This window comes from Mercenaria mercenaria, chromosome 6 (assembly GCF_021730395.1).
Source record: "Mercenaria mercenaria strain notata chromosome 6, MADL_Memer_1, whole genome shotgun sequence".
In the NCBI taxonomy this organism is placed as follows: domain Eukaryota; kingdom Metazoa; phylum Mollusca; class Bivalvia; order Venerida; family Veneridae; genus Mercenaria; species Mercenaria mercenaria.
In genome coordinates, this window is record NC_069366.1 from 69906966 (window position 1) to 69979054 (window position 72089).

The 72089-nt window shown below is 35.2% G+C and overlaps 2 protein-coding genes across 2 annotated transcripts; both read right to left on the reverse strand.

Moving 5' to 3' along the window:
• Positions 1-12753: 12753 nt before the first annotated feature.
• LOC123550433 (beta-lactamase domain-containing protein 2-like) lies at positions 12754-14052 on the reverse strand. The gene has a single exon (XM_045338863.2). It carries the CDS (start codon positions 14050-14052, stop codon positions 12754-12756), a length of 1299 nt encoding a protein of 432 aa, XP_045194798.2.
• A 15453-nt stretch (positions 14053-29505) lies between these two features.
• On the reverse strand, positions 29506-55698 carry LOC123548684 (GTP-binding protein REM 1-like). The gene is made up of 5 exons (XM_045336157.2): positions 55544-55698; positions 54431-55096; positions 33364-33452; positions 31761-31944; positions 29506-30689 (listed from the first exon to the last, which is right to left on the reverse strand). The coding sequence occupies exons 2-5, from the start codon at positions 55092-55094 to the stop codon at positions 30412-30414; spliced, it is 1215 nt and encodes a 404-aa protein (XP_045192092.2). The 5' UTR covers positions 55095-55096; positions 55544-55698; the 3' UTR covers positions 29506-30411.
• Between the last annotated feature and the right edge of the window lie 16391 nt (positions 55699-72089).

The window sequence follows — 72089 nt, forward strand, 5'->3', positions numbered from 1 at the left end:
AAGGTAATAGAGTTGATACAGTTTCCTTTTAACAATAAGTTGCTATTAAATTCGTCTATTTCTCATGTTGCTTGTAGAGAGAATTCGGAAAACATGGCAATTAGTTGATTATTATAGATTATCAGCTTTGTATGAGTATAGCGCGACATTAGAAATGCACTATTATTTCTCTAAAGAAAAGCTAACATACGTATTTAAACATATCAATATTATACAAATATTGTGATTTGTTCGATAACCTGAATAAAATTGCAAAAGTTGATATAAATAAAAACAATTAACTATTAATATTACGTCACGCACCCACGTCAATATGGAATATACTGACGTTTCCGGTCCTGTTGTAACTAAACGGAGAAATTTGTTTACTACCGCGTTAACCTTTCCCATTAATAACACGCTTTGATATTTTGCAAAATCGAGTTACCATTTCAGAAAAAAAAACGTTATGTAGAAGCCAACACAAGTAACATCATCTAATGTCTTCAAATGTCATGCAGTCATCTGGCAGATACAATTGAGTTTTGAGTGAAGAATGAGTCGGGCGTTTCCGTCAAAAACTTGATCGTATTTTCAGATTTAAGCAATTCTAATTTTCTCGTCTATAGCAGTGATGAAAACATAAAAGGTCATAAACAATCAACTTCAATGAAATGTCAAGAAGTGAAATGGCTGCTTTTTGCTGCATTTTCCTGTCTGCTTGCGTATTGAGTTTCATATGAACTTTCCTGATACACTGATTTATGAATTAAGTATTGTTATGTACATGTATTTAGATATTAAAGGACTTTGACAAGTAGTGTTATGAATTTACATTTAACTGTCTTTGTAACCACTAACATATTGAGAACATCTTGGTAAAATCTTGAAAGTTCACAAAATCGGTTGCAGGACACCAAGATTGCAATACAGGACCCAAATCGCCCACCTACTAAATCATGTCCCATATTACCTGTAAATGACTATCCTTCAGTGTATGTATTTTTGTATAGGATGAGACAGGTCGCAATAAATGGTAGTAAGAAAACGACATCATAACAGTTTACGTATTTGAGCCGAACATACCTTGATGTATTACCGATCCAGTCTTGATCGTCTTCAGCATCTTCAGTAAGTATTTTAGCCTTGACCGTCTCCATGGAGTACGGAGATACGAATCACACATTCAGTAATTATACTTTTGTCCGTCCTTATAGAAAATAATTATTATAAATTATCAGTTAGATATAAATGACTATAAAATCCATCTACTTATTTTATTTAGAACACCGATTGGGTAAGCAATACGAAACGGTCCCTCTTCAATTTGATTACAGTAGCAATTACAATATTTGTGTATGAAAAAATAAGGTATCGCATTTGTGTTCAGATGCATTATATTGCTATTTCCTGTTTATATACTTCAATGACCTTTTATGTCCTGGCAAAGCACATGTATCAAAACCAAATCGTTCCATACGTAGTTAGCCGTATCTGACAGTATACAGACAAGTAACATATACAAGTGGTGATTTAGGGAGGCTATTGTTTCTGTGTTCTTGCTCTCGTTAGTTTGCTTCTGAAATGTCAATTCATTCCTTTAACAGAATCATTGTAACGTTCGTTCTAGGCAGATATGTTTTAATGCAGACTCATGTACTATGTATATAAGAAACAGCTGATGGAAAATAGAAAAATATATCAGTGGAACTTTATAGCATAAACAGACAGAATTAATTATATGTGATATGTGATATACTGAAATCCGTAAAAAAAATACGTATTGTAATTTTCATGTTAAAGGTCATATATGTCAGTGCTTGTCTTTTCGTAAGTGATTAATGTAGCAAAAACACTTTGTTCTAAAGTTTAATCATTGTAGACTTTTCGTTTTTGTTTGAAAAAAAAATTGGAAAATAGCCTTCTAATTTTACAGCCGTCTTTAACCTTTCTTCCACTGCCTAAAATGAATAAAGAAGATTTACATGTTGTGGCCCTTAAAGTCTCCCCGTCATTGAGTGAGAGCTGCTATATTTCGATCGTTTCAGCTCAGCACGGAATTTATGTTGTGTTAGTGATTTCTGTTTAGCTTTTCAGCTTGAACATTTTGGCTTGGGTTTATCCAATAATCCCGCTTTCATAGCTTTGGATATTCTTTAGTCGACCCTTGAATATAGTGCCTGCTTTGTAATGTTGTATTTTGTCCATTTGTGTGATATAAAGGTTCTGTAACCTAAGATTTTCCTGCAAATTTGTTCAGTTCTGCCTATTGTTTTCTCGTTTAAGACAACCCTATCTCCTCAATTGGGAACCATATGCCGCATTTCATGGTATTGCACTCTAGTGTATCACTGAAGGCTCGATGCACACCGTCGAATGAACACATCTGCTGGTGTCTCTAGTTGTAACACGTGCATATCTTGAGTTCTGCTCAACCCGCAGCTAGAAGGCATAAAGGGAAGTATGCATTTCCACTTCGTCCATGAATAATTTAAAAAGCGTTGCATTACCCTGTAATATAAACCTTACTACTTAATATGCAAGAAAGTGTATAATTACTCTAAAAACCGCGCGACAATTATACGATGGTAAACATGCAGTGTATAACATATTTTAATACAATGCTGTACCACAGTGTTTAAATGAAATATAAGTAAACGAGTACTGCACTCTAAAAAAAAGTCTTGAATAAAACTTAATATTAATTCCTCATTGTTTTTAGTTTATATTGTGGACAGTTTAATCATATGTCTAACAAACCTTTTACTTTGACAAAATGTGATTTCATGACACAGTTGTCAAAACGGGTTTTAAAATTTTGTGTATATATGCGATCACTTAAGAATTTAAGTATATTATGAAATGTTGATTAATTATAAACGATTCTTCTTCAAGAAATATGTTATATGTCATGTAAGAAATTTAAAAGCTAGGCTTCAGGAAATCGAAGATAACGTTAAGACAATAAAGCAAACTCAAACTGATCACAAAGACCCCGCAGATCATCTAGAGTACAAACAACTAAGATGATAAGAATGCAATGAGTAGTTAAATTATACTACTGTCTCAGTGCTTAATTGATGCATTAAACCAGCAATATCATTTAGGGCATCTATATGCTCTGTTTGTACATTTTCAAGCACAAAAATGGTACTATCTTATGCTGTGATGGAATTCTGATATCGTATTTAAACAAACACATGTTCTTGTGAAAATATTTAAAACAAAAACAAACTTGATTATATCTATTTACTAGAAACGCAAAGGTTGCTGTAACAAAATATATACAGATTAAGACGATAATGGCGCGTAACAGCTGCTATTCAATTGCCATTTGTTAGAAAGTAATCAGAAATTGTTTTGTGTAGCACACTAACAGTATGTGAACTGGGTGATACTGGTAAAACATTAAAAAAAAACATTGCTTTATCCCTGCGAAGTCGTGTCCAAAAATAGTTGACTCTTATCTTAATGGAAAAGCTATACACAAATTGTTTTAAAAATATTGTATTCATGATTATTGCATCGAATTAAAGAGGCAACAGCAATTCTGTCGTCATTAACTAACAAATGAGCTTATCTTATGTCCAAGTAAACAGCAATACTTTCGATTATGTTTAGTTTGAGTCGGACTTGCGAAAGAAGAGGGTATCTTTTAAGTTTTGTTTGTGACAAAATATCTTCAGCAAACATTAATTTTGCTCCGCTCTCGTGAAAATATTCAATTGTCTCCCTTATCGGTGAAGATATATTTCGAAATCACACTGCAAACAGACAAATATCCTTTATTGAAATGATATTGCTTTTTTCTTCTTTTTTATGAGTGTTAGGAGCAATGCTATGGTTTACTCATACCTTTCTTTTGCTTTCCATAGCATGTATATGGCAAGCCAATTGTCCAATAATTACGTGAACCCTAGTTCACGGTCGAAAAACTAGGATTAACGATCGATAAACTAGGTTTTTCGAACGTAAAACTAGGTTTTTCAAATACTAACCTATATTTTCGAGCGAAAACATAGGATAACGCCGTGAACCATAGTTCACACTCGTAAATATAGGTTCACGATTGTAAACCCCAGTTCACGGTCGTAAACATAGGTTCACGTTCGTAAACTATGGTTTACGAGCGTGAACCGGGGTTTACGAGCGTAAACATAGGATAACGATCGTAAACATAGGATAACGACCGAAACTCATAGTTCAATCGAGAAACCTAGTTTATCAAACGTAAACCATGGTTTACGGTCGATATATTAGGATTATCGAATCAACAATGAATTTCGGGCGTGAACGTGGGTTTACGGCCATGAACCTATGCTTACGACCGTGGACCATAGTTTACGGACCTGAACCTATATTTTCGAGCGTGAACCTATGTTTACGAACGTGAACTTGGGTTTACGAGCGTGAACTTAGGTTTTTCAAACGTAAAACCAGGTTTTTCAAACGTAAAACCAGGTTTTTCAAATACTAACCTATTTTTTCGAGAGAAAACATAGGATAACGTCGAAAACAATAGTTCACGCTCGTAAACATAGGTTCACGTTCGTAAACCCAAGTTTACGGTCGTAAACATAGGATAACGACCGAAATTTATAGTTCAATCGAGAAACCTAGTTTATCGAACGTAAACCATGGTTTACTAGGATTATGAAATCAACTATCAATTTCGGCCGTAAACCTATGTTTACGGTCGTTAACCTATAGTTTACGAGCGTGAACCTAGGTTTACGGCCGTGAACTACAGTTCACCTTCGTAAAACCGTGTTTATCGATTTGTAACAATATGGCAAGCCAATTGTCCAATAATTACGTGAACCCTAGTTCACGGTCGAAAAACTAGGATTAACGATCGATAAACTAGGTTTTTCGAATACTAACCTATATTTTCGAGCGAAAACAAAGGATAACGCCGTGAACCATAGTTCACGCTCGTTAATGTAGGTTCACGATTGTAAACCCCAGTTCACGGTCGTAAACATAGGTTCACGTTCGTAAACTATGGTTTACGAGCGTAAACATAGGATAACGATCGTAAACATAGGATAATGGCCGAAACTCATAGTTCAATCGAGAAACCTAGTTTATCAAACGTAAACCATGGTTTACGGTCGATATATTAGGATTATAGAATCAACAATGAATTTCGGGCGTGAACATGGGTTTACGGCCATGAACCTATGTTTACGGACGTGAACCTATGTTTACGACCGTGAACCATAGTTTACAGACCTGAACCTATATTTTCGAGCGTGAACCTATGTTTACGAGTGTGAACATAGGTTTACGTTCGATAAAACCAGGTTTTTTAAACGTAAAACCAGGTTTTTCAAATACTCACCTATTTTTTCGAGCGAAAACATAAGATAACGTAGTAAACCATAGTTCACGCTCGTAAACGTAGGTTCACGTTCGTAAACCTAAGTTTACGGTCGTAAACATAGGATAACGACCGAAATTCATAGTTCAATCAAGAAACCTAGTTTATCGAACGTAAACCTGGGTTCACGAGCGTAAACTATAGTTTACGCCCGGTATCTGATGTTTTCACTCGAAAATATAGGTTAGTATTTGAAAAACCTAGTTTTACGTTCGAAAAACCTAGTTTATCGATCATTAATCCTAGTTTTTCGACCGTGAACCGGGGTTCACGTAATTTTTGGACAATTGGCTTGCCATACATGTATCTGTTTCTACTCCTTTCCACTGATAAACGATGTTAACAACAAACCGAGAGCTATGAAAGAGAAGTTTGTGTCAAAGTAACATTGTATTGTTACTTAGTGATTTCACATAGACTTTAGATTCTATACTTATTAGCAGACTGACCTTGACTAAGTGATGAAACAGTGTATGTCACAACAAAAGTTTTGAACAGTAATATTGTTATTAATACGACTAATTTTCGTTCAGTTAAAATGAGTTTTATTTAGAATAATAGATTTGTATTGTAACTACCATTTTCTAACAAAAATGTGGATTTATTTATATCTACGATGTTGCCAGAGTCTAAGAAAACAACCCAAGACTTAACAAAAACGAATACAAGTTGTTATATATTATACTTATTAATACTAAATAGTCTAAACAGTGCGAAAATAAATCGTATATGCCGGTTAAGGTTTGGGATGTATTTAAAATCTCGATACAAACTCGAAACTGAACAACAATTTAACCTGGTTTGGAATTACTTATCCACATATCAAGGGCGTTGCAGATTGATCTCAAATCTTTTTTTAACATTAAACCAAACGACAAGCAATATACAATAATGCAATCACTTATTGCAATATATATCTATATATTAAGTCATTACCAGTGACGAGAAGTTCTGCAGTCCACAAATCTTAAAAACATAGTGATATTCAGCTATGAGAACACTTTCCTTGTTACTCATCAGCCTATTGATAATTGATAAAGTATATTCTTTTAAGTAGAACTGTTACCTGCCTGTCTGTGCGATTCATCTGAAAAGAATAACAGATATGTGGACTGCATTTCGAAAGCTCATTAAATGATCTCCCCCTTCTCTGATGATGTCCTATCTCAAATGAAACCTTGTTCACGTTGGTGATATTTTTTAACTTGCATATATTATAATTTACTTGTTACACTCGAGTCATTTATCTTTATTGAATAATGATGCTCCTTTTCCGTATGTAAAAGTTGCCGATTGTAGGTATCGCGAATTGTATCATGGTTCGACGGCCTATTTTGATGTCAATGTTGAGTTCGAAAACTATCATTTGCTGTCGTTAGTAATGTTGTGCGATTATAAAAAATGGGTACAATTTCACTGTGTTTACATATGTTTTGATGAAATGAATGTTTATAAAGTTTTAAACAACTTGAACAAACAAGTCAGTTAGTCAAAAGTTAGTCTTTTTGATGTTTGTTATTTAGTTTATACTAATTTATTCTAGGTCGAGTGTGAAACAAGTTCTACAACTTATACTGATCATTCTCGACACCTCATTCCTGATGGAATCCACCGCCACGAGAGTACGAGTGAAGAGGCCAGTTTCCCCTTTTTATTGCTGAGCGCCAGGCAAGGAAGCTACTGGTACCATGTCCCACGTCTTTGGTATGACGCGGCCGGGGATCAAACCCACGACCTCCCGCACTCGAAGCGGACGCTTTTGTTTGTTTTGTTTGACCTCTTGAAGTCACTTGTCAGTAATACCTTTCTCGTGACGTGTTATACATTAAAATCGTTTTGTATTACATGCATCGTAGAAAATTGTTGTTTTAATTACCGAGCGAAATGTGAGTGAAATGTTACATGTAGTGTTATTATAAAAACTAGCTTGGTATTATTTCCTTTAAACTAAATCAGTAGAAAACATACCAGTTTTGATTTATTTTATTAGGCACTTGGTGGATTATTTAGTACTTTCGAGTCAAATATAACAAATTTATTAGGTTTTGGTGGTCATATATCACATGAAAATACGCGTTAATGATATATTCTGTAAATAACATAATTCTTTTTTTTACTGAAATATAAAACATTTAAAAATGTTAGATATATATATATATATATATATTGTTTCCTCAAATATTTTTTAACAAACTGCCATGATTTAAAATGATTAAAAAAGATTATAATATTAGATCACAAATGTTGTAATTGTACCGCAAAATGTTTTGTTATGATGTTGACCTATGGATGGAAATAGTAATTATAAGTATGAACACATTAAATGTATTGTCGATTGAATTCATAACCTAGACTCAACTTTAACAAGGATCATTTGAAAAATGTATGTTATTGTTGTACACAAATAACATTTAGAAACGTTTTGTATGTATTTCTTAGAAAATTTCAAATTTAACAAATAATTATGAAAATGAAAATGAAACCAATTTCAATAAAATGATACTCATTTTCATGACGATTCAATTGTTCTTTTAATATAACTAAACATTATAAGCATTTGTAGTGTACATTTATATTTGTATGTGCGCATTAATAGATATTCCTGTCTTTCCCTGGGGAAAACCTTGTCTAAAATAGCGTGCACTTAGGTGACGTCATATAGTACTGGCACTATATTATGACGTCATAAACATATAAATAATTTCAGGAAATACCAAAATTTATTTGCTTCATGATCTGTTTTGAACGCGATAGGCAAAAAAATTAACTAACATGTCTGCCTATATAAGACCATCCGCGGATCCAGCCAATTTTCTCAGAGGGGGTTCGACCGACCCCTCACTACAACAAACGTGTCTCTATACACATTTTTGATATGCTAGCTGTTTACAAGTACAGGGTTGCCCAAATGTTTTGTTGAACAGGCTGAAGTAGAAAACTAGCCAACTAGCTAGGGGGGTCCGCGGGCATGCCCCCCCCCCCCCCCCCATCCCTGGAAAATTTTGAAATTAGCGCTACATTTCCTGCATTCTGCTGCATTTTAGGAGCATTTAATAACACCTTTTCCAATGCAATTTTATATACAATTTACCCCTTATTTTCACGTTTTTATGAGCTCACCTGTTAAATTTGGGAAAAATAATAAAATTAAGTTCTTATAATTAACATAAACATGAATTATGTCGAGGTCGTATGTAGCAGCAGCCACATACACTTTGAATGCGGTCCTAATGTTGCCGTTTCGAGTAACCATTTTCTTTCCTTCTTCTCTTCTTTTCTTTCCCCCTTTTTGTATTTTCCAGGGGAGTGGGGGGATCCGGACCCCCGGACACCCCGTCTGGACCCGCGCATGAAGACTGCTATTCTCCCAACCTTCGGGACAGCTTGGATAAAAACCTCGCTAACGTTTTCCATTCCACACTGTCCCTCGGGTAGGGAAAACCCCGTTTTACACAGACGGGCATGTAAGATCATTATAGTCTTACACAGGCAGACATGGTAGATCATTTTTCTTGCCTGTCACGATCAAAATAGATCGTGGAAACAAAAGAATATTACATATTATTACATAGTTTATAACGTCATATGTGCCAGTACTATGTGACGTCACCTAAGTGCACGCTATGTTAGACAAGGGTTTTCCCTAGGGAAAGACAGGAATATCTATCCCCGGCGCGTGCTCGGACAAATGTATACTTACCCCGCTTGGTAGGTAAGAATATTAGGATCTGACATGCCTGCCTGTGTAAGACGGGGTTTTCCCTACCCGAGGGACAGTGTGGAATGAAAAACCAAGCGTTAGCGAGGTAAGCTGTCCCGAGGGTGGGAAAACAGATGTCTTACAGAGGCAGACAGGTTAGATCATTTTTCTTGCCTACCACGTTCAAAATAGATCGCGGTGTTAAATAGATATGGGTATTTCCTGACATTATTTAAATATCTTATGGCGTTATAATAGTGCTAGTAGACCTACTATGCGACGTCGCCTTAGTGCACGCTATTTTAAACAAGGTTATTCCCTAGGGAAAGACAGGATTATCTATCTATGGCGCGTGCTCGGAAAAAATGTGTATTTTCCCCGCTGCGTAGGCAAGAAAGATACACCCTTTGCGGTACAGTGATTTAATCTATTTTGAGTACATGTAGATCAATTTTAATTCATCGCTTCATTTTGCAGTTTGTTCGAATCGATTTTTATATTATACGGAAAACAGAAGGTGATGAATTATATAAATATTGCGATATTAATGAGTGAATATATGAATAACATGTGATATATAAACAATAGACCACTACATTGTCCTATTTCGGATTTAAGTTTCAATTTTTATATGAATTTTGACCAATGAATTAGACATACAAAGTAAGCACATTTCATTCAATACTCAGAACCGTTATAACGTGAGCTTTCTTGTTCAATCTAACAATCAAGGCATTTATATAGTTATTAGGATCACCTCCAACTCTACACTTTATTTACAATATGGTTTGTTAGATACGCAAATATTCAGATGGTTTTTAAGTTATGGCAACTTGTCCGCTACCAAGGGTGGGTCCAGGATTTTGTGTTTGGGGGGGGGGGGGGGCGGCAACTAGGGGGGCCCGGGGGCATGCTCCTCACAAAATTTTTGAAAATAATGGATCCTTCTGGTGCATTCTGAGGAACTTTATTAAGTATTTTAAAAAGAACAGGTTTTGTGACAAAATCAGCCTAAATAACATGCTAATTATATTCCAAGTTTTATGATTTATCAGACTTATTCTTGCGTAAGTATCTCAGAATGGAATTTCTTAGCCTGAATGGACTTCTAAGGATTTTTTTATGGAGAGTGGTTACCAAGGGCTATTAGCATATTGTACAAATGGTAAAGAGCATTATCTTGCAAACTTTGTTGGATGTTTATTGTGCGAGCGTAGCGAGCAAGGAAAAATGCATATTTTATGTCTTTTTTTTTTTTTACAAAGAACAAAAGACAAATTACCTATGCGAGCGTAGCGAGCGAGAAAAAATACATATTTTATATTTTTCACCCAGAACAAAAGACAAATACCTATGCAAGCGTAACGAGCGGGAAAAAATGCATATTTTGCAGTTTTTTTTTCACCCAGAACAAAAGATAAATACCTATGCGAGCGTAGCGAGCGAGAAAAAATGCATATTTTTCACTATTTTTTACCCTGAAGAAAAGATTTATACCTATGCGAGCGTAGCGAGCGGGAAACATGCATATTTTGCACTTTTTCACCCAGAACAAAAGACAAATTACCTATGCTCAGGCGATTTTAGGGGGGCGCGCGCCGGGTGCCCCCCCCCCCCCCCCGGATCCACCCTTGGCTACGGTCATTTTGTCCAACCCCCCATCTTGTTCTGAGTCTCAACAATTTCGGTATCTGAACAGCACACCAGTTGTTCAGCCATCTTCAGATAGCAAATGATGCTCCTCTCCTATGCCATCGACACGAACTATTTCGCAGAACATTCTTAAACACTGTGCATATTAGTATCATATAACAAGAAATGTCTTTAAAAAGACAAACGGCGTAGAGGTAATAATGTTTGGCGCATGAACAATTCAGAATTAAACAGGATGTACAGACAGAAAAGATTTGGATATGCATTATTCATTTGCAAATATTTCAACTAAGCTGCAAATTTAAATGATCAAGAGGTATCCTTTCAGTGATAGAAGGTCAAAATAATTTGATGTATTGGGCTCTGAAATAAGTTCTTGTTGGCTCAGAATCCTCCATAAGTAACCCTATAGCACAACATGTCGACCAGCGTACAATTAGTTGGACTGAAAAGGCTAAAGCAGTTGACATGAAAATAAAACCCTAGCTTTTAAATCACTAGTAGTGACCCCTATAACTCTAATTACTTGATTAATACCTTCAATAAATGTTGAAATCTTTTTTATTTGGGTAAAGTAATAGGTAAATACTTACATAATATATGATGGAATAGTGATTTTTAAATTTAATTTGCACATTGTTGTTGTTTGCATTGTCATTATTTTCATGAAATTTAAAAATTTTCAGCTGACCTACTGGCCTCCATTGGTGTTGTTTTTGTCTGCACTTGCCAGAGCGAGGCTCCAGTAGGGGAAATACCCCTGGTGTCAAATTATGTAGGGAATAACTCAGTTTCGTGAAATAATAACAAAGAACTGTTAAATTTTCTGCTTTATTTTCACGAAGAACATGAATTTGCCGTGCGTGCGAAACCGCGTACAGTGCGAAACCGGGTACATTGACTCTACAGTTACAACCAGCCACAACTCATTCATCCATAAGCGAGGTACGCAACGGGGGAAAAAGTTTACTTTCGATTGCTCTAGCGGTGATAAATTACTAAAAACTTTAAATTAGAATATATCATTTTAGTTTAGGGAAACAAAACTACTAAATATGTTCCATTTAATATGTGCCTTCTGATAATAAATGTCATTTAAGACTTAATAAATGGTTTATCTTCTCAGCGCGCATCTGTTCCTTGTCCCGATTACTACAGAATCTAGGTCAAAACCCATGTTATTCAGCTAACGCCGAAAAATACGACAGAGCAATTTATAATTAAAAAAACGCGCTACTAGATTTACCCATATGATATTACGGTGGGTTTGATGATGCCTCAAACAGCTTTTCGATGACAGGCTATCAATATGTATAGCCAAATCTGTATTAAAACTGAGGTATTGAGATAATCAGTAAAACATTTGCACTATCAAAGCAATCTAACATCTCAGTGTGTTTAAATAGAAATAAGACTTGACTGTTACATATACTTGTATGGCCATCTCGATTGAACGAAACAGTGCTGTTAGTTTAAGTGTCGGCGATAGCTGGATAAGTCCAAATGGTTACCAAACTGAGTTTACTTCAGCATAAACCAAATGACACAAATAACACGTATTAACAAATATAAATACATGTTGAATGAAAATATATGACGGGTTTGTGTAGAAATATATGATTGTTCACGTCACCTAGCTTGCAGTGTCATAATAGTTGTGAAGCTGTCAGAATTGAAGTAGATTTTTATTCTTATGCGGAATGGTGATAATAAGTGCTGTGATTTTAAGGGAATCATTTGATTTATCTTGAATATTAGATTACGAATTACAAGTAGCTTGCATATCGGAAATTAGAAAACACAACCCCTGATTTTTCAAGTGGAAGAATTATAACCTTCATGAATTAATGTTAACTTTCATTTGTATTTGTAATGGTTGAGCTTTATTTTTCAAAATTGTACGATATATAATTTTGTTTCTAATTATGAAATAGCTGCTGATGATTGAAAATATTTCAAAAAGAGGGGCTAAATTCATACAAAGCTATCAAACGTTCACTAAATAATCAATCCCACAAAACTTGAATTAGAACTCCTCTTAAGTTAATCCTTCTTGTTCAATATAATTATCTAAGCACTTATATAGTTCGTTTTCTAGGTCCACGTATCTGGGATCATCTCCCATTCCATACATTGAAATATAGTTAGTGAGGTATGCGATACCGAGACGGTTTGAAAGGTCAGCCATGGCAACTTGGCCGCCGTAGCCAGTGTGTCCAAACATTAGCTCCCCTTTTGGGTTGTTTTTGAAGCCTGTTCCAGGTCCAAACCTTGTCTCTATACCTAAGGAAGCGTCTAATCCTGACACCAGGGGTGTTGTCATTACCTTAATAGCGTCTTCAGATAACAAACGATGCTTTCCTTCCATGCCACCATTACTTAAAATACCGTATACTTTGGCGAATCCACGCGCCGTACCAGTGCCATGGCAACAAGATAATGTTATTTCCCGATAATAAGGATTATTTTCAACAAAAAATCCTTTGGAAAACTCTGTCACTGAACTCACAGCTCGTGCCATTATAGAATTTGGAAATAAAATCCACCTCATCATAACAGACGCAATTTTAAAGTCAGTTAAGGATTTTAAGAGAGCTTTCCAGCTAGGATCTTCGTATAATCGAGCAACGCGATAGTATTTGTCTCTTGGCGTGTTCATGAACAAGTCTATTTCAAAAGGTCCAGCAATGTCGTCTTGGAATATCTTTTGAGTGTTTCTTTCTTTCGGGTCTGCCTTTCTGATGAGAGTATCAACATAAGGTCCATACGTTATTGAATGATATCCATGTAATGAACCGACTGGCCATATAGGTCTCTGAGAGCACAAACTTTCCTCAACTTTTTCAGGATTATCTCTGATATCAAGAAGATTTATCGGCTTATCAAGAACTGCTAAACCTGCTTGATGACTAAGTAGCATTTCAACAGTAATATTTTCTTTGTCATTTTGAGCGAACTCTGGCCAGTAGTCAGAAACAAGGCTCTTGTAATTGATAAAACCCTTTTCAGCCATTCTTGCAATAACTACAGCGGCGATACCTTTCGTGTTTAAATATCCAATTGTCATGGTATCATTTTGCCATGGACGCTGGGCTTCCTCGTCAGCATAACCTCCCCATATGTCCAGTACCAAGCGTCCTTTGTGATATACCGCCAGTGCCCCACCGCGTTCTTTTCCACTTTTCAAATTGGCCTTGAATTTGTCAGCTACACTCTGAAAAGCTGGATGATAATATCCATCAAAAACAACTGGAAGCGTAGGTTCCAAGAATGATTTTAAACATGGTAAAGGTAAAAGAAAACCGCAAAGTATAGCACTCCGTTTTATAAACGCCATGGTTATAATATTAAAAACAAATGAATGCACTTCGTTCGTTATCTCTTATTGCACGGCCCATCAGGGCCGGGCATATAGAGGTGGTTTTAGAATGTGCAATGGGTTCGGATTTGACAATTTTTTCCCTTCGAGTCATATTTCTGTTAAATTTTCGTTTGACACCCAGAAAGTAAATATTCTAACGTGTAATCGCAACAATAATGGAATTAATATTATTTAATTTTGTTTCTTCTGGTTTATATTTTGCAATATTTGCAGAATTTGCATTATATTGAATCGGATTTGATCAATTTCAGCCTTTCAAGTTATTCGCGCTGGGCCATTCGCGCATGCGCAGTAAAATTATGTCATTCTTGCATAAAGTGTAGTCGTCAGTGTAACGTCCTTTTCTATTAAAATATTTTGAAGTGGATTTTGTCAAGAACAAGGTAAGTTGTTACCAACAATATTGTTTTTGATAACAATGCATTTTGAGTGCCAACTCACATGCGTTGATCTAAATTTTAGAATAAACCGAACTCAGCGAGTTACCCTAAGTGATGACCTACTTACACTATCAATAGGAAACATAAATAAATAGCATGCTTTAGAAAACTTTTTGCTTAGATACGCATTTTATTAGGTTTATACAGGTGAGTTGCAGTCAAAGTATCATTTTTTAATGTGTATAAATGTGAAGTTTTTAAAGACGGAATAATGTAAACAATAGACTACGTGATTTTTGGCGCGATTTTACTACACATACATGTACATATCATATGCTACTTTTGGCAGGTGGCGCTGTGTAAGGTTTTTCCAATTATGAAATGAAGCTATTTATAAACATATCCCAATGTCTGAAGGTTACGAAGTAGGCCTTGAAAAACAAAAATCAAACAACACCAAATCATAGAAAGAAAGATTTGTTTGACATGAAAATTGAGGAGTATGTAAAACATGCATATTAATTTACAAAACAAGTGTCAGTATACTGATATAAACATTGAATTCCAGAAAATGACTGCCTATAGGGGCCCCACTTCCGGACAGTCAAACGCCTTTAAAAACTCACCATTTTCAAAAAAACTGTTACAAATGTTCGTTTTGATGCATTTGCAATAGTGTGCGAGTGGTGAAATTTCACGTAACAAGGTGGAACACTGTTTTCAGCAATTGTTTATCTTTATTTCTTTACAAATGGCATTCATTTTCAAAGGGAAACAACTTTTTCTCGATGATTACTTAAAATAATCGGAAAAGGTTGTCTCCCTTTGGAAATGAATGTCATTTGCACTTAAAATAATTGGAAAAAGTTGTCTCCCTTTAAAAATGAATACCATTTGTAAAGAAATAAAGATAAACAATTGCTGAAAACTGTGTTCCATCTTATTATGCGAAATTTCACCACTCGCACGCTATTGCAAATGCATCAAAACGAACATGTGTAATTGTTCTTCGAAAATGGTGAGTTTTTATCAAGGTGGAACACATTTTTTCAGCAATTTTGTTGTATGAGTTTTGTTTTTCAAGGCCTAATTCTCAACCTGAAACAGTTACTGAAACATAAGGCATTTTAATTTATCAATTTGAGACCGCGTCAGTACTTTTGACTCTGTGTCTTGGAGAGAATTTTCACTTGTACATTCTTCCTGATAACAAGAGGCGCGAGGCAGTATGAAGAGATAGATAGTCGAAATAATCCGATGTATAAGCTTGTCTAAAGAGATCACAGGTCTAGGATTTTGTAGGTTCTGTAAAATTATAGATAGAAAAATCTTTGAAATCATAGATGGTCCATATATGTACTGTACAGTATATATTTTAAAACGAAGAAATCCTAGAATAGACCATGTGGCTTATGGCGCAAATTTACTACACATGTACATATGTTACACTCGGCAGGTGGCGCTGTTCAAGGTTTTTCCAATTATTAAAGCGAACTATTTTAAACATAATCCAATGTCCTGCACAAGGGGGCATTTCGTCTTATTATAAGGTCCAATGATAGTCCAGATAACGGGCGATTTGAGACCTCGTGAAAAATTTTGACTCGCTGTCTTCTGGTACATACATGTACTTCCTGATGATAAATAACAACCACAGCTTTTCTGCTAGTTTTGATTACAAGACGAAAATTGTGTTTTGGACTATTGTAAGTGTATGAATGTATTGAATGAAAATCAATGCTTTTGACATAAAATTAAAGTGATAAAGATTTATATAGGCCCTAGATTATGACACTAACACATTTTTTCAGGTTTTTCTGCATGAGTGACAGCAGCTATAATTGCATATTTTGTGCTACATTGATTTGATTTATTTGAAGATGTCCCCAGTTTTTAACAACTGCCCTGTTAAAAACTGGGGATATCTTCAAATAAATCAAATAAATGTAGCACAAAATATGCAATTATAGTTTTTAACAACTGCCCTGATCCGCCCGCTTAGCTCAGTAGGTAAGAACGTTGATCTACGGATCTCGGGGTCGCGAGTTCGATCCTCGGGCGGGGTGTATGTTCTCCGTGACTATTTGATAAACGACATTGTGTCTGAAATCATTAGTCCCCCACCTCTGATTCATGTGGGGAAGTTGGCAGTTACTTGCGGAGAACAGGTTTGTACTGGTACAGAATCCAGGAACACTGGTTAGGTTAACTGTCCGCAGTTACATGACTGAAATACTGTTGAAAAACGGCGTTAAACCCAAAACAAACAAACAAACAAAACAACTTCCCTGACCTCCCAGTTATGATCAGAAGTTAATTGTTGAATGTTGGGAGTATTTCCGTAAATGTATATATGGATTTATAGGGAGATTACGCAACCACTCGATGAAAATGTAATTTTAGTCCCATTCAAATACACTTAGGTGCTTTCACTTTGAAAAACAGTGTATAATTTACAATCTGCACACTTTCCCGTCTTAAAAATCATATAGTATTTAAGATACCCTGTATGACTACAATTTAGGTATACATGTACTGTAAGGCCAAAAAAATGTTTCCAGTAACATGCTAAAGAAAAATAGGTAGGTAGCTGGTCAGTAATTTTTAAAAAAAATCTGGATTTTATTATCAAGTGGGACCTTTCGGAAACTATTTTTGTGTACAAAAATATGAATAAGGGAGTTATTCCTTTAGAGCATCAGTAACAGGGATTATAAACTAGCTATTTTTATTTAGGGGCCCAGACTGTCAAAAACAAATGTTTAACATTAGGTATATGGGCATTTTCTCCAACAATTTAGGGTCCCAGCCCAAAATCTAGGAACCATGGGCTACTGGGCCCCTGCTAGGGGTGTAACAATATGCTAGTCTCACGATACAATATGTATCGTGATACAGATGCAACGATACGGTACATATCGCGATACGAATTGAGTATCGTAAGTAAGCATTTATGTGACAAAATAAAAATTAAACAATATCTATACTCTTGGAATGATACATTTCTTTAGTTACTATCTTTAACACTGATTGTATGAAAGATATCATGCAATATTTCTAGTTTTCACTTATCGTTTCTGTATTGTGAAACAGACCTATGATTCGATACCCGTATCACCAAACTGATGTATCATGATAAAATGAATTCCGATGTATCGTTACAGTTACCTTGAGTAAGTTGATTTTTAACATCACTGACTATGTTTAAAACATAAAAAGTGCAGTTTTTCAACTTTTTATTAAAACATATTAAATAAAAAAAACAAACTTTATTAATATTTTTGAGAGAATTTCAGCAGCTCAATAGAAAAAAAGGTGGTAAATCAGCTTATATACAGAGTTGACATGGTAGAAAACTTGAATGATTACTTATATCCCCATTGCCATTTTTTTCACATTTTCATGCTCCCTTTCAGCTTTAAAAACCGCAAATCGAACATTTATCTTAAGTGATATTGCTAGGATATTGCAGTACCACTGGCCAGATAGCTCAATTGGCAGAGCAACCCAAAATTAAGGAAATTACGTTTGGTAATTTGTTTTTTGGGGAGGTTCCAGGTTCGAATCCTGGTCTGGCTGTGCAAACTGTCACGTTGTGAAGTTAACTTTTTTCCAGTTTTTTATAGAAGATCTAAAGGTAAAATATAAAAATGCATTTTATTTACTTATACTGCTGTAATACTGTATTTACCTTGAAATAAATTTATTCCCCACTATTTTGTTTATTCTTGGGGGGCATATTTGTACTCATTGTTTTTTTTTTTAGCTCTTGTGATCACTCGATGTCACATTTAGCTTGTGTATGCGATAGAGGCTTTATTTTTCAACTGATCTTCATGAAATTTTGTCAGAATGATTATTTGGATGAAATCTAGGCCAAGTTCGAAAATGGTTTTTCTGGGGTCAAAAAACTAGGACACTATGTCAAATCAAAGAAAAGCCTTGTGTATGCGATAGAGGCTGTATTTTTCAATTGATCTTCATAAAATTATGTCAGAATGATTGCCTTGAAGAAATCTAGGTCGAGTTTGAATATGGGTCATCTGGGGCCAAAATGTAGGTCATAGGTCAAATCAAAGAAAAACCTTGTGTATGCGATAGAGACATTATTTTTCAATTGATCTTCATCAAATTTTATCAGAATTATTGCCTTGATAAAATCTAGGTCAAGTTTGAATATGGGTCAAACACTTTGTTTTTTTGGGCCGTGCGACCATCTATTTGCTGCATCTTGCAGCAATTTTTTACTTGTGGTATATATACACAGAGATAAGGGCACACAGATAGTTGTTGTAATAGGCCAAGTACATTTAAAGTACTTTTCATTTTAATACGCACATTAAGTAAAAAAAATTATTGCGGATTAGATCTACTGAGATTTACGTTTAGATAATTAAATTTCGAGATAATTTCTTTGCAAAAAATATTTTCTATCTTGCGTGTATTAAAATAATAACCAATTAGTAGTTTTCGTGAGCACAATTGTAAAACTAGACAAGAAGACCCCCTCTATAAATAAAGCCTTTCAAACAACTTGAAATCTTACATTTTGTTTTGTAATATCAGCTTTTTACGTTGAATTAGTTCGACATATTTAATCTAGGTCAAACCTAGGTCAACGATAACATAACATTAAGGTTGAAAATTAATGATAAGTTATACAGGTGTATGATATCAGCTTGGGCTTACGATTTGTTACGGTTGAGACCGAACGGAATATTGCCGTTAAAAAATAAATTTAAAGACTGATTGCTTAATATTCAAATATTAGCTCAGAGTAAAGCAGCAACTGAATGCGCCGCTGCGAAATCTTTGTGAAAAACAGCGAACAACGTACTGTATTCCTGATTTCAGTATATTTTTCGCCATTATGCGATAACTGTAAAACGAGGTCTACATAAAACACCTGTCAAACGAAAACGCACGGAACATGCATAGAACGAATCAAAATACAGCTTTAATACGTGCAAATGAATTTGATTATAAAATGTTACCAGCCGGATAACCACGATCTATTATGTTTAAACAGTTGTTTACCACTCATTAAGTTTGGTCGTATTGTTGTTGTTTTTTTTTTGTAGTCTATAACGAATTAATTAATATCACATAAAAGGAATGATATTGATTAAAATGCCGTTTGCTAAAAACATTTTCTTACACGATTTTTGATAAAATGTTTAATTAGCCGAAGTTCAAAGAGATGTAAAAAGAACTATATTTGCTTACCTTACCGTAAAACGCGATGGAAGACTGAATAATATGACAATACTGACCCAAAAAACTTTACTTAAAACAAAAGAAAAACATCCATAAAACGTAATGGAATGAGGTAGAACAACGGTGACAATAACTAGATCGTGGTGTGAGATTTTTTTAAAAAATCAAACTTTTACTATATTCACATGTTGCATATTAGATGTGGCAACAATGTATTTTTCCATCAAATGTGGTTGAAAATTGTTGGTTTACGAATAAATTTAAAATAAAAGCATTCGTCTATGATTTTTGATAAAGGTTCCCTGGTGAATAAAAGAACAGGATTCCGTTCAGCAAGCACCATACAAACATCACGTGACAGTGAGAGAAACTAACACCAAACATGGCGGAATCGTCATGATAATCAAGAGAGCGCACACGTATAGCTGGCAAACAGGAACAAAATGGCTGCCCTAGCGCACAGTAAGGAATCTAGGTAAAGAAATTGGGTATTAAATGTATGGTATAAACGGAGAAATGCCGTTAGCGACCAGATAAACAACATATAAAACTTACGCCATGGTGTCAGGGAATATGAAACCCTTACTGTAAATCATGTTTAAGGTATTTATATTGTTTTTCAGACGCATTTAAGCCCACATTTTTATCATGGGGATGAATAGGGTATGTTTTTAATCTTCTACTGTAAGTCAGTGCCGTTCGAAGTACATTTGAACAGCCCACAAACCATTTTTAGAGAATGTGACACCGCTTGTTATACATCATTTGAAAGGAATTTATACTGTATTTAAAATACATTAATGCTTAGGTTTCTATCGTGGAGATGAATTACGTGGATCATTCAATCTTCTACCGTACGTTGTGGGGTAGGAATGCCGTTCGGAGTGTTTTGAACAGTCCATAGACTCTTTCACAGGGAATGTGACACCACTTGCCATACATCTATATCTCCTTTCAAATACGTTTTGGCTCGAAGTGCTTTCTTTAGGATGAATCGGGTAGAGCATTCAATCTTCTTGAATCTTATTGGAGCACGCGTTCGGAACACTTTTAAACAGCCCATAGACCATCTTTCAAGGAATGTAACACCACTTGTTATGCAGACCTAGTTTCTTATCTCGGGGATTAATTAGGTAGATCATGTAGTTTTCTACCGTTTGTATTATGGAGGAAAAACCATTAAGCGCGCTTTGAACATCCCACAGACTCTCTTTCGGGGAAAGTAACATCAACATGAATGTATTTAGATTTTCTTTCAAATGCACTTCCGCGGAAATTTCTATCTTGGGGATGAATAAGGTATATTATTGAATCTTGAACCTTAATTATTCTTTGAAAAACATCGTTTGGAGCATTTTGAACAGCCGACAGACCCTCTTTCAATGAATGTAACACCGCTTGCCATACATCATTTTACAGGTATTAATGTTGTTTTTCAGACGCATTGAGGCATGTGAGTCTATCTTTAGGACGAATTAGGTATATCATTCAACCTTTATCCTAAAGTCGTCTTGGAGAAAGCCGCCTGGAACACTTTTGAACATCCCAAAGACCCTCTATTAGGGAAGGTGATACCAATTGCATGACGTAATTTCAGAAGCTTTTATATTGTCTTTCAGACGCATTCAGACTCACGTTTCTATATTGGGAATGCATAATTTGGATGATTCAATTTTGTACCTTAAATATTGAGGAAGGAACGCCGTTCTGAGTTCATTGAACAGTTCATAGTTACTTCCACTTGCGATCATTTTAAATGCATTGAGGGCCAATGTGTTATCATGGGTAATTCAGTCTTCTACGTTACGTCTTCTTGAAGAACGCCGGTTGGAGCACTTTTGTAGGTCCCACAGGCCCTCTTTCAGGGTAACACCACTTACCATACATCATTTCAGAGGTATTTACATTGTCTTTCAACAGAATTTAGAAATAAATAAAATATCAATTGCTTCCCATCTTCGAGATGAAAACGTAAGATATAAAAACCTTTTACATGCTGTACACTGAGTGGTGTTGTATTCCCTGGCATAAGATTTGTTGTTGTTTATCATGGTTGTTGGCGGCATTTCTTACTTGATATCGTACGTAAATAATTGTTTATTACACACTATCCATCCTCCAAGTATGCACTTTGAATTACATGCATTTAAAAGACATTACAATTACCTTTAAATCTATGTATAATAAGTGGTGTTACATTCCCTGAAAGTTTGTCTATAAGCTGTTGAAAACATCCTAACGATGATTTATATCGCATGCAAGACCGCTTATTAGAAAATGCGCCATGAAATACTCTATTTCTTTACCTAGAATCCTTATGGCAGCCATTTTGTTACTGTTTCCCGTGTGCGCTCTCTTGATTACCATAATGGAAGAAAAATATACTCATGTGCAGATTTGTTTTCCTGCCCATGTGATGATAGTTTATAAACATATTGTCCCTTCTCGTTTAATATTCATCAATTCTTACAAAAGTAAATCGTTTCAACGGGTTACAAAAGTGCAGGAGAAAAACTGCAAAGACTCGAATGTTCCCTTAATTCTGGAAAGTGAAACTGATCAACCATTAAGTTTCATGTAAATATATGAAACTTGCGGCATTTTGCCGTTCGGTGATAGATTATCTTTTAAAAAATCACAAAACACAATGTGTGGGTTAATCGCTTTACGTATTACGGCATTCTCGTTTTAGCTGATGCTAGGAAGTCGTGGAAATTTTGCACTTCCTTGTCTTTCTAACTTACTGATTCAAATCGTGTCTGATAATTTTTTCTTGATAAAGGTCTGCTAATTAATATGGTTCCAAAGAATGTTCATAAAGATTTTAACTAACATTGCCTATATCACCTGCACCATATGAGGATCTGTCTTAAACATAATACGAGCCGTAACTGTTAACATATGTTTTATGGTCCCTATATTCGGAATGGATTGAAAGTTAATAGTAAAATGTAAATAACTTGCTTCTCCTGCATCATGTCTGATCTAATTTAAAAGCCACTTAAAGCATAACTAGCAGAGTACAAATGTAACAGAAACAAAACTTATTTCTAAGTTATCGCATGTACAGATGCTAACGCCATTAAGTGTACTTACACAGAAACAAAGTCGGCCGTTAACCTTCATAATTCATTTAGAAAAAACACGCCTAGTTCTATTTTACACGTTATTAATGTTTTGTATTAGATTAACTTTTCAGAACAGATAAAGCCTCAAGGTATGTATGACAGTAAAACAAATTTGACTAACTTTGATGAATTGTTCCTTGGAAAAGTATAAGAGTCGCGCCACGAGAAACCCAACATAGTGCGTTTGCGACCAGCATGAATCCAGACCAGCCGGTCAGGATCCATACTGTCCGCTAATAGGTTCTTTAATTGCAGTAGGCTTTCAAAGCGAACAGCATTGGCCCTGACCAAACTGCGCGGATGCGCAGGCTGGTCTGGATTCTTGCTGGTCGCAAACGCATTATGTTGGTTTTCTCGTGGCGCGGCTCATTTAGAGATGGGAGACTCTGAGATAGATCAATCGTAAATGTTTCGACCAACCTTTGCGATACTATATAGACTATAACAATGGTTACGACGAATATTTTTGTCATTGATTTACAGATTTTGCAATTGTCACAGCATAGTAATTACGAATATACACATTCCTGTGTCATGTAATATTTAATCAATTTATTTATTTATTTGAGTTTTACGGCGCACCAACACAGTATAGGTTATATGGCGCCAAACAGGACTACAAAGTTTGGTTCTACATCTCATTTACATCGAAATAAAAACATGAGGTATGGAATCAAAATTTGCATACCTGCTGGAATCACAGAGTTATTGCAAAACCAAGTGTTAAGACCCTATTAGTCGCCTCTTACGATCATGCAAGGGTAAGACAGTGGTTCCAATTCTTTTCATACACTGATCGTCCCAGAACCACATGGGGCCATGTAATATTTAAGGTATAGTTCGACTGTAATTGTTACTTTTTGATACCCTTTACCCGTATGAGATACAGAATTGTTATAGTGCTCAAAAAAGTTCGAGCCGTTTACGATACAGCATTTTCGCCGTTAGATACCTTCTTACCGTGTAAGAGACAGAATTTTCACCGTTTGATAACCTCGAGCCTTATATGCGAATCAGAATTTTCACCAGGTGGTACCCTCGGACCATACGCATTTACGTTTACAGAATATTCACCGTTTGATACCCTCGAACCGTACGCCATACAGTTTTCACTATTTGATACCCTCGTGCCGTATGCAATACAAAATTTTCACTGTTTGAAACCCTCCAGCGGTATGCGATTACAGAATTTACACCGTTTGATACTCTCAAGGCCGTATGTGTTACAAATTTTACAGCAAAGCAGTGTGACATACAGACTTATCTCAGATGTAAGCCAATGTATGAAATTCATAAATATTCAACTATGTATGCTTTGCTGATTTCTTAATGAATTACGTTAGTAAAATTATTCGAAACTATGGCAAATAATGCAAGTATAAATAACATCTGAAATAATATAGTTTGACCTATTCCTATCAGGTCTTCGGCCTTCCCTTTCAATCCCTGAAAGGCGTTGATGCAGTTAAGCATAGTTCTTTATGACTAGATAATGAGATAGGTTAAACATGAGATTAAATGAGGTAAAAAGATCTGATGAAACAGAAAACTAGATCTCCTTATTTATAAAGAAGCTTATTTTCACGATCTAATTTAGAAAATATCACGTAAGGCGATTACTTTTGCTGTCTGGAATAACATTACTAGAAATGTTATAAATCCAATTATGTCCAAGCTTAACCGCTGATATTACATTTACCTATATCTGTCACGTAATCAGTGACGAAAAAAAAATATTTCTTATAATTCAGATTATTGTGCAAGATGTACTTACAAAGAAAACATAAAATGTTAATCTAATTATTTATCAACATTTTGATACTCATTACTGTAATATCGGTTGCACGTTTTGCTGTTAGTGCCAATGTTTTATGTGAAACAGCTTTAATTCGTTTTGTTTCGTACGTAGGTATATTCATAATGATACACATGCCTCTTAATGATATGAGCCGTGCCATGGGAAAACCAACATAGTGGGTATGCGACCAGCATGGATCCAGACCAGCCTGCGCATCCGCGCAGTCTGGTCAGGCTCCATGCTGTTCGCTTTTAAAGCCTATTGGAATTGGAGAAACTGTTAGCGAACAGCATGGATCCTGACCAGACTGGTCGCACACCCACTATGTTGGTTTTCTCATGGCACGGCTCATATGTGTTATCCAATGCATAGTCTGTGTCAGGTAATAACATCTTCGTTTTTTTTTTTTGCGATCCGTAACACATGTGAAGCCAATCTGTTGTTTCACCCAGAAAGTTCATACATATGTTTCAGCTGGAATTCAAAAGTGATTGACAAAATATATTTGACTGGTTGGCAATATCTTCACGTAGTTAACAGTGTCTTCTAAGCCTATGTAAATTAACATCTATGTGATGAACGCAGTATGCCAGACACCTCAGAAAAAACATAGGAGGATGCTGTTTGTAATACATTCTTCCATCACTGGTGCTCGTGTTAGCTCTAGAAACTTGTTCTTTCTTGCTTTGTGTAGAGTCAAACCGACATGAATCAGGTCTATGACGACTTTTCCAGGTTTTGATGTAAAATGTATTGCAGAATAGAAACTACTTACAGGAAAGCTGAAAGTTATGTTTTAGATATATTGGATCAGGATTTTACATATATTAACAAACCAAGATCACGAAAACACCACATATAATATAAAAAAAATGCTGAAATGGTAATACGGTCGGTACAATAGAGAAACAAAGTCGTGTTCGTTCTGTCTATTTAGTATGTTTATCAACCGTTAATTATTTTTTTATTTAGTTTTGTTTTCGTTCTTTTTTTAACTTACTAAAAGTTATTTATAAATTATTTATAGATTATTCATGGTTGTGGTTTGCAACTGGAAGCATTCGTTTTTAACTGACATGAAATAATAATGATGTAATAAAGATGGAAGATACACGTGGTCAAATTGGATATATTGGGCAATCAAAAAAAAGTAATTAAAATAATCATCAGCTGTCGAGTTTCCTCAAAATGTACTCGATAATACGTATTAACTAAATACTAAATTTATACCTTTGCATTTATAGTATTAAAACTTCAATTAATATACTACATGACCGCATCAGCTTTTCTCTAGATACCTCAGTATTACATAAACTGGCATGACAAAGAATCGAACTCTTAGGTCTTCTTACAGAACTATCACAATCGCAGTCTTTAAGTTTAGTTTGCGCCTGTTAGAAGTCTCCCCGCACTTGGATTCATTATTGTTACTTTTTCCGGTCCATTTGGGATCATGAAGTACATTCAGTTTACGATACGATAGTCAAATGCCGCGTTAGCCAGTACTAGGTAGCGTAATGGGCAATGTACATATCGTCACCACTCATGAACAGGCACAGACAAACCGAGTTTTCTATTACTTTGCTTGTTAGTGGTCTATGCTTTCAAAGGATCTTATTATAGATTGTATTCAGAAGAATGCAGTATGACATTATTTGATCTCTGACAAAAGAAAGAAGATTTTAAATACTTTCCTAAATCTTAAAGACTACTTGTTGATATAATTAACTTCAAACATACGCTCCTTTTGTGACTGAAGTTTGATATGTTTGTTATTTACATTAGTAGTATGAATTGAAATAGTAACACGATCAACATGGTTTTAATGTTTTAACATTATCAATGATAAATAACCAATTGCAAATATCACGTTCTAAAATGCATAGTATCATGTTTCTTATAGACGTATTATGTTTAATACGTAATAAGAAGAGAATTATCAATATTTTATATTTTTGATATTTTCATTTAAATTGCTTTGCATTTTTTCTTCTCGAATTTGCGTTGTAATCGAGTGCTATTCATAAATATGTGGACCAGACGTATCCATCCTACAGATGATAGGGGTCTGTGGCCGAGTGGTTAAGAATAAAGTCAAACGTAATTTGGGAACTTTTAAGATCGATGATAAATGAAATATTTATAAACTGTTCCCTTCCATTATGGTCTTGTATAATATAAAACATATTGCAATAGGACAAGCTTGCACACATCAAGTAAATGCAATGCCTCGTCAATACAAGTCAATTCAACACTTGATTCAGAAGACAAATACTCGTTGACCAGGCTGATATGAATTCAGCTACAGTTCTTTTTAAATATATATCTTCCAAAAACAAAACAAATATTGCTTGAAGCTAATATTTCAAACACGGAACTGAAATTTTCAAAGTTTAAAGAGGTCTTGACCAAACTTGAAAACAGAAATTTTGAAGAGGGCGTCTGTTTTTCTGAAAAAGAAGGATTCTGACATAGGGAAAAGTTAGCTGAATCAATAAATTGTTTCTCGAGGAGTTTATTAATCAGTTATAAAACCCTGACCTTTACAGAGGTGATCCTGTATTGGCCAAGTTAAAAAAGTATATTGCCGACTTGTCATCGCATGAAGTTGGTACTTAGCAATACTATTACTAAAATATTACACAGTTATTTCATGAAAATGAGTATATCCCTGGGATCTAACCTATATTGTGTTTGAAGCTTGTTTATATGTAGAATTTCGTGTGGGGGAAACGCTACTTGTCTATCTCAAACCCTCAATATCACAGTTGATACTGACTTAGATATTATGTAAACATGTTTCTTCAGCTCGTGGGATGGGATGAAATTGTTTTTCTATGTCAGTAATCGTTATAACATTTCTGACTGGAATCTTTTCCCATAGGTATGCGTAGCATATATCTACATATTTTTCTTAGAACTTACATTCATAAATAGCTCAGGCACGCACAAAATGTATCTAATAGGATACCGAATCAGAAACATGCTGCCATTCAAATTCATTTAATCCGTGCTAAACTCTCGTAACTTCCAAAGCAGTAGTCACTTATTGCAGTTTTTATGTGTGTTCTTATATTAGACTATTAATCATATATTTTTGAACAAACAACGATCTTACTATGTTGAATATATGATATATATCGTGATAGGTGGTTTTACTGGTGCACTGCCAAAATCGCAGACATATTTAATATATGAATATGAAAACCGATGACTTAAGCGTCAGTTATAAAAATTGTTCCTATATAAAAGATGACAGTTATCTCAAATTTGAACCAAAATCTGCAAATTTGGAAATTGCTTAATCATGCAAGTTTTCCAATTGTATTTTTTAAACGGTTATGTAAAGAATCTCTGGTGCGACTATTTAGAGACACGTTATATGTTTGGTGTTCCGCTCTTTACAGTGGGACACTACGCTATCTTATATGGTTGTGTCTAACGGGAAATGTGCTGAATAAATGATAAGCAGTTATTCTTTCTTGCTACGCCGGACTCTAAAAGGTGTTATTTTATTGTTCTGTCTTATGCAAGACATTGAGTTCATTCGAATATGGTTCTTCAGGTTAGCTTTGTACATGAAAATGTTTGTGGTTTACATACCGTGCCTTTCCTTAAAACTAGATGAAAAAGATTCACCTAGTGGTTATTAGTTATATTTACAATGTCCTGTAGATTTTGAACATGCATATGGTCTAAACGTGAGGTTTCGTGCGCACGTAACCAAATTGAATTTACCAAATATGATAGTTAACTGCAGCTTTAAAAGCTCTCTGTGTTCCGTCGTTTTATTTGTTTGAATTGTCCTCTAATTGTTTCACTTTATGTACATATGTTGGTTAAAATGTCAGTCATTTACACATTCATACATCATACAATCATGTAGAATTTGATTTTTACAAGGCTGTAGACATGGAACTTGTCTGAAACTATTCTGATTAAACTTCTGTCTTTGATTTATTGTAACCAAATATCAGAATTTCTTTAAGATAAATATTAATGAATAGTATTCATAATAATGACAGAGTAGACAGCATGTAATATTTTGTAAAATGATCTATTTGCAAGTTTATGACTATCTGTAACTTTTATAAAACTCCGTCAAATAACTGGCTTGTAACAATATTGACTTATATGCCGGCAACACAACCCAATTCTAGTCCATCTACACAAGTTATGACAGCAGTTAAACTATTTCCACGTTGAACCTTTGGTTTTAGGTATGCAATTTCATGCAGTATTGCACTTAGGCTCATCCAAAATACATTAGCGTATGATCAAATAAATAATTTAGTAGGCGGTAGATGGTTTGTTCCGTAATTTCAATAATACCACCGGAAACTTAATGCGATTTCAAGATTTCCTTGTCTGATATAGATGTAATTACCTTATTACGGGCGATTACGTCCGTTGTCTAGACAGTCGTTCTTAGAATTGTACAAAATACAATTATATATCAAGGAGATCAATGCCGTAATCAGTTAAAAGAGCATGGGATTTCATAAGTTTGAAGTAAAATTTTCTTTGATTATGCATTGTACGGTTATCTATGTAAAAGTTTATATATTTATTGCAGCACCCTAAAGTTCGAAACGCCTATCGAATCTACTTTTTATGCTCAAGAACGTTCATTAACTAGTGATCGATATATTATACATTAAATCCTGTATTATGGTCATTTCCTGATCTCCATTTTACAAATGTTATCTTGAGTTTTTAGAACAATACACTTATGCGAGCGTTGTACTAGAGGAATATGCACGCGTGTGCCTGAAATACTGTTTATATGGATTTATATTATGTAATGTTTTCTTAATACAATTCCGGTTTGTTCCGCTAGCCTTTTTAACTTTTTTCCAAAAAGAAAACAGTCACAGTTACAAAAGAAGGTTTATTAAAGTTTATTAGGAAAAACATAATAAGAAATGACATATTGATATGCAAAATGGTGTTTATGTTGATTGAAGAGAGGTAATATACAACCTGTTAAAGAATACTCCATGCAATTATCGATAGTTTAAGCAGTCAAGCACCAATACATTACTTGTAAAAGACGTCTGCTGAATTTAGTCGATGATTTGCGAATACTCGATGATACGCTATTGTTTACTAGTATCTAATTCCTCCAAACTGCTTCATATATACGAATTATGTAACTTTTCTGAATGTCCTTAAAGCTTCAACATTTCTCATATAATTTGAGTCTCATATAAGTAACATGACGCCACCATAAACAATTTTATTGTTATAACACCTTATATAAAGTAATGTGAAAAAATACTCTCAAATTCTCAATTGCCCCAATATTACAAATATTAGATAAAACAATAATTATGTAAAATGAAATGTGTTTCATAGTAATTCTGATGACAACAGTTGGGGGAACTTCTCTTCAAACCTTAAAATATTAGATATCTATGAAATATAAAACACTGAAATGTATTTATATAAGCAGTAATATTCAGTTACTTTTAAACAGAACATTTCAGATAACATCAAGAAAACCCTCACAGTACACTGCTTGGCAAATTACTAGCACAATACTATTCTGTTATAACAGAAACGCGAAACAAAGTCGTCTTTTATTAGCATGGAATCGTCTTTTATTAGCATGGAATCTAATATTAAACTAGAATTTAAACTAACTGTTATCGTTGTATAAATTTTATTATAATAGGATAGTACCGTTACTCGTTGTTTTCATGGAATCAAACCTTTAAATTATATCTCCCGGAAATAAACTCCTTTAGTTATTGTGCAGTTAAACTTCCAATACTTGTTAAGTTATAAGTTAACGTGTAAACAAGTTTTCGCACTCGTGTGTCGATGCTTTGGAGTGATGTTTCTTGAATATAAAGTTCAACAACCTTTTAGGTCCTGGTAAAGCACATTTACCAAGTTTATCTCTAGATCTCGCCTCAAAATCTGGACGTTCCATATGCATTTCAGGTGTATGAGTAAGTCGTATCTGACTCAGTATACCGACTAGTAACTCATCCACATGATGATTTAGAGCAGCCGATGTTTCTGCGTACTTGCTGTCGTATTGTTTTGCAACAGATCTGGCTTCTGAAATGTTCACAAAGCTTTAAACATCAGTAAATTTTAACAGATACAGCAGGACAGTAATGGGTTTTGCCGCGATCTCGATTCGTTAAAGACAGTATTTGTGTACAAAAATGCTCTAGAACAATCTAACAAACAGATGTTAAACTAATTCCTAAATTTTACATCATGCTCTGGGCATATCAACCTATATTTGATATACTTTAGACATTTGCTGTCTATTCAAAAATGGTAATAATATTTATGCATTTCTTAATGAATAAAATGCAAGATACTATTGATACCTTTTGTCATATTTAATTACCGGATTATTTTTATAGTTCAGATTCAGGTAGTTTAATCATATTCTAAAACCCTTCACAGTAGATGTTTTGATCAAATAAAAGTTTAATTCCATGGCACATTCGTCAAAAGGGATTTTCTTGTAATATATATTTTGTGCTCTGAACTCACTGCGGTCGTGGAACAATTCAAGCACAGTTATGTCGATTATCTATTAACGTTTCTCCTTTGAGACATATATTCTGTGTCACGTAAGCAATTTCAAAGCTAGTCCTCGGGCAAATGAAGCTAACGTCAGGAGAGACAATTAAGACCATCTCAAATTGATCAGAATTTATAAGGTTTCACTTAACCAGAAAGAAACATGTCATGATTTAAGTGTGCGGTGAACAGTAAAGTATCATTCAGTTTGCTGTTGTACTGCAAAATTGGTGTCATCAATTTAGAGCTTAAATATGTTTTGTCGTTTCCATTTCAGGTAAAACAGTATTCACACACTATACCTGGAATATTGTATTTACTCATCAATATTTACATGAAAATTTTACAAGAACTTCCGTTTGGGTAATGAACGAATGTATAACACGCATACCATTTGGCCATACACTACAGCACACAACTAACTCTACGTTAGCTTTCCGGTTAGACATGCAATTTAATCTTAAAACAGGTCTAATTAATCTTTAGAATAACTATTAGAATAGAGAAAACTGGTTGTTAGAGAAGTAGCTACTAGACATGGAAGTAGGCCATAGTGTTAGACTGAAGACATTTTAAAACTAATGTACGTACCTTCTTTCGTTACTTTACGCTTCCGAACAAGGTCTATCTTATTTGCTATTAATATTGTAGGCTTCTCCTTTATAGAAAGTTCATGTCTTATATTGTACAATTGGTCTACGGCTATCTGGTAGCTGGCTCGGTCCGTCATTGAATATACAACCGCAAATGCGTCGAAACATTGGTCACTTAGCTCCTGAAATATACGAAAAACAATTTAGAACATATAAATGTTTCAATAAATTATGGCAAATTGTATTTTTAAATGAAAAGCCGGATTTCCAATTCAGACATTTTAAATGCTGGTAACTAGGAAATACACCACAGTGACTATTGTATAAAATGTTTGGATAGTTTCGTGAAAACAAATGTTTTTAACATTCTCCGTAATACTAAGGAGGTAAAACTCATTTGCAGTCTTAAAGGCAGTTAATCATATATACGTATTTGCAGCATTCAAGAGATGAAATGGATTTTTATTTAAATAATAATTTATAGCAAAAGAGTGTTTTATCACTATTTATGCACGATGGGTGGTTATACGTCTGGCGTAATAATATCACGAGGTCGCAGTCCGAGTGAAATTATTTGTATGACGTATTACCGCCCGAGTGTATAAATAGTGTTAAAACACGGTTTTGCTATAAATTATTTCGATTCTAATATGCCCTTAATCTAAAACAGTAGATAAAATATAGAAACGCTCCTTCTTTGTCGCAACAAAAACTTTGACGTCACCGCATGTTAACGTGCCGTCATTCTAGCGTAAGAGAGTTTTAACAGAGGAAGGCATATCAGAATGTTTCTTTAAATTCTGTTTAGTGCTGGTCTTTTTATTACAAAAGATATATCGTTTTTAATCAGATGTCGATGAAATTCCCACAGCAAGACTATATCTGTATTGCATTATATGCAACTCATTAGCATGATGTGAAGCATTTACACTTCAATCAAATATTTTCACTGACTTGATTTACTTCTTTTATTTCATTCTGCATTACAAAAGGTGGATTTATAAAAAGTGTATACCAAGACTCACACCCAGCAATTGTCTTAAACAAAAAGACATACTTCTTTTCTAACTAGTATCGACTTTACACGTGACATAGAAATAACATTCATTCTTTTTCCCATATAAACATACACGACCACTACGAAATGCAGACTGAATGCATAATAGTGTCATCGTTATATACCATTTAACAAATAATCAAGGTCTTAAGACTTTTGTCGTATAATTTACACGGTTCAGATGAGTAGGAATTAAACAATAAGGGCGTTAACCCGAGTGGTTAAATACCGAAGCACTTGAACGAAGAACCGTGGTAAAATTGACGATAAATCACATGAAGGCCTTGATAGTTTTCATTCTAACATGCTCATTTAAATATTTTAAAAGATATTATGCTGGACTTCATTTACCCGAGTAGTAATGAATCGGTCGTGCTGTGGCAATTTGACGTCATAATTGACGCCATAATGCTCTCTTACTGGTCCGCGCGCGAACCGTTGTTTATCACAAAATATACAGAGCTTGAATTCCTTCTTTGTTTAACTGGAAATCAAATCAAGTCATGTTAGAACTGTTTATATATAAAGTATAAATACTAATTACCTGGTTATCCATAGGTCTGTCAATAATTTCTAAAGTAGATTCTTCTGCATTGAGTAGAACTGTAACATGTCTGTCTGACTCTGGTTCATCTGAAAACAGGTAAAACAAACTTTAACTGGTTGCATTCGGAAAGCTCAAATGGTCTCCCCTTATCTCATCTATTGTGTTTTGATGCTGGATTTCAGATAAAACTAGAGCTAACAAAACGTTAACTGGTATATTCACGCCGGTTTACACGTGCAGAAACATGTAGCTGACTATACAAGTAATCAACAATCAATCGGGGTTTCGAACACAGTTGAATGAGGGCAAGAGATTTTGTGTCGATAAACTGAACGACCCGGGAAAAGGGGCCGCTTCGAAACCAAAGGCTCATTTTGCTCGTATATCAAACTCTCTCATTTAAATTCTTACATATGTTAACTGTATCATATCTTGTAACTGTCTGAATTATTTACCATTTAATATTATGTTGCTTCCGCCGCAGACGAAAATTAACGTATAATTACTTTGCCATTTCACAACATGTTACATTACTGATATATATTTCTGATAATGTTGCGCCTCGGGTACAAAACTGGAGACAATGTACAATGTGTATGATTACTTTATCCGTTGCTTGCGAATGTATGTTGTTACATATATCATATTTTGCATTCTCATTTTACTCTGTATAAATATCACACAACCTGACACAACATGACAATTTGCCGATAATCAGCATCTTATTCAGTTATTGCTATGTTCTTTTGAATTCATGCTAGTCTTGTGACATTTTACATTAATTTGACGCTTTAACATTTCGCAAAATTGTGTTAGATTACGCATAGAAAACCATCTATGTAATCAAATCGTTCAAACGTAGTTTCAATCTAATGTCAAACAGTCATGGACAAAGAGTTGTCACATTTTTTGCTTCTTCCGGATCGTAGACTGCATTTAATAGAGTTCTGCTTACGTGAGGGACGTGAGGAGGTGTTGCGAATTTCAGTACGTTTCATTAACGGACACAATTAGACCGCGTCAAGTATTACTTTTATTGACAACTTTCAAACAAAATCAAGGATTTTATCTACTCCTAATAGGGACGAACGTGCAGTCTAACATATAAGCGCATTTGAGTTAGACTCGGCTGACACATATTTACAAAGGCCCTCCTCTGAATTTCAACAGCATTTGTAATAGAACCAGCGTTGTTTGTCATGGTATTCCGCACTATAACTCCTACTGAAAGCGCTTGAAGTGACAGTTATGCTTGAGTTTAATTGCGGAAATGGTTGGAAACTTCCATAAGTCCATTTTAGCTTGTGTGGATTTGTCTGATAAACGGCGCATGAGGTTGTCTGAGGTAAAGAGTTAAATGCACCATGTTATGAAACAAGTATCAATCATATCAATTTCTTTTTTTGTCTGCTTGGATATCTTCGCGAAAGTTACTTTGAGAATAATGTAACATGCGTTTCATTCTTTTCTTTATAATAAAAAGGGTACTTTCATCAAACAGCCGTTGTCCATGTTTCAGAGAATACTTTTGAATATCGGAGAAATGATGATTACAGTTAAATTAAATTGCAAACGTTACGCCTATATATTGTTATCTAAGTTTCTGTACTTCAATGATAAGAAATCAAATGGACAGATAAACAGTATTTGTTCACATCTAATAGATTTTCAAAGCAGCTTCTGTGACTTTAACAGTAAGTAACAAGCAATATAAAACTTCTACCAAAACATTCGATAGATATAGAGCATGCCGTTACAGTATTCCTTCCGTATACTATCATTTCAGGATACGCTATTTATCATTATATTACGAAGCGTCTATGTGACTCAGGCTACAAGTATTAACAAAGATAAGCAACATCTATACTCACATACTATATATATTTTTCCAGACAAAAATACCGCTATACATTTTTACATGAGGCATTGGCTTTATCTATGATTTTCTTAATATAGATGTTGTTGGTAAAATTCCATGCACTAAAGCTGAATTTTAATCTTGGACGCTTTAACTGGTTGCTACATTCCAACAATATGACTTTACATATCGTCCTTAGACACAGTTTTTTTTTCACTATCTGTTTTTCTCTCTCTTTTTTTTTTTTTGGAATGTAAAGTAGTTTTCAGTTATCACTTCTTCTTGAAATTATCATACCAAGGTAAATCAAGACGAATGTAGTATAAATTGTTTTATCACTTGAAAGATATTTCCGTGAAATTGTTACACTTTCAAACTGCACAACGACGGCCAAATTTAAAATTGATTCTGTCTGAATAATATAATTGTTCCAATTGTAAAGAGTGGCAGTTGCCTGGGCTCGTACATTGTATTTTTTCAGTATTTTCTTGATAACTTTTAAAAGTAATGCAAATAACTCATTGTTTAATAGAGTATGCTGGACGAGTAACATTTCTGTTTCAATATTGTTTACGTCAGACCTTTTCCGTGCTGAATTGAATTATATTGAACCAGACAAACGGACAAAAAGTAGAAATGATGATTAACCAGAGACGGGGTAAGATGTTCAATGAGAAAGAAAGTTTAACAATGCTCTCAGTTTTAATAAAAAATGATACCTTGTAGGTCTCAAGAAACTTTGGAAAATTTTTCAAAACACAATCTAAAACTATAATTAAAAAAAACAAAGTATCACATTTCAACGCCAGGAAAGTAATAGTAATTTTATAAGTTTTTGAAATGTTATACTTGTTTCATCTGTCTATCAGTAGTTAAGAGTCCCTATGGGAGATAATATGAGACTAGTTTGTGAGGAAGATTTCATACAAAACTGTTAGATGTTAAAGAACAGTTCGAAAATTATACTGCCAATGCACCACCACGTCCTGCGGATACAGCAGTGTGAAGCTGGCTAAACATACGGCAGTATTTCGTTCAGCACGACATATACAACATACGACAGTACGTGACTTACGACATTCAACATAGATTTGAATGACACGTAAAAACTACACTAAACATACGATATTCAAATTTTATCTTTTCAAAGAAATAAATCTACATTCTTTTTACAGACTAATTCTAATTTTGTATAAACCGAAGTGAACAACATTCAGTTGTTTCTATATTGTGCGTCGCATGTCTCCTGCTAAATTACTTTCATTTTTTTCTGTTGAAGGACAGCTTTTGTAAGTCCAATGTCGGTTTTGCTACAACGTTCTAATCATGTTAGAGCTTCGTATGTCCTATGTCGCGTACGGAACAACATTTCTTTTCAAATGTCATAAGTCGTATGTTGTGAAATAAACGGCATTTTCTGTATAAAAGGTTGAGTTTGTATGTCTATGTCGATTTTTGAACGACATATCATTTTTCTTTGAAAGTCATTTTTCCCATAATAAACGACATTATTTTATCTCAAGGTCGTATGTCGTTAGTCGATGAACGACATTGGAATTTATCTGTAAAAAGACAAAGCTCGAATGTCGTATGTCCAACTTTTTTCGACGATGTTCATTTTTTTTTTCGAATGTCGTATGTCGCGTATTGAACGGCATTCAACTTTTGTTTTGATGTCGTATGTCGCGTGCAGAACGAGATTCAAATATTTTTCAGATGTCTTATATCGTTTTACGCGCACTGACAGACATTTAATGTTTTTTGAATGTCGTATTTACATCCAAATCCCGGGACATTCAGTTGTTTTCACGAATGTAGTATGCCGCATACTAAACGATATTCATTTTTTTTTTATATCGTATGTGCTGAACGACTTTCGAATTCTTCTTTAAAAAGACAAAGTAGGAAAGTCATATGTGAAATATTGTATGTTGTGGTCCGAACGACATTCGTGTTTTTTACGGATACCGTTTGTTGTGTGTCGAGTGCTTAACGACATTCAATTTATTTTTCGAATGTCGTGCGTCGTATGTCGCGTACTGAGCAACATTAAAATATTTGTAAAATGCCGTATGTCGAATATCTAATCAACTTCTCCAAGCTAGATAACAAACACCACTAGAAGCTTAGATTCTAATGATGAGTTTATATGTTACAAACAAGCACGGACATGTCGTAAAATATTACACTCTGCATTGCAAAACATATTTTAATTTAATTTGTCTTAAATTATATATTTGCATCAGCCTTGGTGATTTAGAAGGCTTATTATTTGGTAAGTTCCATGACATTTAATTGTTTTATATATGGACGCATTAATATGAAAACTAAAACTAATTCATAAAAAATAACGAGGCTTACTATGATTTGCTATTTTAAACCAAATTTCGTGCTGGTTTGTTCTATAAATTTTGATATGGGTTAGTTGTTTTTCAAACATCTTTAATACAGAACTTTGCCTGACAAATAATTTAGTCAAATCAAAATGTGATGAACAAAAAGTTTCCATAATTATATTTAATCTATATTAATATAACTATATAGATTCTTATTATATTATATTTCATTGTATGATAATATATCAACGTGTCAGACATTGTAAGTTTCGTGAAAATACATTCTTATCATATTCATTATTTGCTACACATTCTCTTTTTATTGTTTCTCAGCTTACTGTACTTAGTGACATTGCATTCGATTTATTCTTCTTATTTATTTAGTTGTGTATAATTCACATGACGATTCTTGACAACATACGTTTGCTTTCTTTCTTCTTTGTTTTTCTTTTTTCTCTGATTTATTTTTCCTCCCCTTATGTCTTTCCACAAAGTGTAAAAATCTTGTAGTGTTCACATTTCATATGATGTAATTTTATGTTTTCATTTCATATGATGTAATTTTATGTTTTCTTTAGTTTGTTTCTGTTATTACTATATCATGTAGAGATAATACAATATTACACATTTTAAATGAAATACAACGCTTTCCGTACTTTTCTCATATAAGAGTTTGTAGGGTTTGGTGCGCGGATTACTTAACATTTAACCAGTTTTAATTGTACTACATACTGTTTATGCCACTAAGGATACATTATTTCAATTTACTATTATGCAAGAGGACCATAATATTATAATAGACCGGCTACAAGACAAGCATGTTATCTTCTTTAAATAAAATTGTTATTATTATTATTATTATCATCTTCATCCTTATACTAGATAAAGATTATCTGTATATAAGGGCTACATATGGTCTGTTCCAAGTACAGAACCCTGTTATGTACATATATTGAATGGTCTCTATGATTCCAGTGAGGCAGCACTATAAAGTCACTGTTACAAGTAGACACCGTCGTTTATATGACTGAAAAATTGTTGAAAAAAACGTTAAACCCGAACACACACACACATGATTCCAAAACCAAAACTGAGTGAACTGAAAGTCGAATTACATTAACTCGTACATGTATAATTAATTCATTTACACACGTGTTTTTGACAATGGTTTAACCTGACACAACAAAGTAGTATTATGTTTATTATTTATTCACCACAGTTCAAACAAAGAATTTATATGCCAAATATCAATAAACAAGTCAAAAAAGGTTTTTGTCTGATAAAAATAAAAACATTTGCCATTATCAGTTTGAAAGAAACGATTGATTTTACCCCATATGATTGTCCATTTCGCTGATTGATATTTCTACAAATAAATAATTCATTGCTTTGAACATTATATCAGGTTTTCTATGAAAATTCACCTAGATTATATTCTCAAGTTCTAATGCGTACTGACACCGTGTTATTAAGGCGATTTTCCAGATGCCGATGCAGTGCACAGGTATTAAGGATAAACGCCGTTTAGTATAATACAATTATCCTCGAGGCAGTCTAAAACTGCATAATTATATTTGAACATCACGATTTTGGAGTTAAAAGTCAATTAGTAGCAGGGATCTTCTCTAGTTTAAAGAGAATGCCGGTGTAATGAAGTATTTCGACCCCCATAGAATAATGACCCCCCGGTCATTATTCTATAGAAAAAGTGACCCCCCGGTCATAGTATTATGACCTCCAGATCATAGTACTATGACTCCCCCACGTGAAGTAAACTGAACCTCACGAAGAATATTGACTCCCATAAAAAAAACGACCCCCGGTCATTTGGTCAAATTTAGTGATAACTCATGTATCTAAGGCCTAATTGCTGCATTTTATGCCTCCACTCGGGGGAGGGGGGCATATAGATTTGCCCTTGTCCGTCCGTCCTTCCGTTTGACCATTAGCCCCAGATACCATCACTTGACACAGAAATCAGAGCATTCCGCAACGGGAAAAGGGATTCTATTTCTAGACGCTGTATCTTGGTGTATACATTTTTTTCAGGAAAATAACAATTCACAATACGTTCACAAAACACACCAGTGTCAATAATCCCTGCAAACTTCGGTATGAAGTAATTGTTCAGAAGAAAACTGCACAAGAAACTGCTAGCATAGAACTTAGTATTAATAAAAGTTGCAATACTTAGCAGTGGCAGTAAAGTACGGTAGCGGCAACAATAGAAAGTAGTAGTAGTAGTAGTAGTAGTAGTAGTAGTAGTAGCAGTGGTAGTGGCAGTTGCAGTAGCAGCAGCAGCAGCAGCAGTCTCAGCAGCAGCAGCAGCAGCAGCAGCAGAGGAATAAGTGACAGCAACAACAGCAGCAGGAGAAGAAGAGGTAGATGTACAAGACGTATTAGTGGAAGCAGGTATAGTAGTATCAGTAGTAGCAGTTGTAGTAGTAGTAGAAGTAGAAGTAGTAGTAGTAGTAGTAGTAGAAGAAGAAGTACATGTAGTAATAGCAATAGAAGCAGCGGCACCAGTAGTAGTAGTACAATCAAAATGTTAACTATTTGCAATGGAGGGTATTAGAGTTGTAGATCTAGTAAAATTGTCCGTTAGGTTTGGTGGGGATCACTTTTTAATAGATATTATCGTCGAAAGTCTTTTTAGGAGCCGGTGTTTTACACGGAAAGAGTAACTTTTTTAAATAGAATAATGTCCGGGAATCGATATTGTATGAGAGTTCGAATGTAGTAATTTCGGCAGTGAGTATTTTACACGGAAGGAGTCACTTTTTCTATAGAATAATAACAGGGGTCGTTATTCTATGAGATTCGAAGGGAGTCATCTTTAAGGAGTCAGTATTTTACTTGGAGGGGTCAGTTTTTCTATAGAATAATGACCGGGGGGTCGTTATTCTATAGAGTTTTCAAAGGGAGTCAGTTTGTTATAAGGGGAGTCAATATTTTACAGGAAAGGAGTCACATTTTCTATAGAATAATGACCGGGGGGTCGTTATTCTATGGGGGTCGAAATACTTCATTACACCGGCGATATTTCGAAAAATTAATACTGCAGTATTCATTCATCAAATGTATGTAAAATCTTTATCATACATGTATGCTGATAAGAAGAAATCAGTGTTTAAACATCGAATATTTTCGTCGTAGTCAGCTTAAAGGGGCATACGTCAATGAATAGAACGTGATATTAATCATAAAGCGAGTGCGTGCGTGAATGCGTGCGTACGTGCATGCGCGTACGTGTTTGGGGGAATAGCGTATTTTTTTTCAAAACAAACTTTCAGTAATAAAAACGAAGGTGTTTACTTGAAGCAGAGAGAACAATGCCTAACTTTTCAGTGCCGCCTAACTGGAATATCGCCGTAACAATATACCATAATAATCACCCACTCCCATTATATTGACCACGGGCTGACCAGGTCTGGAACTATGTATGAAGCGTGAAAGCTACTAGTACCATTCTAGGTCATGGCTAACACTGGTATTATGCAGAGTGTGTACATAAACACCCTGACATCTCTGTTTACACGTATTCATAAGTTTTAAAATAATTATGACTAACATGTAGGATTGAAACCAATACACATGATAAAGTAAAGACATACTGATGCCGTGAAAACTGCTATGTTATAACTTAAAGGCATTGACCTCCCGATTTGGCTAAAAAATAATGTTTCTTTCAAATTGAAGTTGAAGTTCAAATTGGTCATATTATGAACATCAGAATATGAATTTTTGTTTCTAAACTATTTTAAAAAATCCAAATCAAGAAAAAATGATGGCCGTGTCTGGAATCGAACCCCGGACCGCCGCGGCAATAAAGACATTTTTCCATCGCCGTAACCAATAGCGCTATAGCTGAAGTAAAGAATAACGATCTTGATATATAAATATTTACAATCGAGACAATTTACCTGGAGTAAAAGCGTGACAAAAGCTTTTCGATTTTCATCGTAAAAAGTAGTAAAAATAGCAAATTCTCATGCGTTTCCGTAACATAAAGTTTGTCAGTAATTAAGTTTTAAAGCCTTTTAAGAAATACAGCATTTATTTCAAGATATCTTAAAAAAATTATATCGCACGATCTGGAGGCATGCCGCTTTAACTGTTATGGAGTTCATTTTGTAGGTCCACTTAATTCAGATATTCATGAAAAATTCAATTCGAAATCAAAAGTTCAATGTTGAGATGTCCTTATTTTAAGCCTTCCTGTTCTACATATTTATCTAAGCTACTATAAAGTTCATTTTCTAGATCAACATATCTTGGATCATCTCCAAGTCCGTACATTGAGATAAAGTTTGTGAGATATCCGATACCGAGATGATGTTTAGGGTCTACCATGCCAACCTGTCCACCATGGCCGGTATGTCCAAACATACGTTCCCCTCTAGGGTTCTGTTTAAAGCCTGTTCCGGGACCGAAAATTGTTTCCATACCTAAAGTAGCGTCTTGTCCAGATACCAGGGGTGTAGCCAATATTTTTATAGCGTCTTCAGATAAAAGGCGTTGTTCTCCTGTAGCGCCACCGTTACCAATGATACCATAGAGTTTGGCAAATCCACGAGCTGTACCAGTACCATAGCAACACGATTGAGGAATTTCCCTATAATATGGATTATTGTGAATACATGAACCTTTAGAAAATTCTCTCACAGCCCTCCCTGACTGGGCGACTAAAGAATCTGGATTCACCAGGTACTTGAAGAAAAGAGGAGCGTACCTAGAACTTGTTATCGATTTAAAGAGCGTTTTCCACACTGGGTCTTCATATACACGTGCAACGCGGTAGTACTCTTCTCGTGGTGCGTTCATAAACATATCTATTTCGAAAGGTTTGGCAATTTCTTCTCTGAATATCTTTTCCGTGCTTCTTCCTTTCGGATCAACTTTACGAATGAGAGTGTCAACATAAGGACCATATGTTATAGTATGATATCCATGCGATGAACCGGCCGGCCACACAGTTCTCTGCGAAGACAAACTCTTTTCAACTTTTTCAGGATTATCTCTGATATCAAGAAGACCAATTGGCTCATCAAGAACTACTAACCCTGCCTGATGGCTAAGCAGCATTTCAACAGTAATATTTCCTTTGTCATTTTGAGCGAACTCTGGCCAATAGTCAGATACAAGGCTCTTGTAATTGATGAGACCCTTTTCAGCCATTCTTGCAACCATTACAGCTGCAATGCCTTTCGTGTTTGAGAAACCGATGGACATAGTGTCCTTTTGCCACGGTCGCTGTGCTTCCTCATCAGCATAGCCTCCCCATATATCTATAACCATGCGTCCTTTGTGATATACCGCCAATGCCCCACCACGTTCTTTTCCACTTTCCAAATTGGCCTTAAATTTATCAGCCACGTTCTTAAAAGCCGTGTGATAATATCCATCGAACACCACTGGAAGTTTAGGTTCCAAAAATGATTTTATATATGAAAAAAGCACAAGCAAGCAGCAAAATATAGCACTTTGTTTAATAAACCCCATTGTCCCAACATACGAAACGTGCTGTATCTTCTGTAGTGACCAAAGATATAACACGTTAGCGTTTATTTACATAACAATATTTGGACGGTATGAAACATCAAACATTGTGACATAGAGATCAGGAAACAAAAATAGTGATTATTTTCTCGGGCCCAATGCATCTAGGAAGTAAATGTTTATATGCACCATTTTAGCAAAACGGAACTTTTGCTGCCATACACACGTTTTGTTTAACAAAACTTTCTTCTAGAATGTTAATCAACGACTTCTCTTTTAAATATTATTGAACCGCTCACATGTTTTAAAATCTAATCATAGTGTTGGGCAGTTGATAGAAATCTACAACAGCAAGTCCAGACAAGAGGTCAGGATGGGCCTAAGTCGCTAACCTGAAGAGGACTTTGACCATCGGACCTTACTTCTAACCAGGTTTGATGAAAATCATTTAATTAGTTCATTAAAACCGGTTATTTCAATGTTTTTTTCTATATTTTGCTACATTGCCTAGCGGTCCCTAATGAAGCCAACCGCAGCCATTTGAACACATTTGAAAGAGGACCAAATTTGATGAAGATCCATCCAGCGGTCCATGAGAAGTCGTTTAAATATATTTTTAATTTTAGCTCTAGCGGTCCCAAAACGGGGTCAATTGCCCCTATTGGCCACGCGCCCTTATCTGAACAAAACTGGGACAGGACCTTATAATGATAAAGACCAAGGTTCCATCTTGCGGTTCATGAGAAGAGGTCGTTTAAAATCATTTCTGATTTTAGCTCTAGCACTAATCGGGGTCAAGTGCCCATTTGAGGACCTTATAATGATGCTACAACCGGCTTGAACAAGCTTGATAGAGTTTCATTCCAGCATGTTACGGGCCAAGTTCGGTCTAATTCTGACCATTAGGTTTTGAGGAGATGACAAAATAAAATTGCTAACGCAGGATTAAGAATGTAGGACGATGGAAGCCGGACCATCCACCAATATTAAAAGCAAATACCATATAATACCAAATCTGTATTTCCTTTTAAAAGGTCAGTTCAGGTTTGTTTGCGTTTTTCATTTCGCTCGATTAAACGTAGGTCAAAGATAACGTTATCAGTGATTTTAAATCAATCCTAAAGTTATGAAGGTGTTAATCATTTAAACATTATCTCATAACAACATTGTTCGTTCGCCAGTTTACCATTTTAAGATATTTTTTTTTGAATATTGTTTTACACTTTAACGTCTTTAAGTATAATTTTATATGTCTTTTTATCAAATATGTTGACGATTAAAACTTGAACAGTGATCATGTATTGCAATACTACGAAAGATCGGTGGTGACTTCAAACTTCATACTTCAAACTTTACATTCGGACTTCACACTTCAGATTTTAGACATCATACTTCTCACTTCACACTTCATTCTTCAGACTCAGACTGCACACTTCGCACTTCACAGATTTAACATCACGTGACTTGACGTCGTCTGCTTATTGTGTATTGGCATAGATCTGTACGCCATTTCTTATTTAAGAAATAATGTACAGACAAACCGTGTTTAACATTATTTATACAAAGGTTATACGTCCGTGCACTAATTCCACGAGGGCGTAGCGACGTATAACCGATTTTGAGTTTATTAATTGTGAGGTAAAACACGATTTTTTATGTATATATACATTATTTCGATTCTAGTATGCCCTTAATCTAAAAAGAGTAGATAAAATATTGTAGCGCGCGTTATCGTGAGTCATTTTAGCCCAAGCTTGTTTTAACAGAAACAAGCATATTAGAATTGAGTATTTAGTATTATTAATTGTGTACATTTTAAATGTTCTAGAGAAATAAACGACTTCTCGATTTTAGATTAAATCACTTGATGATATTCGAAAAATAAGGGGAAATTCACTGTCTGTCGTCCGTCCGTTCAAAATCTTCTTGAGAAAAACTATTGGGATACTTTTTAAACAATCTCACGGGGGCGATACACGAGTGACGCACATAAAAATTGCATTCAATGCAGAAATGTGGTTACCCTGGTAAACGAAAGCAAACACTATGTTAAAAAAGCTTCATGCCTTGTGTAAAACAGAAAGGCCTAGAAATTAGGTACATGGTGTGTGGCATTACCTAGCGGTTCTCTAGTACTAGAGGTATTCAGCCACTGGATTCAAAATTGGTCCAATTCGGTGGACAGTACTTTTAAACGGACTTATAAAGGAAATATTTTTAATATCGTCTTCTCTTATATATAGTATATTATACTCTACTACATCCATTCAAATTATGCCTCTGGAGTCAAAAGTAACTCAACCATAATCATTATACTCTCGGTAATTCCAGGTTGTTCTTTAAATAGAAGAAGAAAAAACGGCCGAAAAAGACTTAACACTTCAGACTTCAAATTTCACACTTAAGAATTCACACACTTCAGACTTCACACTTCAAATTTCGCATTTCTAACTTCACACTTCAGACCTCACACTTCAAACTTCAGACTTCAAAGTTCAGACTTTCCTGTTCCTATTATTTGTATGTGTATTAAGCATTATATATTAAGTGTGAAGTATGACGTTTGAAGTGAGATGTTCGAAGTCACCACCGGTCTTTCGTACAATGCGCCGCCGGTATATTGATTTTATCGTCAACTGAAAGTTGAAATACCAAAGTCTCCGTGGACAAGGTATACCTAAACACCTACACATCATCTGCAAAACGACCATTATTTTGACTCATGCAAGCGTGACTAGACTAGTTCCTAGACTAAGATATATCTTTTTTTTACATTTTTATGATTCAATGTAGTGAACTGATCCAGACTATAGCTTATGTCCACTCAGGAAAGTTCTAGAATAGACCAGCTATTGCATTAAGCAACAAGAAAAAACGTAGAAATAACTTTATTGTCAGTCTAGTGGTTAGTTTAAAGTGTGTCTTAATGTACATATTTAATGCATGTTTAATCATAACCGTTTAAATATTAACCCTCTGGCATAATTGGAACTAGGTCAGTATACTGTATTGTTGCTTTCCTCGCATTTCTTAATATTTCTGGCTCGTTTTGAATAAAGTAGATATATTTAACTTATACTTGCATTTCAAATGACTTAAGTCAAATTTCAGATACGCCTGTATGTCTAATCGAACAATTACAACTAAGGTAAATGCAAAGCAAATCCATTACATATTTACATATACACATATTTTAAACCAACGATCGAAAAGCTCAATATCTCAATATCGTTGTTTAAAATACATAAAATATGGACAATAAGCGGCTTTGTCATCATCAGATATATCCGCCCCCTACAGAAAAAAACGACATACCTACCCTATTTTTTACCGGAAGCAAACAATTTATTTTTCCCGCTTTAAAAGAAACAATCCAGTGTTCTCGCCAGTGTTTACACATTACGTACAAAAGGGGTATAGTTCTGTTAAAATACGTAAGTGCAAGATACAGACCCTTAAAATAGCTTTGTAGTCTCAATCCAATAGTCCTAGTACTTAGAAAGATTTAAATCGCATGCAAAACCTCAATATGAACTAAGTAGACAAAGGGGTATTATTTATTTATTTTCTTGGGTTTATCGTAGCTCCGACACAATTTAAGGTCATATGACTTTCCAGCTTTTCACGAGCGGGTACCTGGGTAGAACCACCGACTTTCCGTAAGCCAGCTGGATAGCTTCCTCACATAAAGAATTCAACGCCTCGAGTGAGGCGCGAACCCATATCGATGAGGAGCAAGTGATTTGAAGTCAGCGACCTTAACCACTCGGCCACGGAGGTCACTAGACAACGGGGTATAATTCTGTAATAATTTTTTTTAAAGAACCTAACATGCCCCGTGCACAACTACTGTTGTTACTGATCACTTGTGTGAAGTTTCATTAAATTGTGTCAAGGGGATGAGGAGAGATGGTGCGCACAAGATTGTGTCTACGGACAGACAGACAGACGGACGGACAGACAGACAGACAGACAGACAACCTGAAACCAGTATACCCATCCCCCCCCCCCCTTACAACTTTGTTGTTCGGGGGGTACAATAATGTAGACATTTGACAAATATATTATTAATATCATATAATGAGAACTTCAAACAAATGTAGGCTCATTGTACAATTTGCAATAGAATTTAGGGCCTAGCGCTGTCAGTTCAATAAATTTTGGAGGGGGCCTTACAAAGATGCTTTCCATCGAGCGGTTCATGAACAAAAGCCATTTAAAAGTTTCAAGTTTTTAAATTCTAGATGACCCTAAAAGAAACAAAGTACCCAACCCCCTTTAAAACAAAACTTGGAGAGGACCTTACAATTATGCTACAGTCCAAGTCTGAGAGGCTTATGAGAGTCATTGCTGATTTTTCAATTTGTGCTAGCGCGGCAACTAAAAGCGGTCAAGCGCCCCCTTTGAATAATTCTGGAGGAAAATCTTAAAACGATACTACAGACAAAAATTGAGGAAGATCAGCTCTAGCGGCCCCTATAAGGGACTGGGTGCTCCGTTTCGAACTAATTGACATTCTGCTATAAAACGTTCACTGTAAAGTTTCCAAATCTGAAAATATTTTACCATAAAGTCCCATTTTGAGAACTTGCTAGAGGCTTATATTTTTGAAATCAGTCACATCGTGTTATCGTTCTATCACATCGTCTAATCGTGCTGTTGCGTCGTGTTATCGGAGTGTCGTAAATAACCTCTGCAGTAGCCGACAGTACTATAGTACGATCAACAGTATGATGGCCCTATCGGGACACCATAAATTCTTAACAGAGTACACATTTTATAATCATATTACAATGTAGATGAAATCACTTCAAACAGTTTGGTGATAAAAAGAAAACAATAACGAGTTTTTCTCTGTAGTCTTAAAACAATTAATCTCTATTATAATAAGACTGTTTTCATAAATGGTTCATTGTAAGAAAAGTTTACAAACTTTTTATTCGCCAAATAGACAACTTTCAAGCAATCTACACGATACGTTTACATTTCGTAGTCGATACGTTATGCATAGTATAAATTCACACGGTGATACTGTTTAAGTACTTTGAAACGCACAATATTATTTTATACATATATCTACCTAGTAGATAAAATCAATAAAGTTAAAAAATATTAATGCCGTGAAGGTCCTAGGTGCAATTTTGTTGTTTTTCAATGTCGAAACACAAATGTAATATTCTTTTTATCACACGGATCCACGGAATTAAAATATCCTTCAACTTGAATGTACAATGTGGTTATGAACCTTCCTGTGCTATATATCTATCTAAACTACTATAAAGTTCGTTTTCTAGGTCAACATATCTCGGGTCGTCTCCAAAACCATACAATGACATGAAATTTGTAAGATAGGCAATACCGAGATGATTTTTAAGATCTGCCATTGCAAGCTGTCCGCCATTACCAGCATGCCCAAACATATTTTCCCCTCTGGGGTTCTCTTTGAAGGTGGTTCCGGGGCCGAAACTTGTTTCCGTACCTAAAGTAGCGTCTTTTCCAGATACAAGGGGTGTAGCCAATATTTTTATAGAGTCTTCAGATAAAAGACGCTGATTATCTAAAATGCCACCGTTACCAATGATACCATAGAGTTTGGCATATCCACGTGCTGTACCGGTGCTAGAGTAACACGACAGTTGAATTTCCCTAAAATATGGATTATTAAGAATAAGTGAACCTTTAGTAAATTCTCTCACAGCCCTCCCAGCCCGGGCGACTAGCGAATCTGGATTTGTCACGTAATTCATGAAAATAGGTCTGTACCTTTCACTTGTTACCGATTTAAAGAGCGATTTCAACACTGGGTCTTCATATAAACGTGCAACGCGAAAGTACTCTTCTCGTGGTGCGTTCATGTACATATCTATTTCAAAGGGTTTGGCAATTTCATCTCTGAAAATCTTGTCTGTACTTCTTCCTTTCGGGTCGGCTTTTCTAATAAGAGTGTCAACATAAGGACCATACGTTAAACTGTGGTATCCATGCGATGAACCGGCTGGCCATACTGTTCTCTGAGAAGACAAACGTTTTTCAACTTTGTCAGGATTGTTATTGAAATCAAGAAAACCAACTGGCTCATCAAGAGCTACTAACCCTGCTTGATGACTAAGTAGCATTTCAACAGTAATATTTCCTTTGTCACTTTGAGCGAACTCTGGCCAATAGTCAGATACCAGGCTCTTGTAATTAATAAGACCCTTTTCAACCATTCTTGCAACCATTGCAGCTGCGATACCTTTGGTGTTTGAAAATCCAAGAGTCATAGTGTCCTTTTGCCACGGACGCTGTGCTTCCTCGTCAGCATAGCCTCCCCATATATCTATAACCACGCGTCCTTTGTGATATACCGCCAATGCCCCACCACGTTCTTTTCCACTTTCCAAATTAGCCTTAAATTTGTCAGCCACGTTCTTAAAAGCCGGGTGATAATATCCATCGAACACCACTGGAAGCTTAGGTTCCAGAAAAGATTTTAAGTATGTAAAAAGCACAAGCAAGCAGCAAAATATAACACTCTGCTTTATAAACCCCATTCTTCTATATTAAAATCAATTTAACCAACGATACGAGTATAACGTTTGCGTGTAGTGTGAATATCTGCATGTTGTGAACTGAACCGTGACTGTTAATTACACTCGTTTGATTGTGGGGTAGTAAGATAATACAAATACAACCGTTTAAAGTACACAATATGAGACGGTTAAACATACACAAAATTGATCGGTCCGCATGTTAGCATAAGAATTAGGATGATAAAAAATAGCGATTATTTTCTCAGGTCGGAGTATACATTATTAAGAAAACTGAAAGAAAAGAAAGAAAAAAATAAGAAATATTATACATACATTGGATTAAGAAGGATGATTAGTTTTTGTTATCGATATATGATAATTTCTCACTTGTTTTAGGAAATACATTTGTTGCTGAGCAGTTAGTTTTTAAAACATTATATACAGAATTCTAAGTCAATAAAATGAAACAATTCAACAGATTAATATTCCTACGGTATCGTGTTATGTTTAAACATACACTTATTTTTAAATTAATTAATCTCGAGCGCTCGAGATAAAGTGTCGTGCGAACGAAGTAAGAAGTCGCGCGCTCGGCAGATAAGATGCCGAGTGCTTGAGGTGATAAGTCGTGCTATTGAAATAATAGATTTGATGCCGTGTGACCGAAAACAACATGTCGTGCGCAAGAGAAATGATGTCAAGCATCTGAGATATGGAGTCGTGTCATCGAATTTTTAAATTAATTGATCTCGACCGCTTGGGATAAAGTGCCGTGCGAACGAAGTAAGAAGTCGCGCTTGACAGATAGGATGCAAGTGCTTGAGATGATTAACCAGTGACCAGTTTCAAGAGAAATAATCTCGAGTGCTAGACTTATAATCTTAAGTGCACGTCTGCACGACGTTTGATCTCAAGTGCTCGATCGCACGTCTTGGTTCGATCGCATGACATCTTATCTTGAGCGCATGATATAAATATGTCGGGCGATCGGAATAATTCAATCTGAAATAATAACCGTGTGTCCTAAACATACCACAACACAACCTAGATCTCTGTTTGAAATTTAAGTCCATGTTTGTTTGTCGAAGATAACGTAATCAATAGATGATCAAAATGAAAATTATAAAATGTTTAACATCTAAATATTACCGTGTAACTTCATTGTTAATTTGTGCTTTTTCTCATTTTAAGTATTGGAAAATAAAAAAAAAGTGACCATTTTGTCACTAACTAAATCTATAGATTTCTTCTAATATTCTTAGTCAGCTCCATGTGAAATGTTAATAGTTACGGAACTCAATTAAAAAACCATCTCCTGAACAGAGAAGACCCAAGGCTTGTGGTCGCTCTATTTCCGAATCAAACATGTCGCATAGATACAGCAGATACGTCATTTTCAACTTTGTTTCAACATTTACTTGATTTAAGGCTCATTCTTGAATTAAGGCTCATATCTGAACGTCAGCATTTTTAAATGAGTAAATACATTTAAAAGTCATGATAGTCGAAATCACAAAACGTACATCTTAATATTTTAACAATTTTAGCTATTAGTATAAGGTAAATATACTTATAAACATATTTGAAACAAACGATCTCAGCACTGTTTGAAATATGAGCCGCACCATGAGAAAACCAACATAGCGCATTTGCGACACAAGCCTGCGCATCCGCGCAGTCTGGTCAGGATCCATGTTGTTCGCTTTTAAAGCCTATTGCAATTAGATTAAACGTTAGCGAAAAGAATGGATCCTGACCAGACTGCGCGGATGCGGAGGCTGGTCTGGATCCATGCTGGTCGCAAATGCACTATTTTTGTTTTCTCATGGTGCGTCTCATTATATTAATTACCATTTTTCCTCCAAGAAACAATGCGAGGCTTGCCTCTTTTTCCAATTATCAGTTTAAGAGAGGGAAAATGATTGTCTTTTCCATTCCGTAATATTTCCACAAATGAATAATTCATTTATCAGCTTTTAAATCAATTCGTCTATTATTATATTTTCAAGCCGTAATTCGTGTTTATACGATTACAGTCAGACATAAATTTGGCATGATCAGACAACGTGTGGAAATATTGTTAAGTTATCTTTTGTGGTTGGATAATTTATATCTTATTTGTGGATACAGAGACAGCTGCCTATGTACATGTAGGAAATCTCTTGTTTTAAACCATGTCCATGCTTTTTATTACATTCTGACGAGATAAAAAAAAGCTTGCATATTTGATCTGAATATATACGTATAAGACATAACGGAATCGATATAATATTAAGCAATCAATTCTAGTAACGTTTAAAACAAACGCTATTAAATACATTAATCCCACTTAATTATTGTAGTAAGATGTATTCTTTGATACCTGGCTCAGGAAAAAAAAATGAACAAAAACTTTTGCAACCATGCATAAAGCTTTATGTACCTCAAATACATAGTATTCAAATATTTGTTGACGACTTACTATTAAGTATTTATTCAGAATGTAGACAGTAGGTAAATAATTTATACAATCCTTTTGTATTCTATGTAGATTTATTTTCAAGCTCTGATTCTTGTTGGCACCATGCTACTACCTTTCTAATGGTTCCAGTCAGACATCTTGATTTGACATTTAGTATATTACGAAGTAATCTTCTCTACAAATGCACAAACAAAAGGTGGAATGTTGTGTAACATATTAAGCTACTGTTTGACATTCATAGGTACAGTTCATTTCGTTGCTGCGAAACTGCTATTTCACACATTCTAGACTGCTTCAAGTCTGTCTTTGTACAAGTAAGATAAAAAAAAATGAGTGACCGATTTTGGCGCCAAGTACACGCAATGCTGTCATGATCGTATGATCGTATTTTAGTCACGACACTGGGTTTGGAAGGGAACTTTGATGTGCATATCTAAGATCAAAATAATAACATCATATATAGGAGCACATTGCATCTTACAATTCAAACTTTATACTTTGTGTACGTGAATATTTAGTAAATGTAGGAATTTTTAAATTTTAATTGCTGCTGACTCATTCCTTAAATTATTTGTGTACGCATCTTAGCTTTTTTCAGCTCCAGCATATAAAATTTTATCATTGCTACAAAAACGTCTTTTTACAATATTGTACTACGATCTGGGAACACTATAATTATTAGGTAATTGGAACAAAATAGCCAAACTGGCACAAGAAACTTGTAATCGCGTAAAGATGGACTTGAATAATTCACAGTTCTGTTTTCCCTGTACATTTCATGCTAAATTCACATCGTAGGTCTGTGTTTCACTTTATTTTAACAGGTACAGGTATATCATGTAATAACTGCATTATCGTATGTGTTATGGAAACCTATGTCATACACCACCACTGTAGTTTATGGTTTCATGTTACAATGTGTTTGTTTGACTGAAAATATTGTTCTTGCCTCAAACATGGACCTATTTTTTCTTTTCATTTTTCGATTTTTATTTAGCATGAACAGTGTTCTTCAAGGTGGTATACGTTACAGACACTTAGAAAGGATTATAGTGTGTACTGCAGTCATTTATTTATATAATCATAATGCAATGTTTAGAGTTTATGTCTGTCTGATGGTACAAGTTGTAATATTTTATCAATCGAATGTACGCTTTGATATTTTAACTTCATCGTTGCAATTTATAGACTAGATAAGGAAGGAAAACGCATTTAGAATAGCAATGCTAAGGTAAACTTTATTAACCCTTACCCTGCTAAATTTCTATAATGAACTTGTCCATCTTTTAATTTGGGCAGTGCCATTAACTGTTAAAATTAGTGCTTAACGATACTGACTGAATGGCGAACAGTGCAGGTCATGATCAGACTGCACGGATGTGTTGGCTGATCATGATCTGTACTGGTAGCAAAGACAGAATTAGTCGTGTCCAGCATGATAAGTGTTAATTAACAATATAGTCGACTGTACTTCCGATACACAAAACGTAAGTATTTCATTCTTTATCTGGATTAGCCGAGACGTTCATACTTCAATAAACCTTCTAATAGTAAATTTCAGCAAATGGTTTAAACAGAACAATAAGGTTATTTTCTCTGTTCATAGTAATTCATCATGAAAATGAAAACCGTGTCTAATAATACACACATTCAATTTCAGTTGAGAAACGAACACAGCGGTAACTAGTTATTCGTACCCGATGATCAAGGTTTCTATTCGAAATAAAACTGTTTTCGATGTTTTTGGAGCTGCTAATAGTCTGTAAAAACAAAAAATCGGAAGTAGAAATATCTTTATTCCAAATTATTAAGTGTGTTTACATTCATACTTTATAACCCTAACGTTAACGTAAGCCGTATGGGAATTTATTTGATAGGTGCAATGCAGGCAGGTGTTTCACATGAATAAACAGCAGAGACAAAAATGAATCCCTGTAGTGAAAACTGTACAGATATCCATTACTGCGCGAGCCACAAATTGATTAGTTGTTCCATTATGCATTTATATATTAATGAATTTGAAATATACGTTCTGCAATGTCCAATAAATGTCTACATCGGCTTGAAAGGCAGCAAATACTAAAGGATGACATAGTTCTTAACGCAGCAGCAATTAATAAATACTTGTAGTGAATATATCTTTACAAGTATTTCTTTGCAAATATTTTGCTTCGTAAGTTGTTTTCCCATACACTCAAAGATAATCTCTTGTAACATGTATACATATTTCTGATATTCTACTTTTAAGTTGACTGCGACTATTCCATGTAAAATAGAATCGTTTACCCGGTAGAAATTCTTGTATTTTATTTTTATTTTTATACAATGTTTAAACGTATTTGCATAAGATATTTGAAATATCTATAAAGTAAAATGATATATATAAAAATATTCTTACCTTGGTCGTTCTCAAATGCCACAAATTCTGACGTCATAAACTGGTTGGTCAGTGACGTCTTCCCAACTCCTTTGTCTCCGAGCATTGCTACTTTATAAATTTGTGTTTCTGATGAAGAGGCGATACTTTCGGCATTAGCACTTTCTTTTGAATGTGTACTATTTGCTCTTGGCCTGTTAGATGGTCCACTATTGACTGCATTATCTGTATTTACAATAGCACTTCCTGTGGAATTTATACTGTTCGAACTTCGTTTGAAAGAATCCCCCCTGTTCACTATTCCACCTTTTGAAGTTGTCTTAAATGACCTTACACGCTGTAACGGCTGTTGTGTGGTTTCACGCCTATTTATATCTTCAAAAGAAACTGAAAGATGTTGGCTTCTGACCGGTGATGGCAAACTGCTTCTCCTTGGCCGATCGAGATCAACGTCTAACAGTTTTGGCCGCGGTCGATTGCGAAAGGAACATGATCGTCCGTGAGCATTTGTATTCAATGTCAGGGTCTTCAAGTTTGGAATTTCAGAGTTCAACATTTTTCTTCTCTGTAAAAGTTTATTACTTTCTGTTGCTTTATTTTCGTCCCCTTCGAAATCATGACATATTTTAGGAACGCTTAATTTCCTTTCGGCTTCTTCCTTTTCCATGACTATTTCTTTTGTCATATCTAAAAGAAAAACATCACTATGTAAACCGCGTCAACTTGTTTATTATTCTAAATACATCATATATATATTCTGACACGTTAAAAATGTTGCTTTTTAAATTAATGCAATAAACGCGACAATTTCATCATAAATATATTTTAAAACGCTAAATCACCATCTGAATTCGATTTAAACAATTGCGTAATAATGCACTGTACTCGGACATAGCGTTATACTCAATAATCCGGATGTGTCTGCGTTATTAAATAACCGAACTAGCTTAATTTATTTCTTCGGTATAATTAAGAAATAAACTAAAAATTAATGAAAATCAATTTTGACACAAAATAATATATTAATCGTATATTCCTGTTCTAATGCATTGCTTATAAAACAATTACGCATATTTATAAATTCATAACATGCAGTTACGTTTCTTTCCAACCTCTAATATACAAATACGCTACCTGGAATCAATATTACACTTTAGTGTATGTAAAATCCCTTCTCATCTAGGCACTGCTATGTTTTTCCAATGGTTTATAAGCTACAAGCTCTCTCTTTATAAACAGAAGCAGAAACCGCTCACCACGTGGTATTGATAATACTGTGTTATTGTTGTTCTCTCAATACGACAACTGCTGTCAATGTTAAACTATAAATTTGACATTGACTGCGGGCAGGTAGACACACACAGGTGCTGTGAACTATATGATTCATGTTTTGTACCTGGTACCTCTGTAACAATATGTTTCCAAGAAAATATACGTTTACCTATTGACTCATGCTTTGTAAAGAGAAATAAAACATTAAAGTACACGCATGAACAATTACATTTTAATTGACAACAAGTGATTCAACATCTTAATTCAGTGCGAGTCGTTTGTAAAACAGCCGTAAAATTTACACGTTTTCTTTGAAAGATGATGAAATTACTTGTTATTATTACAAATGAAAGTCAATCTTTTAAGGATTCTACAACTATATAAAATGATTGCAGACTCGCTTTTGACTCCGTGTTTTTATATATATGCTGGTCGTTTTGGGTCATAGTATATAACAGAGTTTATATTGGGTCGGCGCTGATGAAGAGGAAATTAGAAATAGCTATTTTCCTCAATAACACTGAATTAAACGGAGATAAGACCTATAATAATACAATTGAATAGATTCCATGTTCCCTTGGGACCAGTAACTGTAACAACACTGAATCAAGTACGGATGCCATTTAATTGCTATCGCACGGCAGATAACGACTGCTGTTATGAAATTTAATAACATCTATAAGGTTACCTTTTAGAAGTTTTGAATACAAAGCAGCAGGGTGTTTGATATTTATACTGAATAAGTTAGAAAGGAGACATGTTCAGCAAGCTACTTCTTAATAGAACATAAACATTCGAAATACAAATTCCTTCTGAAAAGTAATGGCTTGCCTAGTTGAAGAAACAGAGTTCAGAGAAGGCAGTTGTTTCAAGCTAGATAGTGTCCAGTGCTTAAAAAAATGTGGTGTATGTACACGGTATCCTGAAAAGTACGGTGTTTTCTAACCTGCTGAAGCTGTATACAGATTTTTGTTTGTTAATTACCGCTCCGCCTTTACAGACTGATGGAATGGGCCATAACATAAGCTCAAAAAATTGCGGCAAAATGTCCTCCGCGATACCAATTTGGAAGATTACGTTTTGGTCAATATTGTCTTCTTTTGTTGAATATCACATTATATTCAATGGCTCAAAAGTCAACAATTGTTCTATTACATCAAAGTTCATTTAGGCTAAATGGTGGTAACCCGGGTCAAAACATCTTTTATTTTGATAGTCAAAATACTTTTAATTTTTAATTTAATAACTTAACATATAAGTATCAGGAAACAGTCATAAAAATTGTGCAGATCTAGTTGCTTACTTCGTATCGGAAGCCTCCCTTTTATTTATAATGTTACTGTCATCTGTTTTAATATTCATTTTGATAAGACGAGTCAGCGGACACTATCAGGAAGCACTAAACTTTATTCTTGGAAACAAGCTGGCGAGCAGAAAAACCAGGAAGTTTCTGTTTTGTTTTTGTTAAACAAACGCTCATTTATTCCGGGGACCAATCAACGTTCTATATTTGAGCCGCGCCATGAGAAAACCAACATAGTGGGTGTGCGACCAGCATGGATCCAGACCAGCCTGCGCATCCGCGCAGTCTGGTCAGGCTCCATGCTGTTCGCTTTTAAAGCCTATTGGAATTGGAGAAACTGTTAGCGAACAGCATGGATCCTGACCAGACTGCGCGGATGCGCAGGCTGGTCTGGATCCATGCTGGTCGCAAACCCACTATGTTGGTTTTCTCATGGCACGACTCATTTAGGTAACTTAGTGTGCTATTTTAGAAGGAAACCAAAATATAATGCATAATTGAAAGCGAACCATCCACTGGACTGCAAGTTACCGTTGACCAATCGACGGAGTTTTATCATTTTCCTTCTTGACTGGATTTTGTTTTCCGACTTCTCCTATTACTAGATATATTGTGTTACACTAAAACTACATTCTGAGATGCAAAATAACCGAAAACAATAATATGGATTGGAGCCGTAGCTCCAAGTCAAAAAGATTCAAACGGATTTTGATATACAATGTCTAGTTATAGGGAATCGATCCTATCGGTTTTCGTCGTGAAGGGACCGTTCCCTCTACGGTAACATGCGATATATACCGGATGAGATATACTACCGAATTAAAAAAATTGACTTCGGAATTTTTTTTAAGAATACGCTTTTTCCTTTTGCGTAATAAGCATCCACATAACTTGTCCGGACCTCAACGTCTTGTACATCAGTACAAGTATGTGCAGTATATTGGTTTTTATTCCAAAATCTACCTTTAAATTGATACCAACGCATATTTCTGGGCAAGCTAATGGGCTGTAGCGATTCCCGATTGAGGCACTTATTTCATATTAATTTAGATTTAAAAATGAAGTGAATACGAACTTAACATTTCTTAAATATTAATGGAAAAGGCGTCTTACATACATTTCAAAACATTATGATTTTACTTATTTTTTTACGCATAGTAATTATTCAACATACATATGCCAATATGTTGATACTTAAATACTCCTCCATGAACTACAGATATAGATATCGAAAGAATCTCATTTCTTAACTAAAACGTGTGAACGTGCCGCTTTCAAATTTCACAAAATAAGACCTTACTTTTATCACATAACATAGCAAAAACGACATTCTGTTCAACAAGGAAGAATTCCTGCATATCTAAACTCTGAACCGTGATAAATCAGGTGACAAACTGCTAGAAGGCTTTGATTCTTTGTACAATATTTCATACGACGTTCATCACAACATATCACATGATGTTGATCACAACATATCACATAACATTCATCAAAACATATCACATGACGTTCATCACAACATATCACGTGATGTTGAACACAACGTATCATTGACGTTCATCAAAACATATCACATGATGTTTATCATGACATACCACGTGATGTTGATCCCAACATATAACATAACGTTCATAAAAACATATCACATGACGTTGAACACAACATATCACATGACGTTTATCACAACACATCACACGATGTTGATCAAAATAATTATATCACATGATGTTGATCAAAACATATCACATGACACACATCACAACATATCATACGAAGTATATCACAACATTTTACAAGATGTTGATCACAACATATCAACACAAGATATCACGTGGCGTACATGTACACAGGCTACCTGTCCGTCTCTGTGCTGTTTTAAGTATTCATAAATACGTGGGCAATGGGCAGTGTTGCATTTTCCATTACTGCTCATGAACAGACTCAATCAAACCGAGTCTGCAATTTTCACTGTTTGTCTTGTTCTCGGTGCTTCCGAATGATCTACTTTCCGGATTTTATTTACTTCACAAGTGTTAAGTGCTGTGTGGCGGTCGTAAAAGGTCGCCCGACTTCATCTCAGTGTTGTATAATTTTCTGGTCCTTCGGGATCATTGATTTCAACTCATTTAGATTTGAAGATTGAATACTGCTTATGCCGGTGCTAGTGGGCGTGGGCAGTGTTGCATTTTCCATTACTGCTCATGAACAGACTCAATCAAACCGAGTCTGCAATTTTCACTGTTTGCCATGTTCTCGGTGCTTCCAATGGATCTACTTTCCAGATTTTGTTCTATTTACCTACCACATTTTCCAGAACGTAAAGTACTTTAATACCCATATTAGTGCACTGACTGTCAGTGTGTTAGTTACTTAGTTTTCATCCGTTCGCAACGATTCAAGAGATTCTATCGATAAATTACAAAAACGTTAAGCATGGTAGGAATCTGGTTCGTATATAAAGCTCTGACTTACAAGACTTTAGTGTTACCAAGTTAAATGATTCCATACCAAAACTTAGATCTCTAAATAGTGAATTCTCTTGTTCTCTTCGTTTATTGGAATAACAAGGAACATAACAAAACAGTCAGTTATATTGATACTGAAAACAGGAAACGTGAGCGTCTGCCATGCAGTCTTTCACTAACTGAAATTAATTGTTATTTTGTCTGAACTCAGACGTTTTCATGCGGTGACAATACGTATATTAAACGGTGGGAAAAGAGTGCAGATAATGCTAAGAATCAAATCATGCCGAGCATTGTGACCTGTGACAGATCACGTATATACATGAATTATGAAGCAGTGTCTTAAATGCAAACAGAGTTGGGTACGGGTAAATATGTATCAAAAAAGTCACAGGATGTTATTTTTTAGCTGAGTTTTCCTTTCAAAATGGGACAAAATCGGAAAATATGATATTGAATTCAGACTGTACAATTCAGATGTACGGAATACTGTTGGGCCATTTATAATGTCGCCATCACGTTTGTGGGGTCGACACACGACAACGCGAAGTGACATAGCGACATTACGAAGTGACACCCGACAATCGCAAACGACGGCGACAATCCCAAACGACAATGTCGCGATATCCACTTTGAAATGTCGCCTGCAAACGCGATGGTGACATTATCAAACGACATGCGATAATCACAAACGACGCTCGACAACGCGAAGCGACATTTTCCAAATGTCGTATCGTATGTCGCGTGTCGCGGGTTTGGGTGAGGGTCGACGCGCGACAATTCTAAACGATACACGACACGCGAAGTGACACTCGACAATACGAAGCGACATTTTCATAATGTCGTATCGCATTGTCGTGCGTCGACCGGCTAGGCTAGCGAAAACTTCATCAATTTCATTTTATTATCAAAAGCGTTAAAAGTAAGGTATCAAAGTGAAATTTCTTTTAATAAGTAGTATTGCCTAATCGAATATTAAAAACAATGTTCTTCCCCGACGGACACACAACTTTGTAATTTTTGGCTTAAAATATTAGCAGTAAAATAAGGAAAAAGTGCTTATAAAATATTTATTTTGGATAAATAACTGCAAATAAAAACTTGTTCTGATAGAAAATGACAAAATCTGAATGTTTTTGACAAAAAAGACAGCATGTGTTCGTCCGCCTGTACGTAATTAAAGATAAAAGCTGTATTTCCGTACTTTTCCGTATGGAAAATATCCGTGTTTTTCATTAACTTCAAATAATTGTAGAATGTTCCAAACACAAGATATTTTAATGAAAATCTTTTATTAATTAAATTCAAACATTGTCTAAACGGATATATAATTGTATAATTTTACCGCCGACGGTTTCGTCGGAGGACCGTCTCAAAATTATCAGAAAATGATTTAACTTGTTGTATTATGCGGCAGGGTGCTGGCCAAGACTAAGCTGACCCGACCCAGGGAGCCGTGAGAATTGCTTCAATGGTGTCATTGGACTCAGTGAAGGTAGTGCTTGGGTTTTCAGGACCGTCTTGACTGCTCTGACAAGTTCATATTTTGAGAATATTACCGGAATTTGACCTAGGACCTTGACCCCTAGCCGACCGGGTTCGAACCTGACTTTGCCTTTTTTTCTCTGGTACTGATTTGTCCTTTGCAACAAGGTATCATTTATTAAAATCGGACATCAGGTTATGAAGATATGGCTTCTCAGCCAAGGACCACCCATCTATTTAATATATGAAGAAGTATGCATATTTTCACGAAAACTGATACATTCTGAGACGGTCCTCCGACGAAACCGTCGGCGGTAAAAATATACAAGTTACATATCCGTTAGACAATTTTTAAATTTAATATGTAAGAGTCATAACATTAAGATATCTTGTGTCTGGAACATTCTATAATTATTTGAAGTTAATGAAAAACACGGACATTTTCCTTATGTAAAAGTACGGAAATATTTTACCTTTTCACTGGTAGACGGGGACATGCGATACGACATTATGAAAATGTCGCTTCGTATTATCCAGTGTCACTTCGCGTGTCGTGTATCGTTTGGAATTGTCGCGCGTCGACCCTCACCCAAACTCGCGACACGCGACATACGGTACGACATTAGGAAAATGTCGCTTCGTGTTGTCGAGCGTCGTTTGAGATTATCGCATGTCGTTTGATTATGTCGCCGTCGCGTTTGCAGGGTCGACACACGACAACGCGAAGTGACATCACGACATTACGAATTGACATAGCGACAATGACGCGATATGACGCTCGACAACGCGAAGTGACATCGCGATATATCGTGCTTTTGAAAGGCGACATATCAAAGTGGATATCGCGACATTGTCGTTTGGGATTGTCGCCGTCGTTTGCGATTGTCGGGTGTCACTTCGTAATGTCGCTATGTCACTTCGCGTTGTCGTGTGTCGACCCCATAAACGCGACGGCGACATTATAAATGGCCCCAACAGGATTCCGTACAGATGACGTACATAGGATAGACAATCAGTGAACGTGTCTTTTCGATGCATACCCGAGCGTAGCGGGGTAAAATTTCGAACATACACAGTCAGGAGTTGTTCTATCCGACTTAGAACACGTGGCATAAAACACAGTAATCACTGCATTCTACAGAAATAAGGATTATTGTTACTGTTACTGCTGCTACTGCCAGTTTCACATTTCCTAAGTTATCTACTGCTACCGCTCACTGCTAATGCTAACCCCATTTTACTTCAGATTGAAACACGCTGTGCATTTTCATTAAAAGTCGTTGGTAAGAAAATCATACTTTTTTTAAAGAGGCCGTGACTTTTTATGACAGACGTTTAGTCATAAAATCTCGAGACTAAAATGTTTAAACTGGACTTTTTATAAGGTTTGCATCCAAAAAAAAATGTCGCGGATTAAATTGGCCGCAATCTATAATAAGACTATGTCTGCGTGGCTTATTCTACTATATAGACAGAAAATGTCGCGGTTTCGTCTATAATTCGCAAATTTTACGACAAAAGTGTGACAGTAAACTCGAGAGTTTCTTATTGTCGCGATATTTTATACAACTTCGACATAAAATCTCGCGGGTTTAAAAGTTGCCTGCGACATTTTATAAACTGACGGTTAAATTTCTCGCGGCTACTGACCACCATACCAAACACTTCTTTAAACAAATACAATGCGTCTTACGGCCTTCCTTAAACTAGTTCAAATATTGATTTTCCCACATCAGCCTTTGACGCTCTCCAATTATGTCAATAGAAGCGTCAGCTGTCAGTTGGAGACAAATACATTAAAAACCATTGATCATCCTTTCACTTTCTTCTCATTTATTTAACAAACATTTAACAAAGATTTATGACATTGTCAGCGAATATTTTTATTGACTGCAAAAGAAGTTACACATTCAAAAATTAAATGAATCGTCTTTGGTGTTCATGCGCAACTCGGCATAAATGAAAATGTTACAGGCTCGGTATGAATGAACCTGTTCCTATTCCCAATCTATGACCTGGGTACCACTTCTGATGAACCGACAGCATGGTCACAAGTAGTCCAACTCGTGACGTAATTATTACCTTCAATTATTACCTTCATTCTATTTCAGTCTGATATTACGTCCAACGTAAGGTATTAGATACCTAATAGTGGAGTTAAAGAATAAATTGTCTTATTTTGGGGAACATTTGTTCCAAGTAATATTAAAATCCCTAAATGGATGACAGAGATATGAACCGGAAAGAAAAATAAACTATCCACCTTCAACCTCGACTATGATTGTTACCTTTGAGTTAGTGATAGACACGTTGTCTCATTATGGGAAACATTTATACCATGTAATATGAAAATTCCTTTATGGATGACAGACCTATTGACCGGACAGAGGAAAAAAACGCTATTGACTTTTGATCACCGGATCTAGATGTTGCACACAACAAATCATTTTATTATGAGGCACATTTGTGTTACGGGAACATTTATGCCACGTAAAAACGTAATCCCGTCATCATATTACGGAGTGCATTTGCTTCACGCAATATTAAAATTCCTCCATGGATTGTCGAGTTACAGGAGGGACAGAAAAAAGCCCTTATGACCCTTGACCTCCAAATGTGACCTAGATTTTTGAGCTAGGGTTCCGGGTTTTGCGCATGACCCGTTGTCACATCATGGGGAATATTTGTGCCATGTAATATTAAAATCCCTTGATGAATGACATGGCTATGGACCGGACACGAAATTGCGGACGGACGGATCGACTGACGGATGGAATGACAGACGGACGGAATAGCGCAATCCAATAGTCCCCGAAACTGGTTTTCAGCCAGATGGTGACTATTTAAATTCAGTCCCCAATGTTTAAATGTAAAAGACACACAGCTGCTCCATTTATTGCAGGGCGGCTGTAAACGTCCCCCTTTTCCTACCACAAGCATCATTTAAATAAATCTGAATTAACCACGCGTTCTTTGGTGTATGTCAATCATACAAGGTTCTATATCGGAAACACGTGTATAACATTAATACACAAACGCTTTCTTCTTCTTCTTCTTGGCGTTCACCGCCTACACTGTCAACCCTTATCCAGCAATTAAGGATGCCGTCTTCTTCAGGTCCTCCATCTTGCCGTGCACTTTGATTCTCAGTGGGAAGCTGTTTGGCCACACACTTTTCCTTTAGTTATCCAGACGTGGACATCTCTGCAGAATATGCTCAGCAGTTTGCTGTGCCAGGCCATAGGGGCACATCAGAGAAGGTGACAATTTAAGCTTTGTGCACATATGGGCATTTAACATGTTATGTCCTGTGCGAAGCCTAAAGATGATGACTTGTTCCCATCTGTCTAGTAGGTGGTAGTCATCCTTGATTGGCATTGGCTTTGCCAGTGCTTTGATCATTGTCACCTTCTCTTCTGGTTATCTGTAGCTCCAAGCTTGGCTAATCTGTCTGCATTCTCATTTCCAGGTACACCACAGTGTACATGTATCCTCAAACGCTTTCAGATTATATGTTTTATGTACTTTCTTACAGTTGTTAACTTTGTTGAGGCATGTTGTTGATAGTTATTGTACTTAAAAGCTTTCTATCAATACCCTGTGTCTGACTCCTTACTCATTTCTCCTGAAAAAAAAAAGAAACTGTGAACATTCATGAAATGTAGAGCCGTACAAAAGTGTTGCACTTCGGAATCCGTAGTACATCCAGGGTGTTATATATTTCTTATTATACGCTTTGAATATGCTTCAAAGGGAAAGATTTGTATTGTCTGACATTTAAAATGCTGTGCAAAAAATAAAGGCAGTTAATTAGTCTCATTTATTAATTAAAAAGTGTTTTCTAGTAACATATATTTCAATATTTCAATACTAAATTCTCTTATTTTTGCCAAGGCAAATGTTTTGCAACAAGATCAAAGAAAACATAAAATTGAAAATAAGAACGAAAAGCGAATGCAGTTAATTAAGCTTTCCAGTTTTATGATGTATTTAACAGAATTTCTTCACATCTTACTTCCTTCACGTATTTCTACAGTCAATGCAATCTGACTAAAGTACATATCCTATTACGCTACGCATAGGATCTGAAAACGACCTATTCATTGCCTCGTTCTGACGGCCCTTTCACTAGCCAATCAGAGCCTAGCTTACAACATCTTGCAAATCTACCTGTAGCATTGACTTTTGATATTTACAATTCTTATGTCGTAATGTATCAGATAGCCGGTTAGCTCAGTCGGTAGACCACTTGCTTCGTAAGCGAGGGGTCCCGGGTTCGAGTCCTGGAATAACTGCGTATTTTTCTTACTCTTTGACAATCGAACAAGTCGTCTGATTGGATAACATAAAAATAGCAATAATGGAAATCCAAAATATACAGAAGACGAATGTGAATGGGTCGTTCTCAGATCTTCGTTTAGAAGATCAAGCACTTTAGTCAGATTGACAGTCAATGTACAGGTGGTGTGAATTCTTCTCTTACCACAAAACATTTTGTAACAGTGTTATTTTACTCCTGTGTTCTTATACGAACAGCTGCATTCGAGAGCGATTTATTTTCGTTGACCGGCTTCTCCATTGCAATCTTATTGCTCAAGATCATCTAAGAGCACAAAAATGCCATAAATTACCCTTTTTGTTACTCTGGTATGGAGATTTTGAATATTCCCACAAGTACAGGAAATAAAACTAACTAAAAAGCTTTAAAATATCATTGCAAAAGGTCCAAATGATTATTGATGAATGCATTACAGTCTTCCTGCGAAATATGTTATCTGTTTTTCTCTAAAACTGTGATTTTTTGCCTGATTATGTGGTATTCGTATTCTGCATACATTTAAGGGTTATTGATACTTAGCATAGTCATTTAAGCTGGGGGAAATGTAGTTTCTTTTCCAAAGTTACCTCATAAAAAATTAAAGTTGAATTATTATAAAAGCATTTTCTCCACAAATCATTTTTACATTTTTCACCAGATAACACAATGAAGTAGGCACTTACTTGTAAAACGCATTTCTAATAATTTACAAAGATGGTGCATAGTGAAATATTTGGTACATTTACATTGTTATGGTGGCTCATTTCTGCTATTTCGTTCTTGCGTGTTAGCGCGTTGGAACGTATGGCGCGCTCGTTTGTACGTGCACATCGTTTCGGCGTGTTAGCAATGACCAAAAGAAGAAATCAGACAACTTTCATTTTCATTACCATGATGATACTTTATTCTTTTATAGAATGTACGTATGGTGTACAGTACAACCTCTCCAGAGCGACCCTCTCTTAAAGACACTGATTCTGGTATGCCAGGTATGTGGCCTATGGGAATGATAAGGTCTGCATATTGGTGGTAAGGGCCAATACACAAGACTGGACCATTGATAGACTTGCTTCTGTTTATCATAATAAGCTACTGTATAGCTACTGTGCAGTACATAAATTACAGGTGATATTTCTCACCTACATAGCAAATCAGTTCTCACCTTTATAACGAGTTTAGAAAGCTTGATTGAATTAGGGCTAAATAAACAAAGTGATAAGATACAACAGTGTTTTTTTTCATATTTTCAATAATCAAGTTTTTTAACAATTAAATTTCATCATTGCATTTTTTTTTGTTTGTTTGTTTTTTAATCAAAAATACAAAAAAATGCATTCAGGCACATAGCTTTTATAAATTATGTGTATCTTGAACAATGATATCTCTTTATTGCTGGATTTTATTATACATAAAAGAATCGTTATTTAGACAACACAAGGGGAATTATGCATTTTTAATGTATAAAATCCTTCTGTCCATATTTCATTTTATCTATTAAAAATGCAACTGAACGCTTCTTTAATTTCTAATAAAATCCAGCAATTATCATTTCTTTTCCTGGTTTTATTTTGTTACTTTTGATAAAAAGATCATAATCATTGAATAAACAAATTTTTAATTTCTTTTATTAAATTTTAAGTAATTATTTAATTGTTAAGGAGTGAGAAGAATTGCTTCGCTATAAGAGTTATTATTTAATTGGTCGGGACATTACTCAACATCAATTAAAATAATTTTGTGTACATTCTAAAAAAAACAACAACAAAAAAACAGCATTTTAATCAATAAAATGCAAAACACAGGAAATAACCAATTTATCTGTAGGCAATAAAATTTATGATTCTCTGACAATTATTAGGCTACATGTCAAGTCTACAGGGGTTTTATGGACCCTTATCAGACTGGACCAGACAGGATCTTGTATATTGGGGATTAAAAAGTCTGGTATTTGGGAGGGGTCACTTATATAGGAGATTTTCTTTGCCTTTAAGCAAAAACCTCTCTATAACAACATCATCAAAATTTCCCTAAGCTGAAATATACTATCAAATTTACCTCTCCAGAACAATAACCTGTACATAACAGTCAATATTTGTATCTTCCAAAGGGTGTTGCTCTACAGAGGTTACACTGTATGTTGATAACCTATCTATATTCCAGTTTGTTTAGTTTTGTCCATTGTTTTCTCGTTAAGGGCAAACCCATTATTCAAACTTGGGACCATACAACGCGTTTCATGGAAATGCACTCTGTATCATTTAATGTTCATGTGCACTACTGGATGAATACATCTGTCAATGCCTCTTAACTGTTTTGTTTTTAGAACTTGTAACATGTGCACATGCTGAGTTTTGATCAACCCGAGGCTAGAGGGCGTGAATAATTCATTTTCACTACCTCCATTAACAGGCTTAATCAAACTGAGGCTGCAACGTTTTTAATTTTATCGTGCTGGGCAACATCTGGAATTTCCACCTTTCTATTTTTGCACTTTTGTGCGAAATAGATCCCGATACTTATTCTTATCAAAAACATTATTTTTAGAAGAACATCTCATTCAATAATTATATGTTCAAGTCTCGAACATACGAAGTTCATGGACTTTTGTTACAGGCGTGAGTAATTTGCGCGTACTTACCACACATATCTTACATGCGCGAAGCTCAGTTTCTCACATGTTTGAAAATTGCCGGAAATGTTCGCATTCATATATACATGTGTTAAAATTGTTATATCATTTTAAAAGCATATGACTGATCATATAGAAAATGTTGATTCAAAGAAATTTATTCATACCTAGATGAAATCTGCTAACCATAACGAACAGTAAAAAATGAAGACATTTACAGGATTACGAGTATTATCATCACATAAAGCAATACCCAATTAAGATAGCTAAATAAGCAAGAGGGTCATGATGATCGCTCACCCTAAGTTTCACAGCTCAAACATGTTTTTAAAGAACATTGCTGTCAAATTACTTTGAAATCATTTTAGGGGAAAAGGTGTTTTCATATTGGGAAAACTAGCTCCACGCCCTCTTGCTGCCATGTTTTTTTTTTTTTTTTGTTTTTTGCTTTTTTTTTTTTTTTTTTTTTTTTTTGACGAAAATAAAATTGTAGTAGTTGGAAACGGGTCACTTCAGGTACAATGATTGGAAATTATTTTGAAATCGGGCCAGTAGTTGCAGAGAACACGGCTTTTACGATAGGGAAAAGTAGCCCTCACCCCTCGCAGCAATATTTTTGAACGAAACAATGATTTAAAGGAATTTAGTGATGATATCCAAAGACAACAAAAAGGAAATTTTGGTTTTCGAGGAATGGTCAGCTTACTGTTTAGAACCTTTCAGCAGACTAAGCAAATCAAGCAAGACTGTCTCAAAAGACATTGTGTCTGTCAGGTTTTTTAAATACAGACAAAATATCAAAAAGCGTAAACAGTATAGAATCATACTTGTTAATTGAATTAAACAACTATCAAATGAATCAGATATATATGATTCTTTATTCTGCCAATAATACATAATTGTTCTCTAACATGTCGATGTGAAAGCCATTAATAAAAGAGTGAACATCTGTTAGCAATTACTGTAACAACAACAGAAACAGTTCCCTCAAGATGTCGTTTGAAATAAATACCAAGATTATAACTCATTTTACTTCTCCTCAATCCAATATGTGTAGTCATCTATGCAACAGTCAGTAAATCATCCTTACTAACATCATTTGTCATAAATCGCTGGAACATAGTTTGTTCTATATGAATGAACTACTATCAACATATGTTATACTAGGCCAATGAGTAAACAGAAGGGTATAACTAACACAGATTAGGCTAAAACATTTAGCAAGCGCGTTTCGATGAATATTTCGCAATTACAGTCAAACCTAAGAGATCATGTCTACCAAGAGACCACTAGCATTAACAGATATTTGTGTTTAGGTACGACATGTTGCCTTCCCTCACGTGGCTTCTTAATGCAAGTGGTACTGTAATTAAAATTATTACAAGGTCATGTAAACGATTTTAACAATGCTTAACTGATCTGTTAAATAATATATCTGTAAATGTAACTATTACGTAGGTCATGTCCGATCACTAGGCAAGGCGAATATTATCCGTACTGGTACTGGAACAGAACTGAGAACTTGGCTATGTTAATGTGCCGTCGTTACGGCGGCGTTAAATAAATATCATGCCTGGCAACGACTTTATAACCCGAAGACAAAGGAATTATACACCGGTCGACTACATTTAAATGGACATCCGAGGTACATCCGGGGTGTCAAATTCGTCAAAAATAGATTTGATATCATTTTCAGCTGCTATGACCTTAATGTATGTATTGGTATGAAACGTACATAAATAAAATTTACCCTTGGCTGCATAGCAAACAAGCACAATAATAGCACACTCGACTTTTAAATGTGTTCCTTTGGTAAATGTAACATGTCTAAGGGATTCATCTGGCGAGGAGGAATTTTATTCACATTGTGCAGTAATAAGAGTGATATGTGTGTGCAAAAGAGAAAAGACTGACCTTACTGAACTAGTCTTATTGCCCCAGTGGCGGTTTGTACGTGCCTATACTCCAGGCGTAGCGCTGTATGAGCACACACGTTCTTTGAATGGTGTTTTTCCTGTTATATACTCTTGTTCTTCTTTCAGTTTATTTGTGAGATGTAATGAGACGGGCAACAATCCTCACACCCCTCGCACCAGCTTAAGAGGACTTCTAACACTACAATTCATTGATTAGGCTCCACGACGCCAATGACCAGAAAATGTAACAACACTATATCTTATGTGGAAATATATCAACCGGACAGACTTGAGACGACCGCCATACGACACGCAAAGCTGTCGTTGTGATACTTCATAAGAAGAGATTCGGTTCCGCTGAGTCACGGCACGGCAGGTAATGAAACGAGCAACATCTTTCATGCCCTCTATCACTTACATAGGCGGAAGTCTATTATACATACACATTATATGGATTCTATGATCGAAAAGGACATGTAAATATACAACACTTAATACTTGAAAGCAATGCGCACTAATTTGGTATCATATAACAGCCTCCAGATTTAGTTTGCAAATCCGGAATTTTCGCAAACTCGGCTACCTTTTGCCTTTGACTTTTCTCTGATTTTTTGACATTAAACGATAGTTTTAGACCCATAGAGTAATAATTGGTCGTTTCCTTCTTTATATGTTAAATAATGAATTCATGGGAGGTTTTCAAAGTTGGTCCTCCCATGGGAGTATTTTTCCCTCCCATGGGGTTTTTGCTAACCCATGGGAGGTCCCACGGGTGGATTTCTCCCACTTCACCAATTACGGGAGAAAAAAACAGTGTTTTTTTCTAAAATTTTCAAATCAAAATATTTTAACTCAAATTAATAATTTATACAATAAAAAACTGTTCTCACATGATTTCGTGTTGAAAAACGACTGTTGAAAAAAACTCCCATTTTCGTTATGGGAGGAAAACCCCCACAGGCGACTCGATGAATTTTTGAAACTGCATTTAATGTTTCGCTTTTCGCTAATTAATTATAATTTTATCAATATCAACTCAAACTTTAAAGGCAAAGAAAATCTCCTATATAAGTGACCCCCCCCCCCCCCCCCCAAATACCAGACTTTTTAATCCCCAATATACAAGATCCTGTCTGGTCCACTCTGATAAGGGTCCATAAAACCCCCGTAGACTTGACATGTAGCCTAATTATTGTCAGAGAATCATAAATTTTATTGCCTACAGATAAATTGGTTATTTCCTGTGTTTTGCATTTTATTGATTGAAGTGCTGTTTTTTTTTGTTTTTGTTTTTTTCAGAATGTACACAATTGAAAATCATTTTAATTGATAATATATTTATTTTGATTGCTCAGTCATGTTGAATAATTTCCTGGCCAATTAAATCATAACTCATAGCAATTCTCACTCCTCAACAATAAAATAATTATTTAAAACTTAATATTTATTTAAAGAGAAATTACAAGTTTGTTTATTCAATGATTATGATCTTTTTATCAAAAGTAACAAAATAAAACCAGAAAAAAGATAATTGCTGGATTTTATTAGAAATTATTTAAAGAAGCGTTCAGTTGCATTTTTAATAGATAAAAAAGGAATATGGACAGAAGGATTTTATATATTAAATTGCATAACTCCCCTTGTGTTGTCTAAATAATGTTTCTTTTATGTATAATAAATCCAGCAATAAAGATATATCATTGTTCAAAATACACATAATTTATTATTTCTAAAAGCTATGTGCCTGAATGCATTTTTTATATTTTTGATAAAAAAAAACAGCAATGATGAGATGTAATTGTTAGAAAACTTGATTTATTAAAAATATGATAAAAACACTGTTGTATCTGATCACTGTTTATAGCCAATCAATCAAGCTTCTAAATCTCGTTATAAAGTGAGAACTGATTGCTATAAAGTGACAAATATCACTGCAATTTATTTACTGCACAGTAGCTATACAGTAGCTTATTATGATAAACAGAAGCAAGTCTATCAATCGTCCGGTCTTGTATATTGGCTCTTACCGCCAATATGCTGACCATAGGCTACATGCAATGGCAAAACTTTCATTGACAAATAGAAGTAGTTCTTGCGATTTGAAATGCAACACCCAAAAATGTCAAGGTACGATTTCGCGAGTGTGTACAACATTCGTTAAAACGTAAAAACATTAATAGGATTTCAACATTGATTATAACATATTCGGGCAAAATTACCGAATAAACGGTGTGTTTAAAAGTTATTATTAGCACATACTCTTTGTAGTTTGTCAGCTTGCGAAATACAGGA

What these genes read in the sequence shown, in the direction of transcription:
- LOC123550433 (XM_045338863.2), bottom strand. Translation starts at nt 14,052, where the DNA reads ATGGCGTTTATAAAACGGAGTGCTATACTTTGCGGTTTTCTTTTACCT.
- LOC123548684 (XM_045336157.2), bottom strand. Translation starts at nt 55,094, where the DNA reads ATGACAAAAGAAATAGTCATGGAAAAGGAAGAAGCCGAAAGGAAATTA. An exon ending in ACAGACCTATGGATAACCAG is followed by an intron (nt 31,945 to 33,363) that starts GTAATTAGTATT and finishes CGTATATTTCAG; the next exon opens with GAGCTAAGTGACCAATGTTT. An exon ending in GCGTAAAGTAACGAAAGAAG is followed by an intron (nt 30,690 to 31,760) that starts GTACGTACATTA and finishes TGAACATTTCAG; the next exon opens with AAGCCAGATCTGTTGCAAAA.